The sequence below is a fragment of the Aphelocoma coerulescens genome, chromosome 5, assembly GCF_041296385.1.
Source record: "Aphelocoma coerulescens isolate FSJ_1873_10779 chromosome 5, UR_Acoe_1.0, whole genome shotgun sequence".
NCBI classification, from domain to species: Eukaryota; Metazoa; Chordata; class Aves; order Passeriformes; family Corvidae; genus Aphelocoma; species Aphelocoma coerulescens.
Genome location: NC_091019.1, coordinates 26810768 through 26882461, shown reverse-complemented (window position 1 = coordinate 26882461; position 71694 = coordinate 26810768). Strand labels below are relative to the sequence as shown.

The 71694-nt window shown below is 41.3% G+C and overlaps 2 protein-coding genes across 5 annotated transcripts; one reads left to right on the top strand and one right to left on the bottom strand.

Annotated features, from left to right (window-relative positions):
• Positions 1–27036: 27036 nt before the first annotated feature.
• On the bottom strand, positions 27037–37177 carry ASTL (astacin like metalloendopeptidase). 3 transcript variants are annotated; one of them, XM_069015948.1, is made up of 13 exons: positions 37083–37177; positions 36827–36851; positions 34520–34590; positions 34168–34192; positions 33262–33333; positions 32327–32461; positions 31656–31773; positions 30744–30922; positions 30534–30618; positions 30017–30144; positions 28920–29035; positions 28271–28496; positions 27037–27291 (listed from the first exon to the last, which is right to left on the bottom strand). In XM_069015948.1, exons 1-13 carry the CDS (start codon positions 37149–37151, stop codon positions 27257–27259), a joined length of 1284 nt encoding a protein of 427 aa, XP_068872049.1. In that variant the 5' UTR covers positions 37152–37177; the 3' UTR covers positions 27037–27256. The 3 variants fall into 3 exon arrangements, with proteins under 3 accessions (XP_068872049.1, XP_068872050.1, XP_068872051.1); XM_069015949.1 differs by having other exon boundaries at positions 34574–34590; XM_069015950.1 differs by having other exon boundaries at positions 33262–33315; positions 34574–34590.
• An 18111-nt stretch (positions 37178–55288) lies between these two features.
• On the top strand, positions 55289–69810 carry SYT13 (synaptotagmin 13). Of its 2 annotated transcripts, none has more exons than XM_069017200.1 (6): positions 55289–55471; positions 60529–60751; positions 62662–62796; positions 64316–64629; positions 68601–68730; positions 69506–69810. In XM_069017200.1, exons 1-6 carry the CDS (start codon positions 55289–55291, stop codon positions 69808–69810), a joined length of 1290 nt encoding a protein of 429 aa, XP_068873301.1. The 2 variants fall into 2 exon arrangements, with proteins under 2 accessions (XP_068873301.1, XP_068873300.1); XM_069017199.1 differs by having other exon boundaries at positions 62656–62796.
• The last annotated feature ends 1884 nt before the right edge of the window (positions 69811–71694 follow it).

Here is a 71694-nt window from a genome sequence, read left to right as displayed (position 1 = left end):
TTGCAATAATCTCACCAAACTTCGCCTCTTATAAACCACTGAATTTTATAAACTAATTCCTTTAAAAAATATATATCCTCTAGCAGAGCTGGTATCTTCTATGCAAAGATCTTGTCTATATATAAAGGCCTCAGGGAGATGAATTTAGCACATTCATAAAGAAGATTTTTCCAGCAGTTAATGAACTTCTTTGCCAAAAGTTTCAGTCTAATTGCTGTCTACAGTATAGCTTTCTCTGTTAGACTGAAGAACTCTCTTATTCTAAGATCATACATATATAAGGCAGACAATCCACTCATAAAGTATTCCCTTTCTTTTGTCACTTTTTGTCATACCAACCACACTCTATTTAAGTTGGTTATTCCACTGTAGGTATACTAAAAATGGATTTTTGCCTCCTTTGGGTTACACTGCATAATTCTGAATCATGTTGTTTGCTGCTTTCCAAAACAGAACTTCTCATTCTAGTAGTTTGCCCTGAATTCTTGACTCCAAGATTTACTGTCTGCTATTCTGCTGTACTAAATTCTGAGCTCAAAGGGACTCTGTTTATCAGGACACTCAAAAAACTGTGGAATTGCCTTGTGTCTGTAATTTAGTATGTCACAATATATTTCTGTCATGGGGTAACTTTCTGAAGGTTTCTGAATTGTATTTCTACTTTTATTTTAGGGCCTTCATAGCTAAGATGTGAAGAATCAATAAATTTTAAAAATAAAAGTAGATAGAAATTAGTCTTATTAAATAAATCCTCCTCTGCCACAGCGCAACATATTGAGGCACTGTGATTTAATACAGGGATGATTTCTTCAGGTTCTATTCCTTCTTTTGCAGCACTTCCTTTTCTATATGGCATCCAACTAGGTCTCGGTGAAGAAAATAAATACTACACTGCTCTGTGTATATCCTTGTTTAGATTGCCACCCTCTGAGAGGTGCCATATTCCTTCTTCCCTGACCTACTTCTGTTATGATGGTCCAGGCTAGCATAAACATGTTTAACTTCGCATGGATGTCTCAGAATGAACTAGGTGAGGGGGCAAACACACGTGGTCTTGTCACAAGTGTGAAGGGAGAGTAGGATCCTGCAGGCAGCAGCAGGCAGCAGCCACCTCAGCTGGTGACTCCCACCTTGGCTCACTGCAGGTGGTTACACCACTCATTCTGCACCATGTAGGCTGCCTGTACTTCAGTCCATAATTTGTGTGGCACTAGGAGGGTTTTCTGCTCAACTGTGAATATTCCAGCTTTACGTTCTTTCTACAGTGCTAACTCATATTGCTGACTGAGCTTTTTGTGACACTATGGAGGAATATGAGAAGTTCCTGAGTGAAGATGTATTGCATTTATCACCCATGTAAACGTGGGCAAGACTGAATTTGTCTATTACACAAATTCTATTGGTGTAAGTATACAGTTCTGTCCCTGAATTTACTTCAGCCATAACCAGAAAAACGTGAGTCTGTAAAAATTAGCAATGAATTCTGCAGTTATTGGGTCCTATGTTCTAGATTTTTTTGTCTAATATTTCTGAGTACTGAGAGACATTGAAATGGAACTTACAACAGAAAAAATTAGGTTTGCTCTTTGGAGAAATGTCTTTTGGTTTTACTTAGTGAAAATTAAATTCAGAAATAGAGAGGAATTTTGAAATCATTCAAAGTGTATGATGAGACAAAAAAAAAAAAAAGAAGGTGGAAATTATGACAGGAATAATCCTTCACTAATCAGAAGCAAAACTGAGTCATTGGCTAGGTCTCACTTTTCCCTAATTTTTTTGATAAAGATTGCACTTTCTATTGAACTTTGGACATATCCTGGAGCAGAGTATCACGACAAAGATCATCTGAAGAACTTGCCTAGAGACTGGGCTTAGGGACTTCGCATTCTTCATCTTCTGGAGTTTAGAGATTTTGCTTCTTCTCCTCTAGCTGTCCCTGGGGTTTCTCTCAGTAAGATTTCCAGTGGTACAGAACAGACTGTTTTACAGTGATTGTCTTTCTCCTTGAACGTAGGGAGGGGACCATCAAGATCTTTCCCCAGCTTGTTCTCTGCCTTTCGTGATCTTTTGTCTCCCTCTCCCTTTCTCTCTCCTTCTCCCTGTCAACCCACAGAATTTGGAGATCTGAAAAACACTGTGAGCGTTTCACTGGTACACTCTAGACTAGCTACTAAGCAAAGAATAGCACAGTGAACTCCTGCAGCAGTTCCTCCAACAGCTGTTTCTGCACCCCATTTGTCTGTAGAAACATAACAAACCCCAATAATTAAATGGATAATCCTCTGGTGGGGAGAGGTAAATAAAAGATGTCAGGGAAAAACCTGCATGGGATGAATTACTTCCAGTCATATAAGTCTCTTATTAAAGATTGTCCAGCTATTGGGCTATGTGCTGGACATTTCTGAACGGTAGAATATTCATACAAGTTGCTAAAAAGGTTTCTCTCCTGACAACCTTGAGTGGGATGGAAATGTGAGATAGATGTCTGAGCAAGCAATTAGCATCCTTATTGCTTCTGTCTTCCAGAACAACCTTAGCATCATTGAAGGGCAATAACAGAACAGATAAGTGTTATCCTCTGAAGAGGCTTAAAATACAGGAAGAATAAAAGAGAGTGGCAGAGTGACTACTTTAGTTTGCTTTGCACAGGAATGTGTTTACACTGAATAATTCACATTTGGTGCAGTCACAACCTTTTCCTCTCTCAGAAGGCTTGCACAGCCTGCAAACAAGCTCATCACATTAAAAATGCTTGACACCTTGAAACTGAAAGGAAATCAATGCACTTGGGCAACACATTACATTACAAGGTACAAGTCATATATTTTATAAGCTCATTATTGGCATAAGACCCATTAAAACATTTAGTAAACTTATCATGAGTACAGATTTTCCAGCTGACTTTATTTCAAGTAACAGGCTTTTTTTTAGGCAAGGACTAATTTCTCTTGACAAATTTGTCCTACTGCTACCTAGTAGTGAAGAATTTAGGGGAGTAAGCTTCACCACAAAGTTCCTTGTGTACACAAAGTTCCACAGGCAGTTTCTCTTCTTCCTTAGGGCTTTTAGTGGCTTTCCAGCTGTATCAGAATGCAATTCAGAAATGCTTCCACAGGAAAAATTCTTCTAGCAAATACTTGAGTTTGCTTCATGGACCTCTCAAGAACAACTTTCCATCCTATTCCTCGTTTTTACTTTGCTCCCACCCTTATTAAATCCAAAAAATGCTCCCCTTTTATTCCTGTTCTCTCAAGTTTATTTTAAGCTATCTATTCAAAGCCTAACTTAAATTCTGGGGTTTTGAAATTAACAATTTGTTCATTCTAATTTTGATCAAGAGAGACTTGTTGGACTGTGATCTTGACAAGTATTTATTCTCTTCAGTGTGCATCATCTCAGCACAGTATTACTCTGGGGAATGTTGAGCAACGTCCAGCATGAGGACCAGAGCAAAGCTAGGCATGGAAAGACAAAGAGAAGTTCCTCTGGACTGCAACTTCATCTGTGAATGGAGAAAATTATGGGATTCTCAGTGGTCACCTTCTGTTTGTCAAAACCCTTTAAAACTCCATATATCATAACTTGCTCCATTGGCAAGCGGCATAAACAGCACAGACAGCTTAAGGGACTCAGTGACAAACTATTGTCCCTTGAGTCTATGTTTGATGGACTGAAGAGTTCAGGGAGATGGGAAGGTACAGTGACAAGGTTTCAAGGAAATCATAGAATTTCATCTTCAGGCTAAGATGCACACTCCTAAGAAGGCTGAAAATCTCTTGGCAGAAAGCAATCAGGCTAGAAAGGGGGCAAACATGACAGAAATGCCCAGTGAAGCTGTCCTCTTGCATTAACCACAGCCTTCCAAAAGCTGAGATCTGTGCTAATGGTCTGTTGGAGGCCGTGTCACTTGGACACACAGCACTCCAGGAAAACAGACAGTGCTTTTGTGATGCCAGAAACAAATGTGTGGCACTGCCCCTGCCAAATTCTACACAATAGTCTGGGAGTAGATTCAGCACTTAAGGAATATGGGAATATATATAAGAGAGGGAAGCTCACAGCAGTTTCTACATGCAGAATGAAAGCTGTTTGGAGGGACTCTAAGCACCAAAAAATATTCACGCTATAACAAGCAGGATCTGACAGAAAGATGGAAGATGAGTACTTGGTGTTTATTTTTCACAGGATAAGTGAGAATGGAAGAGATCTTCTGTGCTTGCCTAGTCAAGCTGGGTGAGCTACAGCAAGTAGTCCAAGACTGCATCCAGTTGAGTTTTGAATATTACCAAGGATGGAGACTTCACCTCCCTGGGAAACACATTCCTGTTTAACTACAGGAAAAGAGAGTAATATTTTACTGTCTTACTGTTTGTGCTCATTGCTTCTTGTCACTAGGCACTAAGAAGAGTCTGGGCCCATCCTTTTAACACCATTCCTTCAGATATTTATACATTCTGATAAGAAGTTCCTTGAGCCTTCTCTTCTCCAGGCTAAACACTCCTAGCTCCCTTCCTCATACAAGGATGCCCTTGGTCATTCTTGTGGCCCTGGATGGACAGCCCCAAGAAGGCCATTTTCTGGCTGATTGGATAATTCAGCTCCTCAAAGCAATGTCTTTTCTACCTTTCCTGAAACACTGAGAACTACAAACTCATGTTCTTACTAGTAGTAATTTCTCTGATTCTTACCTCACGGACTTGAGATTTAACTCCTCCTCATACTGATGGTTAAGAAGAGATTTTATCACAGATCAGAGTGACCAGAAGATATTTATGGGGATATCAGTTGAACTAAGTACTTATATTGAAAATATCTCATAGACTGACTGGACACAGAGAATTGTTCTCTTTCCTTTTAAAGAGAAGTTTAGGTTACATGGTAACACTGAATTTTAATCCTTGTTACTCTATAGAAACCTGACTGACAAATTATTGTATTTTCATGGCAGTAGGAAGTATTACTGTAATTTCTTTAAACTGTTTTTCTTCTTTCTGTCTCTAGTGATAATTTCAAAATAAAATTTAAATTTAATTTAAATAAATTTAAATAAAATTGATGCTAACAGCAGTTAATCTCAAAGAAGAGAGCATGACTATAAGCACTGCTGCAGGCAGCAAATCACATTTAAAGCAAAGTAGTTGGAAGTGGGGCTAAGTGACCCCCCCCATGCAAAACATCAGCAACTGTCAGCACTCTGTTTATTCTAACAGTTTTTTCTCTGATGTTCCTAGCTCCTATATTGGCTTGCCTAAACTTAAAATTATTAAAATGAGAATTAATAAAAATTGCTCCAGGATGAGCCAAGAGATAGCACAAGCCCAGATTCCCACCAGAAGTCATTCCAGAACATCCGTGTGGTAAGCTGAAGCTCGTAGACAAGATTCTAGCAGGGTTAGGAAATTTTAGCAAATACTTAAGAGAGACACACTCTCTCTAGTGTTTTCATTTCCTGGAATCTTCTTGCTGAGGAAGATTTTGTTAAATGAGAAGAATGAACACTGCCAATTTACCTGTGAAGAAAGTAAAATAAAATAAACCCGAGAACCATTGCATATGTATGGACCATATATTTTATACATATTGCTGTAACACAGAACTGCAGTAGGATACAAAGGTATGTCTAGTTTTCAGCAAATGACTTAAGATGCCCCAGAAACTGGTAGTTAGGGGGGAGAAAAGTCTCAAGTGGAAGCATGGCTTGGAACCTAATATGTAGAGTATGAACTGTAAGAAAATGAATGTTTCATAATCAGTTTTGTGGTTTTGTTAAATTTTCACCTTTTCAGTTAGAACCTGCCAAGGTAAAAAAATCACAAAACCTAAGTAAAGCTCAGTTTTAGAAATGCCCCTTTTCAATTGCATAACTGCTTGTATTATCTTGTCATTTTTCATGTCAGGTTCAATTCCTTGGCACTAACAAGTCCCCATCTGAAAGCTACAATGAAAAAAGCATCAGGTATTTAAGTAAATGAGATGTGGATAGGAAATGGAGGATAGTGTAAACCTGGACAACAATTCCACAACGTCTATCTAGTGTTTCTTGGAAAGATTTGAAGGACAAACGAAAGACAAATTTACTTGAGAAAAAGACAAAATTACAGAACTAGAATGATATGAAGGGCTGGTCTAGTGCATTTGGGCAGTAAAAACGCAGTAAAATCTTTGCCATCTGGTAAGGAAGAAGACAGCGGAAAACAAGAGGAACAGCTTAGTTTTAATTGAGACAAATAATCTCTAAAACTGACTAACCAAACAAAAGCAAACAAAACCCCCTCAAATATCAAAGATGCAAAGGTTATATAATAAGGAAAAAAATTCTATAGCACCTGCAAAAATCAGTATTTAGTGCCAGTTTTTCTGGCACACCCTCGAATAAGATTAATCACTAAGATTCAGTATTAAGTTAAATCTGGTAAGTTCAGCCATTCTGGGAACCTTCCTAGACTGAGTAAATTCAGAACATTTTGTCCAGGCTTGCACCATATACATTGTAAAACCTGGAATTAATTCTTCAAGAGTCTGCCTACTGCAATTGTTCTAAAGCCTTGTTTAACAAAGGGAAAAGAAAAATGTACATGTTCCCAATGATAGCTAAGGCCCTGGAAATTATATAAAAGGATGAGATGTATGAGAGAGGGAGGGAAGTATGCAATTAGCTGTTCTCTGAATTATCCTAGGCGGAATGATCAGAACCAGAAGAGCATGGTGCAGCACTTCACAGTTACCCTCAGTAGGTACAGGGCTGTGTTGTGCTATGTTCCACTTATAGCCTGGCCTTCAGGACAGTGTCACGCTGTGCATGTCCCTGTGCCACAGAAAAACTCATCCAGCTAATGGTAACAGGGGCCTGCAGGCAGCTCCAACCCAGCAGCAGCCACGGCACCACCTGCCTGTCCTCGCCTTTATCTAAAAAGTACAGCAACAGGTTCTCATGAGAACTTTTTGTTCGACACTAGAAATGATGAATAGAGTTGTTTTCTTCTAAGAACACCCTGCAAGAGCTCAAAGGCCAAAATGCTGTATGATCTTTCCATGGACGGGATCTGCACAGTGTGCTGTGTCGGAGGCCTGTTGATGCTGTGCAGCTCAGGGTTCCCAGCATTTGAAAGGATGTAAAATTACCTGTACCATCCTCTCTTTCTTTCTTGTGCTAGGGTAAATGAAAAGTGTTTTAAGAGATACTTTGCAGAGTCTGAGTCCTTTTCCTGCTGGGATCATACTGAAAACCATCTCCTCCTGGGGAAAAATTGTAAGAATATGTCAGTGGGAAAATGATAGGTCAGCAGGGAAACAGGTTTGTTTAAGGATTCAATGTAATATTTATTATAATGTAATATTAAATTTTAATTCAAATTATTATCTGCCTTCAGGATAGCCAAAATCACTTCAGAGAGGTGACAAGATGCCAACAACAGCTACACATGGAAGTATTCATACTTTCACCAAACCTAAATCTCAAGTTTTGCTTTGTTTAAGAAAAACTTCACTAAAGTACCATTCACTAGAAGATTGATATTAACTCCATCAGGAAGACTACAATGCACACTCTCCACCTCCAGAAGTGTTTGCGCTAGACCTGCCCTCTTTCCCTGCTTTCATTTCTTTTGGCTGATCAATGGAGAAGGAAGGAGGCAGACAGCCTTTGTCTCTGCTGCTTGTGAATGATCAGCCCAATGTACTAGACTCCATTGAGGATGGCACTTAAGAAATTAAAATTAAATTAAATTAAATTTAAAAATATCATATTTTACATCTGGTTGCTTACAGGACCATGTTCCATGCTTCTTTCTCAGTGGCCCTGTAACTTCCTGCCTGTGCCTTTTCTGCCCCAGGCCAGATTACACATTTTTCTTTTTTTGCAAAGTGCTGATGCAAGACTCAATCTTTTGATACTTGGAAACCGTCTGTACATGCCTGCAGCAGCAAGCCAGAATGTATCTGTCAGAATATACAAAGCAGAAGTGCATCTGTTCCCCATTTATAAAGTTGTTTCCTTCTGACAGATTCCCAGTACCAGCTCATTTCTGTGTCAGGTTTCACATCCCAAAACCTGCAGCAGTTTTCTTCCCACCAGATATATTTTAAATAATTTTCAATTTAAACTGGTGTCACTGTGGCATGATGAATACTTTTTTTCTGCCCACAGTCATTCATTTTATTTTAAATGTTTTCCAGCCTGTCCACTTGTTCTTTTATGCCAACACGTTTTTTCATCAAAAAGGTTCCATTAAATATTCAAGTATTCTAATGATGCTAATGCAAGTCAAGGAGGATGTAGGCAATGCAATTGCTCAGTGCTGTACCAGAGTAGCATTTCAACTATGTGGTTCAGAGAAATCTTGCACCCTTCCACTCACAGATAGCAGCTTTCAGAATAGAAGTCTGGGTCTACATCAATTTTCTAAGTCTGGGTCTACATTAGTTTACCAAACTTAGCCAGCATTTGGATATAGGTTCTTCCTTGGATCCAGCTATTTCTGTTTCAGTATTCAATTCATCAAAACTCTGGAAATACAAACTCATGAGCTTTGAGAAGTGCAGATCAGCCAGCAGTCCAGTAATTTCTTTGTAATTCTGTATTTAGTGAGAAGCCATATGCCCTTAATGAGTAACCATATGCCCTCTCAGAAAGTGGAACCATCCGCTGGACACAGCATTCCTTTTAACTGTATTTGCATTACAGCTTTTGCAGCATCCATATGGCCACTATCAGGGTCACCTGTGTCTCTTGGCTTGGAAATGTGCACCAAAAACCTCTTTCTCAATGGATTTTCTTTCTTATTATTTAAACAGGCTACCTCCTGTCTGTGAAATCAGTTCCTTGACTACCTCACCAAAAAAATAGTTTTTCACACACTTCCCCAAAAATAAATTCTAGATATTCTCAGTCATTCAGAAGAATCACCAAATCACCAAGCCACCAACAGTGTTGTTTCCTTGCCCAGCAATAATTTTCACAATTTCTGTTGCTGTGCTCACTGAATTGTGCTTCTCAGTTGGCACACCCCTTTGAGCCAGTTACCACTGCAATCTGGGAGGCCCTTCCCATAAATGAAAATCACAGATAAAAATGTACACCTTGATATTATACTCCTGTTCTTCATTTCTTAATCTCAGCTTTGAGTGTGATGCCCTTTGAGGCTGCTCCCACTTATTCTATAAAATACCCAGTGACAATAAACTCTCTCTCTATATTTATGTGCAAGTATACACACACACACATACATATACACTATATGAACATATAAAAGCATATTTATATATATAAAAGCATACTTCTGTACACAAACATCTAGCTGCAGCATTTGACTGTGAAGGCTTTTCAGAGGCTGCCTCAGATCCTTCTGTATTTAAATACTCTTTCCCACATTGACAGGTGGTTTTGAATTAACATCTTCATACCTTGCATTGCTACTGGGTACACTTGCAAGGTGTTTCATTTCCTCAGGGTTAAACACTTTGTTCGGAGACAGTGGAAGCAAATTCCTGTTGAAAGACTTCTGTTGTTCCCTTGATGCATCATGAATTTTTTGTTGCTCTCTACTGGTCTACTCAATGCCCCAGTGTAAAACTAACCAATCTATCTAGACTCTTTCTCTGCCCCTTCCACCCTTGTCACTTGAAAAGGGTTTTCACTTCTGCTATAAGCTGTAACCAGTTTTCAGCTCAGGCAGCTGTTGTATGATTTCTTGATCACAGCGTGTTTTCATTTGCAAGGGTCTCAAATTCTACAGTTCATCTAATTTTGTATTAATTGACTGATTAATGGGTGAGTATTCAGGTTTATTCACAGGTTTGCTGTTGCTCAGAGGTGGTCCTGATGCCTTCTTTGGGTCCTATTCAGATTTTCAACCACAGTGAGTATTGTTCTGGCTTTAGTTCATTTCTCCCTGCTAAATTTTGAACGGAGCAGCTATGATATAGTGCAGCGTTATGTTGTTTCTCCCTCACTCTCTCTCACTGAACAGAAACAAACTGAAAGCAACTTTTCTATGCGTCTGAACTACAGGATTCCAGAAAAAGTAAGAAGCTGAGATACTTTAAAAATTATTATTATTATTATTAATAGTAGTAGTATCTTATTTACTTAGTAGTTTTGTCATATAACAGCATATTTCTTTAACCAGCTTCTCCCTTCCTCTTTATCCTGTCCTCTTATGCTGCTAATGTAATAAAAAAAGAAGAAACTGGGAGTGCCCAAGAGAGTCATGGCACCAATCCACCACTATGGGAGAAGGGATTTGCTGTAGGGGAAACAGACCTGTGGTAGGAATGAATCCACATGCTTCAGTGATGATAACTGAAGTTATTTTCAGCAGAGCTGTTTCTCACATTACTTCCTTGCTGTTTTGCCATCAGGGGTAGCCAGCCATTCAGAGACACAGCATCTTCTTTGGGTTTTTATGAAAGCAGCAGATGCCACCCCTGGTTTTCCACCGGCACTGGAGGAAGCATTCAGTAAACACAATAGTCCTACCTAAGGCAAGTTATGTATTATATTGAGGGGTAATGGCCATTCCTTCCCTGTCTTTCATCAGCTCACACTACATGAAATGGTAAAACTGGCAACAATTTCCATAACGCCTTTTGTCTAGAAGCATCCCAAAGCCTTTACAGAATCGGTTTTCCCTATTGTTAAAACACAAGAATGTTTAGCATCCAGTAACACCATACAAAATTCCAGGAGAGGAAATGGAACACTAACAAAAATCATACACCCAGACCAGGCAAAAGTTTACTATTTTTGAGAAATAAACCTTCTGAACAACCCAAGAGAGCTGTCCTATCCATGTGCTTCAAAATGGCTCTTGAGACATCCATTTCGGAAACAAAACCATATTCAAGCTTCACAGGCTATGCTTACTTAACCTGCCAGAAAACTATTTCATACTTTGTCTTTTTTGATGAACCAGCCAGGAAAATATGTCAAAATAGACAACCATTTGCGAACAATCAGTCATTCAGCTAAGGATGATATGCAGATACTCTGTACGTAAAGTAAAAAGACACTGTCCTTGCCCTGAATAAATTACAATATAAGCACAGAAATAAAGCAATGCCAGTGGAAACAGAGGAGGAACAACTAAGATATTTAAATACAGCAAAAACATAACGGCTACCAAACTATCCCTTAAATTTAGAGGGACTACCACAAAATAAAGACATTATAAATACAGGTTTACCTGCACGGGGCTCTATTTGATCATTACTCTTGTGGATTGTTTCTTAAAACTGAACATTAGAAATTGAAAAGAGATGATGAAGATGTAAAAATGATTGACAGAAACTACAAGATGGATTAGCATTACTGAGAAAAGAAGGGAAAAAAAGGAGATAAAGACATTTGAACAAGGAAGAAATAGCCTATGCAGCATGACAGGCCCAAGAAATCACCTCAGGACCACAGAGCTAGTAAAAGTAAGGGAAACAGTATTTCATATCCAAGTAGGTTAGCAGGCATATCTTTTCATGTGTTTGAGCTCATCTGTTTATTCTGTTTCCGAGGCGGTGTCTTTAGAATTTAAGTATTTGCCACCTGAAAGGGTTTTTTTTTAGCAGTCACTTAAATTTTGCTACGACTAAATTGGCTATTATAGAAGTATTAGTGTGCCATGCTACTCCAATTCAGCTAGGTCAAATTCTTGCTGCAAATCTAAAGGATGAAAAATATTTAGGAAAAAACCCCACCTGCAATATTTGAAATCGAGCGGTAGGAGATGTCTGCATTGGGAAATTGGAGTGATTCCAAAAGAATATCCTTCTGCTACTTGATAGTTATTAAAACTTTTTTTTTTTTTTTTTTTTTTTTTTTTTTTTTAAAGGCATCAGTAACGTGCTGACTACTAGCAAAACATATCACTGTAATAGTCTATGGAAATCAGCGTCTTCTTCTGGGGCGTGTGTCTCGGACTACTGTGCTCGTGGTGCTGAAGTTTAAAGCTCTGCTGCCATCTGCAGGAGTCTCTCCTTCACGTCACTGCAAACTGTGAGTGTTCTCTGGAAACTTCCCCATCAGACCCACACTGCCATCGGCATGTCAGACTCCGTCATCACTGCTCTTTTGTTTATACCGCCCTCACTTGGACCCAAAAAGGCCAGATAAACTCAAGGTTAAGCTAAAAAGGAGTCAAAGATAAATTGGGTCTATACTTAACAATTTATTACCTTTTTTTAGATTATGTCATTTCTGTGAGCTTATTTCTACTATGGCAAAACATGCCATTAACCAATTATGAAAAGCCTGCAAACCTGATTAAAAAAAAATTAATTTATTTCAACTTCTGCTCTATAAAGAGAGGTGTGATTGCTTCCTAACATGGGACAATCCTGCTCATGGCCAGATCACCATCTTCAACAATTATCAGTCCAAAGTTTTCTTTAGCCCCCCCCCCCCTCCCTTGCAATTAGCATACTTTAAAAAGCCCTTCATATCTGACACAACACTGTCCAGTTTCAACTCTTATTAAGCTTTGGCTTTTTATTTCTTCTCCCTGCATCAAACCACAGCGCTGAACTACATATTCTACATATTTATTGCTGGAAAGAAAAATAAAGAGTTCAAATATAAAGATGAGGATGATTTTCAGATTTGATCCCTCTACACGTCAGTTCTAAGAGCAAAATAAATGAGGTAGAGTGAGCACACTCCTGCGTTTGCAGAGACTAAGCAAATTTCTACCTTTCTTTTCACCCAAAAGTTCTGGCTACTGAGGTACCTTCTTACCTAGCCTGAACAACAGCATTGGAGACAAATAGGTTTATTGCTGATTCCATCAAAGTTCTGACTTACCTTTGGCATCTAACGGATTGATTTGTTTCTAATTTGGAGAGTTCATTTTCAGGTCATTTTCTGATTCCTCTTGATTATTTTTGGCAGGGTTCTTTGTAGTACATTCAGCATGAGATCACTTTGATAACAGAAATAATTAAATATTTAGGATAGACAGCCAAGATTTTTCTTTATGTGAACTAAAGATAAGGTTAAGCAATCCTCACCTTCAAATTTGTTTTGTTTGGAAACTGCTTTGCTTCTTAAAATGATTGATTTCGTGAACAGCAGTGACAGCAGCTTGTGGCTGACAAATGTCAGCTTTGAAAATATTTGAGGTTAAAAAGAGTTAGAAACTAGCACTGACATTTTATTTCCAGATTTGGTTTTTGTGATACAATCATTAGACACTGCAGCCTTGAACCTGCTGTCAAAAAAAAGAGAGATTGGAATCATAGTAAATCTCATCATGTTTCCACTGTATTGGTAACATGGGCTACAGAGCTCCCAAGTGACTGACATAAGTCTGAAAGTGTCCTTGTTTGGCTCTGAAGCCCTCAACCTTAAGAATGCACGAGTTTCTCCATAAACTGTTACCTGGTACCATAGTTAAAAGTGAGCATGTGCTCTGACATGTCATCTCCACAGCCTGCAGCTCCCTCAGGAATATCCATCTGCTCTGGTGTGGTCTGTCTTCCATGGACAGCAGTGCCTATTCTTCTCTGCTGTAGAGCATCTCCTCTGATTTTTGAGTCCCCTGCCTTGTTCCTCACTCTTTTTGATTCCTTCTCCTCTTGCCATTTAACATTTTATACTTTCTAAAATACATTTCCACAGAGGTGCCACCAGCTTGGCTCCTGGGGTCAGCTGTGTCCTGGTGAGGGTCTGCAGTGCAGCTCTCTCCAGCTGGCTGTGTCCAGTGTGGGGCAGCCCCTGACCTCTTCCCACAGGGGTCACCCCTGCAGCCTCTCTCTGCCCTGCTAGAAAACCTTGCCACCCATTTACAGTATAAAGTGACTTTATAAATTACACAAAATTAACTTCCACTCATATACTTTTTGTTCCTCATCCCTTCTCTCTAGAGATGGACTAAGGTTATGCAGTGGAGGAATGACTGCAAGTGAGGTGGTGTGTGACACTTGTTAGAGAAAATGACAAGCAGATAGTGCTGGAAATAAGCTGAAGAAAAAGACAGTCATGATTTGTGCAGTTGTCATAAATGGGTCGTTTAGGTTGTTCAAAGAACCACCAGCAAACGTGGCAGCAAAAGCAGGTTTAATATTAAAGTGAAAGCACAACAGGGTTCGTTGGCAAGGCCCACTCTACTACTTAAAGGATGCAGAAAAAGATTGGACTGAAACCTAGAAAATCAATCTATCTAAACCTAAAATCAACCAAAAATTATCTATGCAGAGGCTGGGCATGGAAAAGAATAAGGACAGAAATGCTGAAGGATAAAAGGAACAAGGAGACCCTCCCACTGAGTCACAAGTTTCAGGGTAGACCCACTTGTTAAACTTAGACCTGAACTTGACCAGGAGCTTAGGCCTAAGGGTTTTAACAGCACTTCAACTAAATAGCACTCAATGGATAGCTCAATTTAAACAACTTAGCAAAATATTCCTATAAAATTTACTATAGCACAAGAGTAAGTCACTTACAGGCCTAAGTTACTTACAGATCTAAAGTACTAAAGAACTCTGAATGCAACATTCACAGTATGTTTGTTACAGCATATTCACACCTGCACACACACATAGACCTACAGGAATATGTACAAGGTATATCCCTGCGAAAATTCCCCTCGAATTCAGCCAAATACTCACATCAGATGCCTCTGCACCTTCTCCATGGCCAAAGGGTTGAGCCACTGGGAGTGGGGGTTTCAGCCCAGGCTCCATCATGGGCGCTCAGTGGCAGCACTTTAACTATAGCAAATTTGAGAGCTAGCTGGCCCTAAGAGCTGTCCCCCGAGGAGAAGATTGCTGGTTGCAGCCCCCTGCAGTCCAGGAGTGCACAAAGGGTCTCACTCTCAGGACCACTGCTTATAGGGTCCCATGAGAAATGGGTTTAGTCATAGTAATTTTCCATCCTGACCACAGTTCAGGTGGGTAATGTTCTTTGAAGATTTGAGAACAAAAATGGTATTCTATTTGGTTGTTATTCAGGCAAGAAAAATAAGTTTCCAAGGCTGTTTGTTAAGAAACATATGCTCTTTAGCCAGCTCCCAAGTTCCTGGGAACAGATGATGTTTCTGATAAGCTCCAGACGAGCTGAGCACAGGTGCTGCTCATCAAGGCCAAGGCATAACGAGCATTTCTGAGATCATGGTGTGGCCTGAGGAGAAGGGTGGGGTGCATTGCACCAGCGAAGCAGTAAAACTGCACTCTGGAGAAAGAGATTTAATCCCAATCTTTGCCATAAAATTACTAAACAGTACTTAGCAGTTCTTTAAAACAACAATGACCAAGTTCTCTAAGGCAGGGAGATAATTTTCCTCCTACACGGTGACTCACCGTGAACAAATTAACTGAATGAGTACACAATCAAATCTGTAGCCACAGACGTGGGTACCTAGGACAAGCCAGGTGTTCTAGGTATGACAGGAAATAATGAGGTGAGGAGCATGGCATAATCCTGAAAGGATCTACACAGAGTGAGCTCAGACAATTGTCACCTGAGGTCTTCCTGGAGTTTTAAGCACAGATTGAAAATGCACACACTGCTGAGCTGGCCCCTCCACAGCTCTGCACCACACTGCATCAAAGCTGACAGACTCCATAGACCTGAGGTGGCCCTTCACAAGCTCTGAACTAGTGTCTGCATCCTCAGCATCATTAATTTGTGACCCAGATGAATCATCCATACATCATTAACAACTGCACATCCAAGGAAGTCCAGTTTGTTCCCATATCCAGGTCCCTTTCTCCAGAACCTTCATTTTTCTATGCTCTCTCTGCTGCACAAAATGCACATACACACACCCCTCAATGCCCTAACTTGAGGCCAAATTTTCTACTACCATATATAAATTGGCAACTAAAAGCTACTTGTTCAACCTTGTGCACACCTTCTCTCAGACAAGACTGTGAATTTTAAGTTCAGGATTAGGTAGCTCACTCTTGTGCTTAAGGTTTCTATTATATTCTTTAAAAGCTGTAACACAATTAAAGCATTCTCCATTTTGCAAGTCAGCAGCCAGGACATCTTCAAAATGTTAAATGATTTGTTTAAATTAAAGCACTTGTTCTATGCTTGAGTTTAATGCTTTATACCAAAATCAGTATCAGTACAATGCAAGTCAGGCCAGAGAATTTAAACAACTGGAGAATCTTAGTTCTGCTTTTCAAGACTTCAGACTATTTAGTAATCACTTTCTTCTAAGGAGGAAATAATATGTTTAGTATCTATATAATCTACACTAGCACCAAGGAAAAATAGATCACTCTCCAATCTCTGCAACTGGAACAAGCCCTGTCTATTTAAAGCAGGAATAGCTTGCTTGAGGATGTTAGGAGGATTTCCCAAATTTTCAATTACTGAAATAATATCACATATTGCCTCCTAAAGTATGGTGTTATTTACATCACTTTCAAATGCAAATGACAATGCCTCTTCCCGAAAATTGGTTCCAGATCTGAAATCACTTACCACTTTCCAGTCAACAAAAATAAGCATGCTTTTCTGTAAATCCAGTTGTTCATTCAAATCTAGCTCTGGGTTAATGACTTCAGGACAGTTTCCCACACATAGATGCTAACATTCAGATACTCATACCTGATACAAGCCGTCATTTTTCAGCAAGTTTCAAACCAATTCCACCAGCCACATTCACAGCAAAACCGCAATGAACACAGGGCAGCACTCTATTAATTTCCCCCTGCTGTCTACTTTTTTCCATCAGGGTGGCCTTGCTTCATGTCACCGTGTGCTAACCAGCTTAACCTGCTGGACATGTAGGATGTCCATTATTTTTTCTACATGCCAAGATTACTGTACATGTGCTGCAGTAAATTCATAAAGAAACTCAATTTGTACCAGTTTTTGTGTGGCAGACGTGGTGTCTCAGCAACAGTCATGCCTGCTTTTCCCTCTACAGCTGCTTTGCTGACTCACCTGCTTGTGGGTAGAGCAGCTTCATTTGGCTGTGCAGCACCAGTGCACACACATATATATAGCCTTTACTTCTCCTTCCATGGAGCACTGAACTATGCAACTTCCAGAGGATGAAATATTGGGAGGAGGGTTTGCATGTGCTGCTTTGGGCCCAGGAGGCAGAATTAGAGTACAGCAAGGGAATGTGTGCAAACTGTCAAGTCAATAACCTATGAAGAAATTTTTGGTTTTGTTTCACTTCCAGCAACTGATGTTCTATACTTTTCTCCATAAATAAGCAAAATTCCTATGAATTCTTTAAAGATCAGGCCATGTCAAGCACCAATAACTGTATAAGATGTTATTTGAAAAAGAGTTATTGGCAGTAAAACACTGTAAAATAACCTACATGCATTTTAGTAAAAATGTTGAGATTTTAAGCTGTAAGTTGTGAAAATAAGAGCTGTCTTAAGCTTTTTTAAATACTACTTTTTTTGGAGTAGCTTTTTAAAATTACGTCAGTCACTAAAAGAGAAGACATAGCTCCGCCAGATGGATCAGTATTCTACACACAAAACCACAAGAACCATGAAAATTATACAATACAAATGCAAAACAGTAAGTAGCATGTGTATGCTATTCTAATTTTCATTTTCTTTTAGGGTTCTTCCACCTGTTTGTATTGCTTCTGCTACTTTAGAACTGCAGTAAAGAACTGCAGTTCTGTACACTGCTTCTTGTAAGCTCAATAATTCTTTTCTTGACTTAATAATCTGTTTAATCAATGGAGACATTATCAAAACAAAAAAACAACAAAAAAACAACAAAAAAAACCCCCAAAATGAAACAATACATTGAATCAACTGCAGAGCTTTTTCAGAATAAGCATATTTATGAGGTTAAATATAACTAATTAAATACCTCCTTATTTTTTTAGTTACGTTCATTTGTAAATTTGACCTATTAGGTATATTGCCTTTATTCATCAGATGGCATTTACAAATTCCAATAGCATAACCATTAATATGATACATTCCAATACAGCTGTCAGCTTCTCTCTCTCTGACCTCACCTTCTCTCTCATGTAAAAGGTGATGAAAATACCTGGAATATCTTCTCATCCCCTAAGAAATGTAAGAACTGCTCTCCTAAACAGCAAACTAAACCGCCCAGTGACATCAGTATTTGGATGGGATTGCTCTGGACAGCAAAACCTAGGAAACTGTTGGAGTTCTCATTCCTGTCTTTGTGGGTGTTGCACATAGAGAAACAAAAAAGCAGAAGTATGATATGGATAAAAAAGAAATGAACTTGCAAAAAGGAAATCACAAGAGTGCAACAACAACAAACTCCTCAAATACTGCAAGGTGCAATTTTGGGGAATTAATTCTTAAAAATAGTGAAGTATATTGAATTGTGGAGTGCAAAACCAGATTTGAGCTGGTGCTGGAGAACACTAACCTGGGGCCAATGTTGGACCAGCTATGGTAAAAACAGGTATATCCAGTGCTGAAAAAATGAGTCACAGATGTAGGGAATGCACTGGATTTATCTGTAGAACCAGGAGAATCAGTTCTTGTATGTCAGTTCTTCTTATGCTATTGTTCTAACTTCCTTATGATACTCCTATAAGACCATGAGACTAAGGGATTTCGACAAATATCTCAGGAGAAGTTGTGTGTAAATGATTGTTACGGAGTGGCTCATAATGAAAATCCTAACGCTCAAAACTGCCAGTAAAAATTTCTGCCACATCATTCTGTAAATACAGTTAATAGTTTCTTAAAAGGGCTATGGAGATCCTCACCAAAAAAACCCTTCTCTCCCTGAGTTTATAATTTTTTGTGGTGGCTTACATATTTACTGTTCTGGGTACAAATGGCAGACCTATGATGAATTTTAGAATTCAGTCAATATTGCAGTATTCTGCCCTTTAAATCTGGCTGTTGTGTGAGACAATTCTCAGAGGCTAGGCTTTTAGACTAAGAGAAAAAGAAAGTGCTCCCTGGAGAAAATAGGTATTAGATAGTGTCTCTTCAGTTTTGCCCAAGTGGAGTTTGAGATAGCTGCTCTTCCTCCAAGAATTGATCCATTTCAGACATTGTAGAATCTCTGCAGTAAGATTGGTTCTGTCTCTGGAAAAAGCAGGTGGATCTCATCAACAAAAACCAGTGTATTTCTACATGTTCAAGAGAAGAAAACACAACTTTTGTACTTACAGAAAATGTTACAGAGAGAAATTGCTCCCACTGTCATGGAATAAATAATAAGCCAATTAAAAGAAGTGAAATTATGTATTGTGTAGAGCTTGGCAAAATGCCCAGCTCTGCTGGATAGATGTGAGATTCATAAACAGCTCTTTCATCAAACCGATGTTATCCCCCCAAAATGACAAGAAGAGGCAGATCATATGTCAATTGAGATGTCAGAAGAAGAGATTTTGATCAAGGATTAAAAAAACCCATTAATCTACTCTACAACAGTGCTGATACTCTCTGATGTTTTTGCTGCCAAAATTCCCAAAGTGAAGTAATCAATAACTAAATCAAGTAATCAATCTCTCCAAATCATATTATACAGGAAGAAAACTTATTTTCAGTTACTGGACACTACAATAGTCTAGAAGATGTAGTGAAGGGAAAAGGTTGTACTCAACTGAAACTGCTGAAACTGCAGGGGAAATCTAGGTCAGCAAAATTCAATTACAAGAGCTGTGTAAGCGATTGAAAAAAACACACTAATATTCATTAGAGGAAAAAAAAGCCTTACTTTAACTTTCAAAAATAAATTTAAATTTGAAAGCTTAAATAGTCACAAAATATATGTGTGAATGTGATTATTCACACTTTAAATTCTAAATGGGAAATGTGTGGGTAAGCTGCACAAGTGACAATTACAATGCAGAAACCATACTACTTAGGCACTGAATTAATGCTGTAATTTGAACCATGGATATCCACAACAAATTGTTCATAAAATATGCACACAGGGAAAACGTTACTAAATAAATTTACAAACTCATGCAATAAAGTTATTGTGAGGATTTTTCTGAGCATTTTGTCAACGGAAGAATGAAAATAATGTACTGAATAAATTATCCTCCAGAAATAGCCTCTTATTTTGTGATTACTGAGTAGATTGGCAAGAGTAACAAAAACTTTAATGGAACTGAGTATTAACATTTCATTGTACAATTTATTTAAATGGAAGAATTTAAGGATTTTAAAATTGCTGCAACTTGCAAGTCTATCTCATTTTACACAGTTGATTTGGACATACTATTACCATGCTGGGACAGCCCTACCCTAAATACAGCTCTAGGGAGAGAAGAATTGTATACCCTGTAAGGAAGGGGATGTTTTTTCTGTTTTGAAAACCACTTAAATGCTATTATCACTATTGGAATAGATTTTCTCACAGGTCAGTTGAGGTAAGATATTGTGGGAAATCGGAATGTGGGCCACCCTATCAGCAACTGGCAGAAACAGATAACAGACTTCAGACTAAAGCAAACCAATACATTTAGTTTTGCAAAGATATTTACTGGCAGCTCCATTTTAATATGCAGAACATAACTTAAAATATTTTGGGGTAATACCCCAAGATTCGGGGGGTGCATTTAAGTGGATTGTTACTTTTTTTTTTTCATTTACATTATTTTATAAATATTTATTCTCAAACCAAACAATGCTAGGTATCCATTTCCCATCTATCTGATGCATCATGTACATATCCAACACACACAGAGGCTAAAAATAAGCATTACTAGCTGTTAGTCTGTGGAACATTTTAAACTGAAGAGTTCTCCATCAGCTGAGATCTTAGTATTGCTTAGGTATAAAAAACAACTCTAGATTTCTGTTAGAAATTGCACATATTTGGCTAAAAATAATGTCTTCAGGAACCAATGCAAAAAGGAGTCTGAATCCCACTGTATCAAACACGTTGTGCTATATCTGTAAAAATATCTTGCTAAATACCATGGAAAGAGGCAGGATCAAAACTAGAGCAGATTTAATGGGCTATTTATTTTGTTTCTAGAATAGACCAGTGATTTTACTGCCTGTAAAAACTACAACTAGGTTTCATTCAGAAAGGAATATCTAAAACATTCTTGCACAGCTGCATTCCTATGAACAGCTGTTTCAGTTCCAAGAGATTAAAAGGATTACATTTGGGAGTTTAAAGTGTAACCACAGCATCCATTTTTTTCTCCCTTTGGGGCATTCAACATAGCACTCCTGTGAATGAGTCATGTAGGTTCTAATAACATAGCTCAAGCCTAAGCTGTAATACCTTACATGAGTCAGGTTTTGGGGTCTCATACAGATTTTCCTGTTCCTGTAAGCAGCTTCTCCTTTTACTCCTCTCATGTAATATAACCCTGAGTTTGCAGTCAAAATGTAGTGTTTATTGTGGGTTTCCACAAGCCAGGCCCATCAGGTATCTAACTTAACACTTCTACTCCACAGTCCTATGTCCTCATGCCATTTTACTTTAACTGGTAATTTACAAATGTGATAAATTACATCTAAGTATATTAGGAAATCTAATTAGCAACACTCATATGTTCATTTGAGGGGTGGATCTATACAACCTAGTGAAGGCAAGGTATAAGACAATGAAGAACCATTGAGATTTAGAAGCTAAGGGCTTTGAGCCAGTTTTGGACTGCTTACTGCTAAAAAAATTACTTCCGAATCTTCATAATAAGGTGATCATGCCTCTTCCTACAACACATAAGATCCTTAACTCCTTTCAGCTAAATCCAATAGAAAATTTTTTCCAAGTTTGCCATGTACAAGAAGAACAATGAAGTATATAACAAATGGAAGCTTAAAAGTCAACTGAAAATAATTATAAACACAGATCTCCTTGTGTGAATGCTCTCTCTGAGTTTGTTTCTTTCAATTTAAATTGACTGTGCACAGACAATACAACTGAATTCAATCATTATAATCCCATAATACAATGATGTAAAAGGTAATAGCTATAGATTAAAAGCATCTGAAAAGATGTTCTAGAAGACAGCTGTGTGATGGAAGCACACATCCTGCAGATACACCAAGACAGAGGACTGGAAAGAAAAGCAAAAGATTCTGCCATCAGGTGGCTGGAGGTAAGAGTCAAAACAAGTAAGATTGATAGGGGCACAAACTGCCAGCAGGACAAGGAAGCAGCAAGATCATGGAAGAACCAGACATGGCCTATTGATGTTCACATATTAACTCTCAGTACAGGTGGAGCACTCAGTTATCATAAAAAAATGACTCCTACCGTACAATTACTGCCTAAATCATGGCCCCACAGCTCTGGTCTGCAATTCAGATGGAGGCTTGAGAAAGACAGAAACCATTATCATGAATCAAACAGCTACCTAAGCATCCTCCTACGATTTACATGTTTTCATTGTGCAGGTGGTTTGACAGTTCCATGTTCATGAGTCTCTGTGGTACTCGCTGTCTGGTTACCTTGGGACCTACTGCAGAACCATCCTAAGCTTGTCCTAAACCACTGGCTATGAAAAGAACAGCAACATTCCCAACACCATTTTATTTCCTGCTCTCAGATCCCTAAGTGCACTGAGACCTTAATTGCCCTGATCAGCCTCACCAGGAACTCCTTCCAAGCCTTCCACTTATGGGCCTGGGAGCCTCACTGCAGCTCAGACCAACACCTTCAGTCTCTGGTTAAGCTATATGGGAGGTGAGCCCCTCTCCAGGGCTGTCACAGCTGTCCCTCTGCTTGGCCAAGAACCCTATTTCATCCTGGCCTGTGGACCGATTCCACAGTTTGACCTCTCATCTGCCTTGTGACTGTGAACTTCCCTGGTGATCACTGGGCTGTATCTGCCTATTCCTTCTGATACTGGCTTTAATATTTCCTGAAAGAGATAGAAAACAGGCAAATTCAGGCAACATCTATTTTGCCCATTAATGCCTATAAAAATGCTTTATTTTAATTTCCATTGTCTGGTCTCTCACCCTTATATCTATCACTTCATTTAAAATGACAAGCACTCATTGAACCTGTAGAATAATACTACTGTTCAATGAAGAGTATGTGATTGAATGTGCTTTTGAGTTGTAACTATTTTCCTCTATTCTCCTGGTCAAGAATGATACCAGTTGCTCTGAAGCTTGAATGAGATTCCGAATAGTTGTTATGAATGACTGTATGTGCTACAACTGAAGGGGAAAAGGGAAGGTTGTGGCTGCTGATACTTTTATGTTTATTTTTAACAATACAAAACAGTCCAAAAGGCAGACTAAAGGTTACTTACTACCTTGCTATAAAGCAAAAAAAAAAGTTATCCCTCATATAATTGCCCAAGTCTGCATGGTGCCTACTGAAGAAGAATTCAGACCATGAGGGGGAAGCACACTGAAATAAGCATGGGAATTACAGCCGCCTGCTTTCTCATGGAAAAGCCTCACACGTTCAAACAACCTATTTGTCATTGCTGAAAGGATACACCTCTTTTTCTGCTATGGTAATGGGAAAAAGGAATGGCACACTCAGTAGCTGCAAACTTGCTGGCACGTGAGTGCAGGATTTTCCACTGACAAGTCCTCTGTGCTGCTGCTGAATGGGGTATAGGCCCTGTGGTCATGCCATAAACGCTGCATTCCTCCATGATCCTCCTGGGTGCTGTGTCATGGGAATTATGCCCTTTGTTATCAATACAGGCTGTTCTTGTAACCCTTGTTTGGCTGCTTCTTCCAGTGATTTCTTGCACGTGCACATTTCCATCCCCACAGCATTCCTGGAAATTTTTCTATTTCATTCCACAGAGACTGGCCTGGCTAGATTGCTATGGATGTAGTTTGGGGGAAGAGAGGGTCTCCTAAAAGAGATGTTCTGCTGCATCCCTGGGAGGCTTTGCATGCGTGAAGTTTTCCACATTCCCAAAGTGGTTTTAGTTCAGATGTCTCAGCTTTACAACTCTTGGGCAGCACCCAGAAATATAAACCTGCAGGGAGCCTCACAATGTGCCTGGTACTCTGTTCTGCCACCATAGCTTCCAGACTAGCACTGCCTGAGGGAGATGCCCACTACTGCCCCAGAAGAGATTGAGCACATGTCTGCACATGGGTCCAGGACAATTCCCATTGTGATTTGGGATGCTGCTCTCCTTGATGAAGTATTCCCTTGTTCAGCAGGTGTTTTCTTCAGCAAGATGGTGTCTCTGAAGATGATAGTGCTGCATTTCCTGATGTTTCTTCTGGACATAGTCAAGGATGAGGAAGAGGATGAAGGCATAACAGTATATTTGTGTGTGTTTGAAGTGAACTGGGCCCATTCAGCGGTAGCCTCGTGAAACCATCTCCAGGCTGACACTCAGGCAGTGCTGCAGCCCTGTCTGTGGGGTAGTGCATGTCCCTAGAGCTGGAGAGAGACCCCCACCTGCATGAGAGAAATGTCACACTTTGCTATAGGGCTGTAAGTAGAGGTGTGATCCCACTGAACAGGGTGGCTTCTACGCTCAGGTTGAAATTGGGGCAAGGGGCATTTATGATCACAGCAAGGGGATGTTAAAGTCCTCACGAGAGAAATGTTTCCAGACACAGGCAGGCTGCCTGGCACTGCTGCCCCTGTACACTCCAGCTGATGGCCAGACACTCAGGTCAGGTAGAATCAGTGGCTGTCCTGGGCTGCTCACCACATCCTGAGCTGCTGGTACCTCCAGAGAGTTGTCCTGGGGCAACTGAGTGGTCACACCCTCGGGCTGAACCTTGGCTCTGTCGCTGTGACCAACTTTAGCCCTGTCCTGTGCAATAGGAATCAGACCAACTCCACATACACCTGGACTTTGCCTCTTGGTAGGGAAGTGGCTCCTCTTCCAGTGGAATTAAAAGGAGGAACTGCTGGCTCTTAACGTCGACTGGGTCTAATTTTTTCTTGGCACAGATTGCATGGTTTCACTAAAAAGAAAACTTAACTATTGTAGCAATTTTAGCAATACACAAATGATCACACTTTTATTAATTTCTCAGCCATTGCTAACAGTATTTCAGGACTCCTACTGAAATCATTATTCCTCCTTCAAGGGTAAGTAAATCACCTGAGACTGCCTTTTCATCATTGTGCGGAACACCTTAATCACACCCGAAATTCTCTCAAAAAACAGTGCTAGGATGTTAGTCCTCACCCATTGGCTTTGCAGTAGTATTTCCTCCATTTTGTTTTGTAGGGGCTTAGGAATCAAAACTGGCAAAAAATTTTTTCTAGAACTGCCTTTTTTCTAAAGCTACATTTTTTCTAAAACTGCATTTCTAACAGCACTTTAGAAGGACTACTCCTTTTATGATAGCAACACCTGATTGCTCAGAGTAACTCAAACAACACATCAGAAGCTGAACCTGTCTTGCAATGTCTGATGAACTGAAGAAATGCCTCTTCTAAAGCAGACTCAAGGTTGCTGTGTTCAGAGGCATTTGCACAGCCACTGTGGATAAGGAAGCAATTTTCAATGGAGTTATAATTTCTCTCACGAGCTGACTGATTCTTCATCAAATAGTATAAACACAGACAGGCCTTTGAGCAAATTCTTTCAGATTAAGTGTTTTTGGTGCCTCCTTTAACAAAATAAAAGAAATAAATAATTTTTCATTTTCCATGTAAATGTTACTCTGAGATTCAAATTAATTTCCCACTGTTCTTTTCTAGAAATGTATTTCTGTGAGAAAAATCAGGGTTTCTAGTGTTACAGGATAAGAACAGGAAAAATATTTCCTTTTTTCAGACTTAAAAATACAAGTATTAAATACCCAGGTTAGTCATGTATTTAACTATCTGTCTATGCTACAGATTAAAATAGCAGCCTATTTTGTTCTCAGATCTCTTACAGGCTTGTCTTGGTCAAGAGGATATAATTTTAAAAGTGTGATTGCAGGCAAGGCTATAAAATGAACACTCCAGGAGTTGCAACACTCTTGCAGCTCTCTTATGAGATCAGAAGAGAAGAGCTTAGCTACTTTCCTGACAAAAAAAATTATTCTCTGAACATGTGCATGAACTCTGGTACCATTATCTGGTCCTGTGATAGGCTTAATCATCTCTTACGGAACCAAAAATGGCTTGTGGCTAAACAAGCACCCTTAGCTGTCCCCTGCTGAAGGGTTTTCAGCCACTGGGGGCTGGCAGAAGGGGGTTTTACCCCTTGCATGCCGACACAAAGAAGCCCGGAGGTCAATGCTGAAACCCCTCTGGAAGGCGGCACTCAGTGCCCAACACACAATGAAAAGGGGCAGAGCTCCTCATCCAGAAGGGGCTGTACCTTTCTGTCGCTGTTAAACAGGCACGCAGGCAAAGACAAAGAAGTAAAGAGAGGGGACTCTCTGTATGTGTTCCACACAGGTTTACTCTGGTGAAATGACAGGGACAAAGAGACCCATTGGTAGGCGGGTCCAGGGATCTTATACTGGGTACAGAATAGGTGGGGAAAGGGATGTCAGCCAATGGGATAGAGACTGGTAGGCGGGGTTGACAGGAAGGGAACCAATGGGAACAACACATTGGAGGGCCTCGGGGAAGGATCCAATGGGGCGTCGAGGAACAAGGAACTTTCTAGAACCGATACATATTAAAGATGGGAAATGAACATGCATAACTTCATGCATGAAACACAGAGGGGAAAACATTAACCTATCAGGGGAAAACATGCAAAAATCAGAACAAAGGAATCATGGGTTCTCACGTGACTTTAAGTTACATGCTAAACCTTGCTGACCACCACAGCTGGTTGTCTGCGTTCTCCTCAGGAGACAGCAGCTGGAGCCACTTGCACCGCCACACCCTGCCTGCCAGAACTGTACAGGGAAAGCTGCAATAGGAAGTACCAGTTCTTTCCTGGAAGCAGATTTGTCTTGTCCACCTTTCTTGTGATTTAAGGCTGTAACGGAAGTCATTTTTGGAAGTGGAAATGTTAGGCTGGGGTACGAGTCTGTCCAAGACCTTTTCGTGCTCAAGACTGTGAAGACCATAAAATGATTTTTTAAAGTTTGGAGTTGTTCAGCCAAATAAGTAAAACCCATGATTATGGCAGTGGTATATTTAAGAGACAACCCTATGGCTGAATGAAGGGGGCTAAGCAGTCAGACCACGTTGACAGTGTGTTTGGCTGGAAAAGAGAAATGGAAACTTTTTCTTTTTTTAAATGAAGCCTTTTATTCAATTGTTTAATAATAACTTAAGTGTGCAGACAAAAGGAGGGACACACCAAATGTATAGAATTTTTACATTTGTATGGCTTGGGGAATAAACTTTTTCAGGAAGATGAAAACTTTGATTCTTAATAGAATTAAATTTCATACTGATCCAAGCCAGGATAGGAACAAAGTAGGAAACACATAATTGCAATATTCACAGAATAGGTTCTTCTTCATTAAGTCAGTTGTGGATGCTAGATCTTCTTTGGGTCCTCACTGTAAGTGAAATGAGAGAATACTTAGCTTTCAGAGGTCCCTGAACAAACCATAGCATCTCTAAAATATGTACATGCTAAATCACATTTTATCTGACAGCTAAGATTGCTTTATATTTGTGGACACATCAAAGTGGGATGGGGAGTTTTTTACTTTTGTTTCCTTCCATAGCAACAGTGGACAGAAATAGACACTACAAAGACACAATGCAAAATTGCTGATTTGGTTTGGGTGTACAGTGAAGTTAGTGCATTTCAGTGGGTTCGTGCAAACTCTGTGTGCTTGTTCTTGTTCCATGGCAAATACAAGGCTGCATGGCACAGCTGAGCTTCCTTTCCCACCAACACAAGCTGCACCGTTGCTGTAGGTTACACTCACACACAGGCATGCCTTTATTCCAGCTGGTACACACTACCTCTCGAGCCTGTGGTCACTTAATTGTTTAGTTGTGGCCTTAGCTCTTAATTAAGTGGGACTGAAGAAAATGTGTTCTAGCTGGATAGGTTCCAGGAATCCTGACCATGGAAATGCTACCTCTCTTCTTGCCATGGGGCTGGGTGACCTTGCTCACCATAGATCTGTCTCACCCTCTGAACTGTGTGATTAAAAACTGCATCTTTTCCAGAGAAATTATATACTGAAATGCTGCATTACAATTTATTCTCTTTCTACTGTGCTAGTAACACTAGCAGTATCATTAAATTGATTACCCTTTATTGGCACATGCTTTGGACTGGCACGTATCTGAGAGGGAAGGTGAACTGTGAATCACCTGACTAACACCACTTTTCCTGAGTATGGCCCCATCTGCATAAATGAATAAATGTTGTCAGTGTAGAACTGACCCATTATATCAAAAGCAAGGAAGGAAGTGATGACCCTCGTGGAGAGCAACTCTTCAATATTTCTCCTGAGTGAATAGGAAGGTTGATTTGACACAGACTGTTTTCCTTGCCATTCTCCTTGTTCTCAGACTTACCAGCACTAAAGGTGGCTTGGAAACCAGAAGCTGTATGGGCACCATCTGTGATGAACTCTACGAGCATAAGATTACTAGAAGCAACTATGTCATTGGGTATCTTTGATCCACAGGTCTTTTCCATTAGAACTGGAGAAGACTTGCTGGATCCATCATAAACTTTAACATAGTCACCCTGACAGCCTCTAGTTTTCTGCAGCTGAAAGGCTTGAAAGTGCAGGGAAACCTGGAAGGGAAAAGAAAATCAGCTTTTAATATATAAGTATACTTCTTTCAGGGAATGTCCCTTCAAACAGACAGAATCTAAACTGTAGCCGAGCACGGACTCACAGACTAGAACTGCTTACCCAGCTTTGCCTCTCTTCCCCTGAGGTTGCAGGGTTCAGATCTAATCACTGAATGCTCCCATGCTCAGGGTGCTTTGTCATGATTTTGCAAACCTCAAGCCCAACATATGGCAGTTTTTCAAAATCACAACTCTGCATTGTCTTTGCCTATACCTGGCTTAAGCTCTTGAGAAGCAGAGACTAGTCTGAAATTTCTCTCATGGAGAAGATCCCATCTGGCAACTGCTGTACAGACAAAGCACAAGATGCTTAACATAGAAAGAAGTTCAGCCATATTTCAAGATCACTATTAACCTGATTACCTTTCTGGATCGGGTTCGGAGGAGCCAGACACAGTTGGTGTTATCTGAGTAATTCTTTGGGTGGTTGGCAGATGTCAGTGACCCAGAAGGTCCATCAAGAATAGTGCTGCAGCGACCTGGGGAAAAAAATGCTTGCTTCAGTATCAGGATTGCAGAAGCTTTCAGTCATTCACAACTACAATCTCTTCAGAATGGACTGATCTCTGTTTTCTGATCTGTCAGCATTCATTTCAGAGTACGGGTACATCTTGATTAATATGAGGAATCATGTTGTCCTAATTTTCACATAATGCATCAAAGAGGAAAGTAAAGTAGTGCTTTGAAAAGTGTGACTTTTATTGATTACATCTGCCATTTAGCAAGAGATCTCTTTCTCCACCTCTATAAAGAGTGTGAGAGGTTTCAATTCACTGCAGTTGGTGCCACTGTTTTCCACTGAGAAGGGGAAGTTAAGTGATGTCAGAAGAGTCAAGCACAAATATGATGCCTCTGCAATGCTTAAATTCTAAGCTTAGGAGGAGCACTTGGGGTGCAAGAGGTAATACTTTATTCATCAGTTTTTTTCTCTTTGAATAAATTTCTGTGATTGTATACAAAAATTTCTTCTAGCAGAGGTTAAATATAAAGAGTTTAAACATACAAACTTAGGGTTAAACATGCAATAGAAAACTGAACAAGGCAATATGAAACTGTTCTAGTTCAAAGGAGCATACAATTGTTTTGGTTTGGCTCAGGTCTTAAATACCAGCTGCCATGAGGAACGGTGATGTCTGGCTCTTTTGGGATTTATAATTGTCTGCTAAACTGCAAGAAACCAAATAATTCCATTGAAGTTTACAATGTGGCAAGCAGTTAGTCCAGTTGCACAGCAGCCACTTATGTTAGTAGCAAATGTGCCTGATTTAATTTAGAGGCCATTTCCATTTTCTCACTAATCACAAAGTGCCTCCAGCTTCACCTTTGCATTTCCTCCCAGAGTAACCCTGGTGGGTACCAGGAATTTATGAGAACAGTCTCACAGTCTGATGAAAACCTGCTGTCTCTGCAACGTGCCTAAATCTGAGTTGAAGATAGTGGGGTGCCTTTGAGATACTTACTGCAGTTGTAAAGTTTGTTGATTTTGGCCACATCCAAGTTGCTCATCCCCTGTCTCTGTCCGATATGTACTGATCCATCAGGAATGGGTACAATAGTTGGTTTCCCAGTGGTATTGGTGAATGTGTATCTGTAAAAACCCATCAGAAATTATGTTCTCTAAGCACCATAACTTCTTTCAGGATTCAATGGCATGCTTTGGAGGGAGAACAAGAACTGTACATAAGCTGTTGCTGTGACTAATAGTGCTCTTTAAATAGGTCTCATTGAGATGTCCAGCAGTAAGCAGAGTCAATGTCCAGATGCCCTTCTTTGATCCCAAGCCCAGCAGTGAAGTGGTCCCTACTAAGGGCTAGTGAGTTTATCCCAGTCCTAGGGAGCAGCTTGTCTGAACTGGCTCACGGTGCTTTTCTCAGAAGGTGAACTGGGGAAACTGGTAGTTAGGAGAGAGTTATGATAGAAACTAATTCTAATGTAAGATTTGAGTTCTGAAAGTAGTAATGCCATGCTGCTACTTACGGGCCATAGTGCATTACAGAGGAATAGTCATATGGAAGACCCAGGTTATTGGAGTTTTCGAATTTCTTGAAGTCTGGTCTGTCAGCTGTAATATATGATATTGTACTTAGAGTATGCTTCCTACCTACTCCCTTCAGGGAAGAAAGGAGAATTGGGAGCAGTAGGATGTGTCTACACCACTTCCTACATTGAGGAGTTCAAAGTACTTACCAGGACTGATGTACTCCCACATGATCTTTACGTGTTTATCTCTGTCACTTCGAGAGTGTTCATGCAAAAAGCCCAGAGCATGCTCCAGTTCATGCTGAATTACTCCTTTCCACATGCAGCCTCCTTTCATCACAGAGACAGTCTGTCCCCCTCCTACTCTCCCATAATTGGACCAGCAGCTGAGAGAGGCATTGAACAACAACAGAAGATTTATGGGATTTTTATTGGCAGGCAGGCAAAGAGGCAGAGCAGAGAATCTTGCTTCACACCTCTTGTGGGAATGGAAGGATTCGTCCTTCTCCACTGTGGTAGTCAGAGTGTACAGAGGCAAAAGTGACCATGGCATATAAAAGAATGAAGAGTATGATCATTGCTAAATCTTTCTGGAAGACTTTCATTAGCACAGAGGCTCCTGAATTCTGACTTTACCATTACTTTAACTCCCTTGAAATAACTTTTTTTTTTTCGAAATACTAAACACTGTATCAGAGATGGAGCAAGGATGAATAACACTTTCAAGCTAACAAATGTTGAACAATTTTCTCATAGGCTCTAATTCTGAGCTTGATGGGCAACAGTGTGATTCAAAGAACTGTTTATTCATAAGTTAAAATCAGTTTACTTGTGTAAATAGGACCTACAGTAATCAATGTATGTTGTGCTCAAGTATGCATTATACCACACAGAAAACATGAGTTTAGATATTCTTTCCACCTTAATGGTGCTTTTCCATGATTTGCATTACAGTGAGTTCCTGATGTACCTGATGAGCCCTTGCACTAATAAGGTATCCAAGGAGGATACCTTGGTGCTGGAATAAAACAAAAGCCTCTCTGAGGTCACACAGAATCAGTGTAGGAAAGGATTGAAAAACAGTGTAGAAATAACTTGTTAATTTATCATCCAACTCACCCATCAGCAGATCTAATACTGAGGTAGTCACGTTCTGCCTTGCGCTGTACAAAATTAATACAAGTAAGTGCTTCAAACTCTGCCATGGCATCATGAATCCCTTTTACATGACTCTCCTCTGGGGAAGAAAGGGTTAATTTAACATTAGCCTAGGTTCTTTCTTTTTTTTTTTGCTCAGTACTGAACTTTGTTTAAGATTTTAACAACCTGGCACAAGATCCCCTTTATCCAGGTATTTGTCCACATGTATTCAGGTGCCTCTTTTTTCAACTTAATTATAGTGGTGATTTTTGATGTATCTTCTTATTAGACACTTGGAGACAACTATAGGAAGCTGTTTTGCTGATGAAAAGCAGACCATTGGAGCCCCATTGTAATAGGCATAAACCTTATAAAGGCAGGTATTCTGGAAGACACCATTAGAGGGAATAGTTATTGTTGTCTCCAAGAGACCAGTCCCAAAACATTATGGATGCAAAACTTCTCAATTAAATTTGATCTTTTTCTGGTTCAGGTCCTTGTAACTTAAAATTTATCTGTGCTTGCCCAGCAGAAATAAAACCTTAGAACTGATTTATTCAACTGTTTGTGTGCTCACTAGACATAAGTTTCTCTCTGAAGCGTATTGGATAAAATCCATTTTAAAAAAATCTTTTGAAATTTGAACCCACCATAAGTAGGATCCAACACATAGGGAATACGAACAACCCCATCACTGGATTGGGGCCAGTTGCAATGGCGACAGTTGATGGCACTGCGACTCCTTCGGGGAACTATGTCACCTTCCTGCAGGAACTGAGAGCTGTCTGGGGAGAGAGAAAGGGTGGAAACATCTGAACCATAGATTGCTGGACACTTGCTAAACACACTTGGAAAAACAAGCAGTCACAAGAGTAAGAATGATGTTTTACTTTGGTACTATTTAAACATCCATCATGTGACACTGAATGAATGGCATCGAATATCTCCCCAGGAAGGTGCTGGGAAAAAGCAAGAGGTGCCAATAAGGAAACCCAAGAAGGTGGGCAAGCCAAAAAGAAGAGTGTTGTCAGGAGAAAACTGTAGGAATATTTGGTGTCTCTTTGTACAGACTGCTTCAAGTAAAGCTACTTGGATGACTCTTGGAGGAGAAAATGTGAGAAAAACAAGCTGATCAGGGAATGTTTGGAAGGATGAGGGAAGAGGAAGTCTTGAGCAGGGAGCATGGAACTGACTGCAGCTTATCTAGGAGTCTGTACTGCAAAGCCATATGATGACTGAATGCAAGGGATGGATGCTTCATTCAAGAAAAAGGCAGTTAAATAACAAAGCATCCAAATAGCCACATTTTCTCTTTATGTCCAAAGAATGACAAAGCTGTTGAAAACTAAAGCTGAAGACACTGTCTGAATAGTTTTCAGTTGCCTCCACACCTTCAGTACTGACACAATAGTTTTGAGATGCTATCAGGCAGACCACGCAGTAATCCCAGTGGTATCTCTTACGCCGTGGTACGTAAGATAGGAAAACCATTTGCACAGATTGTGGTAAGACATTGTACGTCCCACATCGCCCCCAAAGAGCAACAAAGACAGGCCCCTTATAGACAGGGATTTGGTGGCATTACCTTTGTTAACTTTCAGAATTTTGTCAAAAATATCTTCGTCCTCCTCATCAGTCTCTGTAGGCAAAGGAGATTCTATGCAGAAATACAAGAGTATCACTTTCTCATTCCCAGGGAAAATATGAGTCCTGATTTTTAATCTGATGATGCAGGCTTTTTCCAGTGATGCACATAAAACGTACAGAGCCTATTTAGGGACTGGAGGGATGTTGACTCATGTAGGTGTTTGTTCAGTGACACAATCTTGAGAACCTCCCAGCTGTGGTTATTTTGGCATTAATCTAGTCCCAAGAGCCATTCTCCTTCAATTATTTCATTGTCTCCCCTTTTTTTTTCCTAGCCATCATAGTTTAAGTCTCAGATGGCAGAGTTTTACTTCCTTATGCACAACTCTCACTCAAATCCCCAACATAAGATACCAGAAGCAAAAATGGATGGAGAGCAGTCCTGCTACTTCTTACAGGACGTGATGACCTCTTGAAAAACCCTCGAAACCAATGAAATTGGTATTCCTGTTCCATTGGTCAGACTGATGTCCCCAGCTAAGCCCAGCATCAGTGACTCCTAGGCCTAGCAAGCAAAACCAGCCAACTCTGCGTATTTTGCAACAAGTCTTGACATCAATAAAAAGCAGAAACACAGGACCTCTGTACTTCTTCGAACCTTTGGAAGTGACTTAATTCAGGACATTACTTAAGCAGAGCTATTTTTAGCAAAAGTACCAGCTGAGGTATTTAGCAAGGCCAAGCCATTAGCAAAAACCAAGAGACTTTGCTTTGCATGAAATACTGTGGTGAGTGCATTCATTTAAAATTCCTTATAAAGGTTAATTTGTGTTAAGCATGTGCTGTTTTCTGGAGTAACTGAATATCCTCTCAAATGCATACTTGTAGATGGAGTAATACATACCATATATATTCTCTTGTGTAGTAACCTGCAAGAACAATACATTAGTATCATCTCACAATTTATAATATAACATTAAATTAAATAATATAACAAATAAATTATCAACAGCATCCAGGCTACCACTGGAAGTATCTTTCACCAATGCAGCTTTTATCTACTTTGCCATGTGTAAAAAAGTACCATGGGGTGGTAGACGTTCTTCTTTGGTACCTTGGCAAATAGGGATATCATAAAGGGAAATGCAATCTGAAGTGTGGAATAAGTTTCAGATACACTCTGAGGCGCTGTTGAGCGGAGAAGACTGTGCTGCACAGATGTAGCTACAGGTGGAGTACAAGAGTCGTGACCTTACTTTCCACAAGGATGAACCCCCAGTGATCAGAAGAGCTGAATTAGCTTTCCTTACCTCAGTAGGTTCTGTTGCTGCAAAAAGAAAAAAAAAAAAAGAAAAAAAAAATTAGATTCTGAATGCAACCTGAATGCAAGTTCACAGTGTTCAGTAGGATGAACCTCCTCAGCCGTGGGAATGCCTTTGGCAGATCCCTTTGCATGAAGGGGAATGGAGCACACTAGCTGAGGCACAGGCAGGGAAATTAAAAAGATATTTAGTCAAACAGCTATGAAAATTCCTAGTAGATTGTGCTGAGAGACAGAATCCTGGTCATTTACCATCTAAGAATCAGCAAAGCATTTTATCAGCTTCAGTGTGGAAAAAGAAACACAAAAGAAACTAGTGACAAATGCTTTGTCCCCAGACTTCTCTGCAACAGGTGCAGGCTAACCAGCTCAACAATATCCTCTGGTTTCACAGTGTCAAAGAATAAAGTTATAACGGGGTGGAGGCTATAATTTAGCATGAGGAAAATAATCTCAGCTTCAGTATGTAACTGACAGCAGCTTGGTATCGTTCTGGGTCCTAAGGTGCCTTTCTACTGTGATGCCCTCTGATTTTTACCAAATATCAGATTCTAGACACAAACCAGATGTGAAAATCTGACCTGATGTATAAATTTCTATCTTCACTGTTATAATATCAAAAAACTTTAAAAATTGGAAAGACCTCCAGAGGTCATCAGTTTGTCTGCTTTCCCTAAGTCAGAAAGAGTTTTATCTAAATTGTTCCTGCCCATAGTTTGTTTGACCTGTTCTTAAGTATGATGGATATGTTGCAAGCCTATCTGGCAATCTCTTCCAGTTTCCTAATAATTGCAGTCTTCCTTGTCAAAGAATGAAACAATTTTGTTTTTCCTATTCAACACTGAAACAGAGAACACTCATGTAAACAGTTATTATTTCCAAGCCCACCTATGCCCCAATTTTTGACCATATTATTTTTCAATAAAATATATGCCAAGCTCTATCACACCTTGCAGCACCTTTCCCTTTTCATAGTTATTGCTCAAACACAGACTCTATCTAGCACCCGCAACAGAATTGCTTTTATTGAGCCAAAAATATTTCAGTCTGTGTTTTCAGACTGTTACTTCAGTTATATGGCAGTGGAAGTCCACTGTAATGATGGTGGTTTATTACAGAAAAGTTCAGTCAGTTCCCACCAGCTGCATCAGAGAGATCCATGGCATCTAAACACATTCTGCAGGGAGGCACATTTTTGAGATGGGTTGACCAGATTCAGAATTTATGCACCCAAGAGGCACTAGATTAATTGAGTAGTCAAAGTCAGTGGAAATTAGGCTCCAGATTCCTAGGCACATAAAGCCTGCAACTTCTTTTTAAAACCTAAATGAGACACCAGAGAAGGCGTCTGCCATCTCCTTGATGAAATGAACATCTGGTGTGACAGGGCTTTCAAAATTATACAGCTCATGTTTTCCCTTCACTGTAGATGCTGAAGGATGTCTCAAAAGGCACAAAAAGCAGTACCAATGATAAATTAAAACTCATTATATGCATTTGTCTCAATAAACCTGCAACTTTGAGTCTGAGCTGCTGACTACCTCGAACTTGAGCAAGCATGCCCCTTGGTCCCTTCTAAATTTACTGAGCAGTAATTTTACAACATCCCTTTTTTTCCATGCCACACATGACATTTCAATAGAAGAATTTGTCAGTTTTCTTTTGTCACTTGCTTTGACTATGTCAAGCAAATTTTTCCAAGGTGTCGTCTTCTTACACACATCACACCCAGCCTGTTAGTTTCCTGCTGTAAAGTCTGCCTACAGTTTTCTTTCCATTGACCTCTGAAGATCTGCAATTTTCTCCTCATATTTTGCAAGTTAACAAAAGCTGTTCAGCTGAGCCTGTTCCAAAACAGAACAAAGCAAAGCTTTCTTTGATGCCTGACATCGCTTTCTCTTACAGCTGCAACGAGGTAGGCAAGGAGGCAAATGATTAGCAGTCTTATTATAACATTCAACTTAATGAAAAGGTATCAAGATGTCTAATTAAAATTTTATTTTCAAGCCTGTGAAAGCACATCTGAATTAACCTAGTAAACCATACCCCAAAAGTCTGTGGAAAGCACATCTTTGTGAAAACACATCTGCACTCAGCTCAATAACAAGTTATAAAACATAGCCTCATTCAAAAGGCCTGTGTCAGTGCTTTCATATGCTCTAAAAACAAGTAAAAACCATCTATGTAATAAACAGTCAAGAAATAACAGTTGTTTTTAAAATACAGAATAAATCCTACTTACTTGCTGTGCTGTTTTCATAGTTCTCCTGCAAAACCAACAGGTAAAAGGCATTATTCTTCCATAGCTAACAAACGCAGCAACAATAGTATCAAAACAAGGATGAAAGGAGGAACTGAATTATTAGATTGCCCTTATTTATTATTATATTACTAATATATTCTTGCACAAAATTTATCAAAGTGGGCCTTCACGGCTTCAGTCCCGGAAGAACAGATCAGCTAGAAGATGGAGCACAGCTGTATGGAGCTGCTCTCACCTGAATAGGGAAGCCCAGAGTAGCATGAAGCAGAAATGCAGTGAAGACCAGGAACCTCTTGAGATCCATTGTGCAGTGGGGACAGACCACCAGTGCGAGTCCTCACCTCTGGCCGCCCAGGAGCGCTGCCGCTAGATATACCAGCAGAGCCTGCTCTGCCTGGCCTGAGAAATCCTGCCCCAGCCAATGGGAATCTCAGCAGGAAGCGAACTCCTTTTGCTGCCTCAACAGCCGGTTTAGCCTCTGGGCATCTCCCGGTGCAGCGCTATCGCTGTCACCGCCATCCGTAGCATCCCCAGGCCTCCCGCGGTCCTTCGGGCTGCTCTCTAGAGCTGGCTCAGCCTCATGCTTCTGCTGCCATGCACTTCCTCTGCTTCTTGTAGGATCTTTCCTGAAATGTTCAGAGGAAGCCCTTGATCCTGGACAGCTTTCCAGAGTACTGGATTGTTAGGATTTCAGAGGGTAGGTGACTTTTTCCTTTATGTCACTGAGATTACGGGAGGCCGTGACAGTATTGTGCTGCTTTGAAACGTACAACATGTGGTTACTCAGTGAGCTTATGACTGTGTCTTCCCTGAGAGGACACCCTTCATCTTCTCACCTTATGGTTCTATATGTAGAGATTTTTGGTTTTTCCTCTGTGTTTCTTGATGTTTCACCACATCAGGAACGTCTCCTGTGTTCCATTATTTCTGGCAGTCTGACAGTTACAGGTGCCCCTATGAGTTTTGTGACCAGCAATCAGAGAGGGGGAAAGAGAGCAGCAGCATAAGCAGCACTTACTCATTTTGAGAATGATTAACAGATTTGTTTTGCAGGGGTGCACTTGTCCAGAAATGGATGTAGGAAGCAATGAGCAGATCTAGCTAGGAATGCTTGTAGGAGGCAAACCAAAAACCACTGAGCCTCCTATCACAGCAACCTCTTCTCACAGCAAAGCTCTGCTTAGTGAACCATTTGCTGAAGCTGCTGTAGCTGGGAAAGCGTCTGGTCTCTGATACACTTTTGCTTTGTGTCAGAGCACATTTTCCATGCATGGAAAAGGAAACTGAATCATAAAATGCACTGGTTCTGTCTCTAGAACATGCTAGTGCTCAGATACCCTCCGAGTGAGTTTTAAACCCACTCACACTGTTATTCCTTATTTCTGTATTGAATAAAATGTTCTAGAAATTCTCCATGTTGGTGAATGAATCAAGAAGCAGCAGGAAACTTTCCATCTATTTGTCTCCAAATCATACCCAGTCAAGAGTAGGAGTTAGATGGAAATGCAATCTGAATTGTGTTGGAGGGGGCTACTCTTTATTTTAGTGATGGAATATTCACAGTGCACACTGCTGACTAATTTAAGAAAGTCTGGATTGGCAAAGTCGAGGGATAAACTTTTGTCACCCCCACAGGGAGGCAGCACAGGGAGATATTACTTTTCCTTTTCTGTCTCTGCACACTGGCTGGAGGAATGTATGCCCTAGGCACGGGTTAGTACACAGCAGGGTAGCAGATGGACCTTGTGACCATGAAAGAGCATCAGGCAGCCATTGTCCGCATGCTAATCCTGCTGTGTGTCCTTTGTGCACATAAATGTTCTCAATAAGCAGTGCTAAGTGTCTGTTTTTAATGTTTATGTTTCAGAGGCATGAAAATCTTCCGTGTGCTGAAGCAAAGCTGTGCAGCTCTGGTCTGCAGTGGGACAATGGTTCTCCATGTTTCTCATTCAACACAAGGACAAAACAAAAGTCCATGATGCCAGATACCGTGGCATGCCAAAACCATACCAAAAACACACTGCAAAATGGGGCTTGCACATAACCTGCTTCCATTAGAGTTTAGGGGGGAAAAAAGGAAAAATCAGACCACTCTGAGGGAAAACGAGTCCAGGAGAAAAAGGAAAGATCAGAAGTAGTGAGGGCATAAAACAAACTTTAAAAGCAAGTTAGGAAGGTTGGTAACCTTAGCATCTTTGTAGCATGTTTTTGGGAAAATGACTGAATACTCCTGAATGACTGATTATCTGCATGTGCTCAGGAAAGAGTGAGGGAACTGGGCTGGCAAAAATGATGCAGCACGTTTTATCCTAAACATGTGACTATGCTGGCATACTAAACAGTCCATGAAATAGATTGCTGCATGCCACGTCTTTCCATAAGATAACAAATACTGCTGATGGTGGAGATGGCTATTTGGGATCAAGGATGTGGCTATAAATGCTGCAGCTGGCAAAGTACACAGAGCAGAGTGAGGGGAAGTGCTGGCACTCATGGCTCCTGCCAGTTCGGAAGATCTTATCACTTTTGATTTGTGCCTGGTATTTAGATTCAATGTTTGGTTATTTTCCAAAGTGTGGTATTCATGGGGGAGGAATTGTCAGCAGACCTGTTTTCACTAGTCAAAAACCACTCTAATTTATTGAGATATTGCAAAAATAAGACATAGTTTTACTAGCTAAAATAAAGCTTGTGCCTCTAGTAGAGAAAGTGTCACAGAAATTGTTTGGAACCTTTAGGAACCAAACAAGGACTTCACAAAGAGAAGCTCTCTTTGCATGTGTACAAGAAAAGCATGTGGGAAATTTTGTCAGGCCCGAGTTCTCCTGTCAGTATATCCCATTTTCTGGTGGACAGTAGGGACTCCATAGATTTTGAACATGTGAACAACTATTAGCAGGTGTCCAAAACTAGTAACAAAATGTCAAGAAGTACTTGGACAGTGCCATAGTCCGCAAGAAGTCTTCAGCAAAAATAGCACTTCTCCTAAATGACCACTACAAAACTTGGAGTTATGCCTGAGGACATAGGCTGGTTTGCAGAAATCTGTAGGCATAACCAAGAAAATAATAGACCTACACACCAATTTAAAAAAAAAAAAAAAATTTCTCTTCTGTTGATATGGAAATTCACTGCAAATGTACATAGTCAAAATCAAAACAGCAGATGTATAAAAGCTACAACACTTCTGAGGAAATCTTTCAGATTTTGTTCAGTTATATGTCATTTAGTTATATGTGTAATATGGTTATTCTCTTTGGAATCTTTCACTGTAAACAGCTCCCAAAATATAATGTAAACCATCAAGATTTAATTGGGGAAAGAAATTGCACTAATTTCTACTAATTGCTGTATCATAAAATGCAGGAAAAAATAATTCCAGGAACTAATAGAAACCTTTATGTCAAACAGCTTGTGGAAGTTATGTGATAGTTACCATAACTGATTCATGGTAAGATACTTACTAATCTCGAAAGTTTAAAATCTCCCAGCTTTACCAAAACCAACCATTGAAGCAATGGTATGGACCACAACACATAACTGAAATGTCTGTGGATTGGCATCACATGAATAAACACCACACAATTACATATGCAGTCTGGGGTTAATGACAAACCTGAACCAGGAATATATTATTTTAGCTAGAATTGCTCAGTATCCTTTCCCAGGAATGTCTGCTTTGTGCAGCATTTCAGTATTTTGGCTCACTTTCATTTGGAAAAGGAATTCTGGCTTCCACTGACTTCTGGGTTCATGAGCTATGAACCCCTGTCCTCTGGCCAGAAGTCTGCTGCAGTGCAGTGCTTTCAGCTCAGTGCTTTTTGTCTCCCCCTCACTAATTCCAAGTGCCCTAATCAGACAGAAATAGCTTCCTTTTCTGTGGTGTCTTTATGATCAGATACTTTTCAGATATAAATCAGTCCTCACAAGCTTTCTCTGAGCTGGCTTAAACGACTTTCAGTCCTTTACTCTAATAATTCCACTCTTCTTGGTTCTACAATTACATTTCGATTCCTTCCAAGTTGCCTGTACATTTTTGGAAGTGCAGTGATTAGGAGTGGACAATTTCAGTGGAATTCATGTCAGCTGCTACTGCACTTTGCTGGTGAAGAGTATTATTGAAGTGCTGGCAGCTCCTGAGGATTTCACAAGTAACCAGCACAGACTTCAAGTGCCTATATTGGAGACTGACACGTGTTACAAAAGACAGCTCTAGGCAAGTCAAAGTGGAGTTAGAAGCTGTTTTCCAGTGCCCAAGACCATACTTGTTGCATCCATAGATTTACTTGTCCTTCATGTCCCTCTTCACACTTCTTCTTTGGATCCTACCTCCCAGAGAGGACCTGGAGTTGTTCAGATTCCTGTTACCCTTTCTGTTTTGCTTTCAGTTTTTGAGGGCTTCCATGTCATTGGTAACACCATCTGGACCAATGAATCCACGTGGTCTGCAGGTTCTTTAGCAAAACACTGACACATCCTCCATGATATTATTGACATGCTCCAGCTGCAGTCCTAGCCCTGACTGTTTATTGAAAGAACCCAAACCTAAAATGATGAATATTGGCTTGCTATTGGTTAGTCACTTTTCTATTCAAAGAGCCAAACCTAGAAACTTTAAACTTCAATCTGTCATCAGAAAAAGGACAATGAAGAAAAAGATCTTTTTTTTTGTGATGGATTCTTCTTTACAAAAGAAAAATATTCAGTTAGAAAAAAACCTAATAAATATGTTGGAATAGTCAAAACACTGTAACTTCTAAAATAAAAGTTGAAAACAAGTTGATTTTAATTTCAAAATCCAATTTTAAGGCCAAATTTAGCAAAGCATAATTTAGCAATTAAACTAGCTTTTTTTTTTTGTAATGATGTGTGATCCAATGACTATTTGGACTGAGGGATGGGGAATGGAAGTGATGAAACTGGAACTTTAATTTGGACAATTTTAGTAATGAACTTCTGATTGCCTTGAAAAAAAACAACAAATTCCTTTCTTTTATCAGGAGAAGCCATCTGATTTGTCTGCTGCCCTTAGGTGAAGAAAGGATGGATCAAAGGGTTTACATGATGTTTCCAGCCTGCAGAGCAATGTTATGCTGATTGCAAAGGAATCCATGTGATGGGGTAAGGTGCAAGTTGTTTGAGCGGTGCCTGGGGTCATTTTTGGTCTCTCTGCCCTCTGAAGGGAGACACACCATCACCCAGTGCTGCCCCAGCTCGGGAGATCTCCCTGTGACAGATTATGAAATGCCAGCCAGCTCCCCTGCTTGGTTTGATCTCCTGTGTCCTTTTGCTTACGGGGAAGCTTTTGCTTACAGTAACCGTGCCACGAAAGTTACCCTTGTGAGTGCTTGCTTGGCAGTTTAACTAAGGGAGAGGAAATTTCTCATGTCTGCCTCTCCAATGAGTGCATGGGAGCTGCCTGTGTGTGCTGTAAGTGGAAAGCACATCTCTGCCTCTGTGGTACACAGATCTGCCTGATAAAGAGTCCATTGGTGATTGGGTATTGTCCCTCGCTCAAATATCACCGCTCTGACTTCTTTTTCCTTTCTCCCTCATCAGAAAGGCTGTCTGTGCTCTCTGACTGTGCTGCTTGTCTCAATACATGTCTCAATACCTTTGCTTGTTATTCACATATTGGCTTCCCAGCTGTCCTCAGCAGGATTTTTTAATATTTCAATGGGAGTCTCGAGAAGGCTGTTTTGCTCTTACTGTTCTTTTCTAATGCCAGTTCCCTGCACAATGGGAATTGCACCCATTCACCATGTTAGCTTATGGCTTGCTTTGCTTCTGGGAGGATGATCTGTAGCTCCTCTCATGTCTCCTGAACAGGTGAGTCTGGACACTCTGCCACTTCTGACTTTACCTGGATGCACAGAAAAGTTCTTTAGGAAAAGAAAGCACAGCTCTTACAGTCCCTGTTTTGTTTTAAGGAAGCTGCTATCCAAATAGATACTAGTGGCTAAATATTAACATTGGAAAGATTACCTGATAATAAACTTCAAGGTTATTGAAACAAAGAATCTGCTTTCATGTTCCAGGAGTCTTTTGCCAAAGAGAGCATTTGCCTCCAAAGAAGCAACCAGTGATCTCTAAAGCTTTGACCAAAATAATTGATGCAGCATGGATTCCTGAGCATGCAGGACAGCCAGCAGTGTGTTTTGCTCGGTCTGTTGTGAGCATGTAACCAAAACCTGGTGGGCCTCAGACAGCCACACTGAGGGGCATGGTCTGGCCTGGGGGCCGAGGGTCCAGACTGGACCAGCAGGGTCTGCCACCCTGCCAGGTCAGACAGCAGCAGAGCTGGGGATAGCAGGGAGAGTGACTGGACAAGCAGGTTTGATGCAGGGGATGCTGAAGCAGCACCAGCAGAGCTGCAGTGGGTAGGGGAGGAAGGGTGGGAGGCCGAAGGCTTTCCTGCTTTGTGTTGTCAGTCACTGGGGTGGTTTGCACAGCACAGCCTTGGCTGGGGCTAACCACCCTGTCCCCTCTCATTGCTGTGGCTTAATTTTTACAAGGAAATAATTCACATTTTAAAATCTACAACTGCAACCCATGATTTAACCATTTAACAGGAAAAACACCCTTCATGCCCGCTCAATTTCTGAGGGCTACCCATTCCTGCCTCTTTCTCTGTGCCGTGCAAGGACTCCTGTTAAAAGCACATGCAAAAACTGCAGCATCATGGATTTGTCCTACCAGCAGTTCCATCTGGAAAGAAAATAATCTTTTCCCCCATTCTGCAGCAGAAGGAGCTGAACGTGTACATATGCCTGCACCTCTCTCCCCCTTCCACTACTGATTTCATTCAGGCCACCAGGAATTTCAGGATTTTTCACCATGGAGTCTGGAGGATCCTGGAGCATGAGGATGCCAGTCTGTTGTTTTCACTGTTTGGGGAAGAGTGGGCCTAACAGAACCCAGAACAGAGGATGGCTGCTACCCAAACCCTGAATTGTCTATCCATGATGCTTCCCAAGGGAGCTGTGGCTAAATTAACCTTGGCTTACAGCTGTGATTACATTAAAGAAAAAGCTTCCACAGGGGCCTTTCTTTCCCACTCATCTGCAGCAACTATCCCATTAGTTATTGAACACATTAAAGGCACACTTACACATTACCTACAACTACAATTTCTCAAGCCGTTACCAGGGTTCCCTCTGTTGCTCGGTGAACACATTCCTCAGAGTACATGCAGTTGAAATAAACTAGAGAGGCTGCCTTGAGATTTTCTGCTAAACAGAAAAGCCTATCTATGTTTTCATATTTCATTTATTTTAGATTTATCTAGCTATCTTATAGAAACATGCATGGCCAAACTTTAATCTGAGTGCCTTCGAGTCTAGCCTTTTGGCTTTAGATTCATCTTTGCTAATGATTTCAATTCTCCTCAGTGAACTCAGATTTGGCTCTCAGTTCACAGGTTTGTATGCAGGAAAACCATTTATTTGTACTGGAAGATTTGAACTGCAGTTCTGTTTTCTTACAGGGATGGTTCTGTTGTAAATCTGCACATGATGCAGCGTGAGTTCAGCAACAAATCAAGGTCAAGGCACTCTGAGAAATCTTCTACTTAGAGGTCTGCTTCCTTTGCACGTGTATTTGCCTTCTGTCTCTGATAAGAATGTTATAAACAGGTTCTGTGTGGACATTTGTATTCCTCCTTTAAAAAAGTAAATTCTTTTTGTAGGAAATTGAAGTCGTGAATGATGTGGAATATTCAAAGTGGTTAGTCTCTGCAAATGAGAGAAGGGTGGAGTATTTATTACTTTCTTTATTCTGATAATCTCTTCTGATCTTGAAGAGAGAGAGGCCCATGTGATACTCATTTTGGACCATCATAAAAAGGAGAAGAGAATGTAGAGCTCGTCTCTCCAAGAATTTATGAGGGCCATAGAGGCAGTCTCTGTGGCCTGCCATTAAATGAATTATGGCTGTAGCCTCAGACCATTGCAATTCTGGTATCTTAAGATCTGTTGAAAGAACAAGGACTAAGGTGCTGGTTTGTGTGATGACATAACTGAAAAGAACAGTAAAATGCGAATAGAAAAAAAAATACATATACCAAGTGGTCGAGTCAACCTTCTTACCCAATAAACCAGAAAAACTCTCAGTTTTTTTGCCCAATCATTAAACTAAGTGGGCAGCAGACTTGCTGACCTACTGGTCCTTACAGGAGCAGGACCACATGCATCTCTGCTCATGGGTGTACTTGATTAAAGCACTCACAGACTGAAACAAATGGGGATGCTCTTTGCTGTCACTGAAGACACTTGTCCCAAATTAAGAGTTGTTATGAGACAACGATAACATTTCCATACTCCAGTGTATGGTTACTGCAGCACATGGTTATTCTAGGGTGATTTAATGAAGCCTTTCATTAAGGAGCATTTCCTAAATTGCAATGTGTGTGTATGTGGCACCACATTTAGCAGAGACTGGGGTCTTGTGCCTTGCCTTTTCTCTGTCTGTGACAAAGTGGGTTCTAGAGCTTCCTCACAGGTCATTTGTATGACCCAGTAAGCACTGTGCATTCTGCTGTGTCTGGAACAAAGTTACCTAGATTTTCAGGATGTTTAGACCATCTACATGGTTGTTATTAAAAAAGAAGCAAGTATGAATCACAGTGTGGTTTCTGTGCCCCCATCATTTCCTGATGAGTGCAGAGCAAGCCAGACTGGGTAAGATGTTGTAGGCAGCCATCTCTCCTACACACCTGCCATGCAACCGCTGAAGATTACACAACTGTCCCTGTTCCAGAGACAGGGGCTGACCTTTCCCTCCTACTGTCTGGTACCAAATGTGTCTCAACTTTGAACAGAAATTTTGACACAAGATTCATGTATTTTGCCACAATTTAGGTGAAATGCAAAATTTAAACTTGGTTGGAACAAAACCTCTTTCTCTCCTAAAGCATAGCTTTGCATGATTTAAACTTCATCACATATTTTTGTCTGATAATGCCATGAAACACCTTCAGTGGAGCTGGTACTTCAGAGGAGTTAGGCTGTACAGACAAGAAGAGCCTGACAGTGACCAAGAAAGTGCAAACTGCTGCTGATATGATACGTGTCTGTCATGCTGGGGACATCCAAGATGTTACAGGCTTGGTAATGAGGGCTTTTGATATGTAGTGGTGTGAGAGAAGATGTTGGAAAGTGAAGGCAACTTGCATGGGAAAATCATGAGTTTTAATACAACCCTGTTAGGCTTAAGCTCATTTGAAATCTTTTGGGAGAAGACATCAGTGTCAGCCTGAGATTTCACATTGTAAGAAAACAGATCAGTCAGATGTTGGTATGGGATCTGTAATCTGCTTATGAAATATGACAGTGGGAACAGATCAGGAAAAGACTAAGTGGAGATAAGGTACAGAGAAAAGAAGAATCATCTATCCTTTCAATAGAGAGTGGATTCTCATATGGTGAGGGAAAGGGAAGACCTACAAAATGAACAGATAAAAGCAGGAACAGAAAGAGGAGGGAAAGGTTTATGAAAGCAGAGGGAGAATATAACTGAGTTTTGAAAGTCACAAGTGTGTCCAGGAAAAATGGACAGAGTGAGGAGGGCCAGTGTAAGCAGTGAAGTAGAGCCTGTGGCAACCAGAGTGGAAACAACTGAGTCAAGTAAGGGAATTTGCACTGAGGGTTTTACTCTTCACCATAACTGTGTCAGGTTTCCTCCTACTGTACCCAGAGAAGAGCCTCTGACCCACTTTGCAGATTTGCAGTTCAAAGATTATTTACTCTGGGATTATTTACATGGGATCAACTAGGGAACAGCTGAGGACACAGGGCTTCAAGTCAGGGAGCCCACTGGGGAGAGGACAGTCTTCTGAAGCATAATTTTGGCAGTTGTGAAAATTAAGGAAACTATTTCCTAGAGCTACTGAAAGGACCACACATGGGAGGGCTCCTTTCAAATTTGGGTGTAACTTTTTGAGTCTTGTGTTAGGGGAAGGTTTTGCCCCAATGACTTTGGAGAATGAAAGTTGTGTACAAAGCAAGTACAGCGCTTTGGGGCAATCATAGGCAATGCCCCTGTGATTTCCACCACAGAAGTGCCTAAATCCTGAAGGTGGTGGCTATCTAGAGATCATTTAGATTAGGCCTGACTGCAAAGCACCAATAATGGTGCTGGCAGTAGTGTAAAATGTGAAAGACCTACTGCTCTATTTCTCACTGGACAACATCCATTCTGAGCAGCAATTACCTGTCAAATCTGACAAGGATGAGGTCAGATCTCACTGTGATGTCAATCTGAAAGGCTAAACATAGCATATATTTCTGCAAAAGGCAAAACCAATTCCCCATCTGAACTATTTTAAAGGAAGGCATGGAGACTGGAGAGATCACAGCAGCAGAGGAGTAAGGATACTGTAAGCCCAGACCCAGCCACTCTTGCACTTAACACAGTGTCAGTAAACTCAGTGAAAGGCATCTATCTTGATAGCTGGAGGCTGTTTTATGAAAAGGCTGTTTTTGTAGAGGGTGTTTTTCTCTCGATGGGAAGGTCTGGCTACATGATCTTATGTGCCAACTCATTTTATCAGAGTGCTGGCTGAAATTTGTATAATAGCAGTGTCATGGAAAAATATTCCAAAGCCAGACAAAATATTGTGGGTCACAAGGAATGGCTAGAGGTGAACATGAACAGAATATAATTTCTAGAGTTTGGAGCTAGAAGATGTGAATCTTTCTTATCCTCAGTTATTTCCTCCTCTTTGTTCTCCGTCTCTATGTCAAGGAACAGGATGAAACAACACCATCCCAGGGAAAAATGTTCCTGTATTGTTCTTGATATTATAAGGACTAAAAGTGATTCACCATTAACAATTACCACTGCTAAGGTATTTGCAGCTTCTACTGTGGAGGTACCCAGCAAAAGACCCCAATGCACATAGTGAGCAACTACATGGAACAGACCAGTTCCCAGTCTGTTCACTGTGCCTTCCTGCCTGTGCCTCTTTGACAGAGGGAGGGGATACATGAAAACTTTCACTGAGACTCAAAGGAAACATGGAAGGAAACAGTAAGAGACCAACAGCTACTGACAAACTGCAACTTTACATGAGTCAGTCACTCAAAATAATGTATCCAAAAACCAAGCTGATTCTCAGGGTTTTGCCTAAAAGACATAGGAAATACAATTTGTATGGCATGTGATGTCTGCTAGAATAGCCACAGGCGTCTCTGACCCTGTGTCCTCTGTCTGGCGCGGGCCAAAAGTGGCTGCCTAGAAAAGCACATAAGAACAGGGAAAACATATAGGATACTTCCCCTTTGTTTTGAACAAAGTAGTTCTTATACTGGAATTGGGAAGTTGATCCCTAGACAGTTTCCCCCATACACTCAGGATTTTAGAGACCTCTTCCTGCATCCCTTGCAGTATCTCCTGGGCTGAGGAGCTGTAATTTGCTCTTTCATTCCTTTACACAGAACCTGTTCTACACCTTGAATAATTTGTTCTGATCCATCTATGTACTTTTGTTTGTTTGGTGACATCCTATTCTAGACTGGAAAGGCAAGACCGGCATATAACATTTAAGGGAAAAGCAATCTGCTCCAAAACTGGAATTAACTGACACAGAAGCAGATGCTGCTTTGTCCATTTTACTGCTAGTTTGACTCTTGAACTGCAGTGAAAAACATGACAGCCTTTTTTGATGGGTCTTCCTGCTCTTTCTCTGGAAGTTTTTCTGCAGTGACAGTGATATCTGCAGTCTGAGACGCAGTGGGATGAGGAGCCAGGTGTGGAAAACAGAGTCTCCAGGCTCTTCTGCTTGCCTGCTTGGGCTTTGTCACACAGTGGTACCTCCTAAAGACCTGTTGTAGGTTATTTTTTTTCAGAATGCTTAATACCAGTGCTGCACATGTTCCAACACAATTCCCATGGAATTTTGCTGTGGAAATGAGCACACAGCTCTAGTGTAAATCTGGCCACAAGTGCCAGGTTGGGTATAAATTAAATGAGAAAAATCCCATGTAATAATTGTGCATATTTCCAGCTGCTTAAACTGTAATATCAGATGGTAATTTGGAGTCATATTTTTCTTTAGCTACTCCTTCTTTGGAGGGAGACACATAAAAGACAGTATGTAACCCTGATTCATTACCAGAACAAATCTTATCAGCAACCTATTCATAGTTCATTTGCAAATAAAATGGTGTTATCGTGTACTTAAAGGTTTAAAGTAAGGCTGACATGAAAGTGGATAGAGCTAAGGCTTTATAGGCAACCAAAATTCTTTAATTTCCTGGCTTTGCAGCCTTAATATAGCTGGAGATATAATTTTAACTGAAAGTTAAAAAAGATTCCAAAGCTTTTCTCTGCAAAATATCCTTTACAGCAAAAAGTTGAAGCTCTGGCATGTTACCAACTCAAAGCAGAAATTGTAAGAAAAATATTGTCACCTCTAGGAGGCAGCAGTTTATCACAAATACACAATGTGCACTCTGGTGTCTGGCACTTCAGAAGGTTTTGAAGTTTCTCAAATCTCCTGTGGTTAGAAAAAAAAAAAAAATCTAGTGCAAATAAATGTACACTTGCAGTGGAACTACTTGCCCAGAAATAAGATCTGCTTCTCCAGTCAATCAAGAGCCAGTTCTCAGATTAAAACGAGATAGGCACAAAGTGAGCTCTATTTTCCTGGATTTTCAATAGCAAATTAGCAGAGTTCAGTGGAGAAGCAGCATATCTATCTGAGTTGTTATCTGCTCTCAGCAAGATACCCTCCCTCATACAGGAAAGCATCTACTCATTTGCTTAATTGGGCTCACACTTAACCTTTTGTCTGCCACTTTATCGAACAACATTCTCCTTTCAGTTGCATTTCCAGTGATAAATTTTTCTTTCTTTCACCTGGGTCTGTCCTGAGCTGGGGCTGACATTTTCTTTCTGAATCCCCATTACTGAGGTGCTGAGACTTCACACTGAAGCAGTTCACCTGGTAATGCAGATACTGTTTTTCTGCTGGGCTTTGTGGCATGATGTGACCTTCTAAAGCTGCTTTTCTCTTTGCAGCTGGCCCTTTGATGCTCTCAGAGGAACTGTGATTGTTTGAAAACTTGCCTCACATATTAACACTCTCTTCACATCCCAAGTGGGTCCCATATACACATGGAACAACACAGAATGGCACATCAGTAGTGTCATTGGTGGTTCAACATCAACATAGACCACAACTGAATAAAAATAGTCCCATAAAAACAACCTGCACAACACCAGTCTTGATTTCAAAACTACCGGTGATGGATGACCCTCCGCAATCCCTCAGAGATGGCTCCCACAGAAATTATGCCCACTGTTGGAAATCTGCAACATGTTTCCACTCTGAGTTTATCTGGCATCAGCTTCTAGCCATTAGCTCCAGGTAACTCATTGTTTGCTCAGTAGAAAAGGACCTCTCTCATCAAAGGTTTGTTCCACAACCAGGTCCTTAAGAACTTTGACCATGACACCCCTTAGCTTTTTCATTGATAAATAGACTGACCTTCTTGAGGCACACTCTGATCCACGGCCTCACACCCCTTAATTCATTCATGTGGTGCTTTCCTGAACTCCTTCTAATTTTCCCAATTTTCTAATGGTGTAGCATCCTGCTACAGCAGTCACACCAATGCCCAATTCTCACATTCCCTTCCTATTCCTCCCCAATGTTTTTTTCTCTTACCCTCCTGTAAATCCCACTATCATTCCTGACTATCTTTGCTTTTTGGCCCCTTCTCTCTTCTTTCTAGTATTGAGTCTTCCACCCTGTCAGTATTCATCCAATGCTGCTGCAAGGGTTGCAAGAGATGTACCATCAGGTACAGTCAGGTGTACAGTGGTTGCTGATGATAGGGGGTACATGGCAATCTCCTGAAACAGGTAGACAGCCATATTTTTTCCATAGATCTCCTGAGTTCCACAGATCTTGGTCTCAGGACAGTGTAGTGTCCCAGTACAGAATCATTAACCACAAACCCTACACTGCATCCATGCAACTAGCTGGACCCTCCATGGTGCTAAATCCTTATCGTCATCCTGAGGGTAGAAATGTGGCAAATGACTCTACACACAGCTGGCAGGTATTCCTGTAAGTCTGGAGGTTGCAGGAGTTCTATATCCATTATCATCAGATGAAGCACCGCACCCTGAAGCTCATTTTGTTGAGGTTGATCATTGTATAGCTCCCTTTTAGAAACCGATTCTTTGTTCTTCCCCTAATTACTTAATTTACTTGATTTATATCTATAGGTCTGTTTCACTGACAGTGATGGAGGGACCAAGCCCACATTCCCCTCACAGATCTTCCTTCTTTATTTTCTTTTTGCATATGAATATGTAGAGACAACTGCTCTGTCTTAATTGTGCTGCAAAGGATTATTTCAGTGGTTTGTTAATACTTCACCATCTGGTGGAGGAATACTTCACCACTTGGAGAAAGACAGAATCTCCTTCTTAAAGCTTTTACTACCTGAGGCAACAGGACACAAAAGCATAAAGAGTTAGATGCAAGCACAAGCCTTTTACCTTCACTTTTGTTTTCACAACATTTCATTTACTTATTAAACAAAATGCACGACAGCCATATGTGGTCTTCTGTTACTAACTGACTATTTCAGTGCCTGAAGTTGGATGATACAAACACCTTGCAATGATCTGGAAAGTTATTTTGGACCAGCATTCTGTTCAAACTGTCCCATTTCTGTGGCACAGAATCACATAACAAATCAATACAAGTGAAAACAGAAGCTTACACCTTCGGGCTAAATCTGACTGTCACAAGGATTTCCCTGAGAAAAAAAAGAAAAGCCCCAACAACTTTCTTTCCCGTTTCCATCTGTTAACTCACACTTCTGCCTGGTGAAATGCTTCAGTGAGAAACAGAGTATTTCTGATACCAGCCCCTGATGGAGTGGAGTAGGCTGAGTCAGGGAAAGTAGTGTGCAAACATCTTTCATTCAGATGTATGTCAGCTTTTCCTTCTGGATTCTGGAACTTTAATTTGTATCTTCAATTGTCAAAATAAAAGTTGAAAATCCCACCTGCTTATTCAAGTGGCTGGCAATTATATTAAAGGGCTTTTTTTTTTCTGTTAAAGCATGAACTACAGCTAGGCAATGCAAAAGCTCTTGTAATTCTCCATGGGATCTGTACTACCTAGTCATCATTCAGAGTAAGCCTCTTTTATAGAGCCAATGAACAGAAAGGCCCAAAATATCAGCAGAAGAACTCACAGCAGGAACAAAGAATCTATAGGCACCAAAGGTTAACTGGTATCTTATATTTTGTCATCACAGAGTATTCCTGTCTGAAATACCAGAAGCTGAAAAGCATGTATATGCTTTTGCCATTATTATACATGTCTTCTATCAGAATACAGAGAAAATATGTGGATAGGATGCCAGTAAAATATGTTGTCAGGCCTGAACCTGCCCCTAAAGTCTGGATTGCAAAAACAGGCTTTCATCTTTCTGCCTTGGCAAGTCTCTTTCTAATGGCAGATGTGACAGATAAAAAAGCTATGTGATTCTGGACAGTATCAGTGTGACTGGCCAGTGAGAAAGGTCATTAGCTTGACCCCATTTTATCCTACTACTGCTTTAAAGAAAAATAAGCTATTTAATTATTGCATGTTGAAACAAGCAAGTGTAAAGATGACTTTGAAACACAGTTATGGCCCGATTTTTTTTTAGAGCAGAATGTGCTAAAAATAAGCAACCAGGATAGATAGATGCAGTGGCAGTACATGCCAAAGCTACAGTGAAATTATGTATCTGTACATGCATCAGTACACACACAAAAATCTGAAATCTTTGGCCTGTCACTTGTAGAAGCTCACTTACTGATAATATTCGGTGTCTGGGGAGAGCTTCTTTGTTTTCCTAGCAATAGCAGCAAAAGGCTGCTGCCTGGCTGTTATTATTAAAATATGATATCTGACAATGATTCTGTACCTATTACATTTCACAGCAAATACAATTTCTGGCAAGGAAAACTTAATCTTCATATATAAGCAGGCAGAAAATATCTCAGAGAGTATGCTATTAAATTATTGTCTTGTGGAGAAACTTTGGTGTGACCTTCCTTCCATGGCATGTTGTAAGCAGTCATTGTATAATTCTGAAAACAGCTTGTAGGAAACACGTCAAGATTGCATCTCATGAATGGGCTGAATGCCTTCTCCACTCCAAATCTCTCTCACTGTGTTCTGCCCTTAACAGGACCTTCTTCCTTTTCATGTGGTTTCCACATCTCAGGGGTCTCTGACCTAGTTGTGTTAGATTTCATTAGAGCTTCTAGGAAGGAACCATCCTGTGGAAGAAATCGAAGGCATCTAAAGAATGTGTCCATCTTTTTTGTCATCTTTCCCACTCTCCTCACTTCTGCTTCTCTTGAGTGATGGTAGGACTCCATAACAACATGGTTCATTCTTCAAACTCAAGATGAGACCTCATGGCACCATGATTGCAATGTTACCTGTTCAACTGTGGGCTGAATGAAGTAGCTGAGTCAGCAAATGTTTGGAACAGTCTACCTGTGGCAGAGAAAACTCAGGTCGGAAGAGGTAAGCACAAGGATTCTGCTCAAGGCTTTGGAATCTCCTGAACCACAGAAAGCAAAAAGCAAAGGGTTCATTTAGTCAGATTTCTCAATCTCCTTTGTGTGATGTTCATCCCACTGCTGCGTACAGGGAGAGGTGTGCCAGTCATCCAGCCTGGTGTGCCACCTTTTGTTCTTGTAAAGAGAGAAGACAAAGCTCAAGGTTTTCCTTTTATGGGCTGAGCTGAAAGACCAGTTTCCACGGGCTCAGCAGTTTCTTAGGGAACTGTCTCTGCTTAAGGAGTCCACTGGGACTTGATTCTTGATGGGGGGTCAGGAGGCTTGGAAGTGAGGAGTGAGACATGTCTGACAAGCCTGGTAGGGTGAGGAGAAGGGGAATGTGCACTGCAGCCATTAGGATGCTGCAGTGCTACAGAGGAATCTAACAATTAAAGTGAGACTCAGATGTGTGAGGGAAGTTTTGTACCAGAGAGGTGAACATGTCACCAAGGAACAAAGGCTGAGTGAGTTGTCATGAGTAAGATGTGAAACCTCAAAGAAAAAAAAAGTCAAGAAAAATCTATGCAAAACCTGAGCTACAGAAAGATCAAAACCCCTGAATTTCTAAAAATTTCTCTGTACATAGTTAATTTGTTTTTCTGATCCATGGGCATCAACTATATTCCAAAACAGAATGACAAACTCCCAGTATAATCAGTAGAACTTGTTATTTTTTGGAATATTTTGCATTTTGCTTACTAGTTTCACTCTGGCCCAGAGATATAGTGACTAGAATTACAATCACCTTCTGGCCACTAGATTCTCCTTGTGAAGTACCCAGAACAGGGTTGTACACACCATTAGAAACACATCAAATGATGGCATTTATTATCCTCTTCCCCAAGCTGGGCATTCTGAGAACGAAGGCAAAAATGAATGAGTCAGAGAAAGATAATCACTCCATCACCTCAGCAGAAAACTGGGACGGACATCCAGCTCTTCAAGTCTATTCATGCAGGTTCTTCTCCTGTGCTCAGCAGCCCACTGCCTGACACCAGTGTGGTAAGCACTATGACTAATATCTAGCATATGTTGTTTGCTTTCTCATTCTCTCCAGAGGAAGCAGCATATGCCCAAGTGTGTCTTGTTTGGTAGGATTTTCTGCTCATTTTTTAAATAGAGGTGCTGCTCTGCATTTATCCTACATAAAGCAGCTCCAAAAGGTTCAGACCCTGTGCTTTGAGGGGCAGGGTGAGGCATGGGACAGGGCTTAAATCTTGCCTGTGTTTGTTCTGCAGCCTCTGAAGAATGAGAAAGTTTTGCCTGACTTTTACAGAGGCTTTACTGTGACTACAGAGCTACTGTGCAGTGCTATCATAACAGGGCTTCTCAGGCCAGCAGCTTTTGGCAGTCACTATCTTTGCCTTAAGACAAAAAAATTCAACCTCTTGAGCATATCAGCAATCCAGCCCTGAGAAATATTGCTGGAGAGATGATCAAACATTTGGATGCACTTTCTGTGAGTTAGCTAGCAAGGCCAGCCCCTTCTGCTGACGTCTTTCCTCTCTATCACACATCAGACTTTTCCCAGTGGAGCTGGAGAACAGGCTTCAATGAAAACTGCCTGTTTGCAGCTCTATGGAGATTGCAGGCACCACAGTTACTATTTCCTCTCCCTGACCTGGAGCAGCAACTCCATCATCAGGATAGAAAGGTAGCCTTGTTGCCTAGCAAAGGTGGGATGATTTATCTGTGTGTCTAGATTGGTCCCTTTGCTGCACAAGAGAATTGCTTTCAGACTTCCAAGGAGAATGAAGCCAGGCTAGAAATCGGAGTGGATGTGGGAGAGCTGCTCTCCCAGGGAGTAGAAAGAGTCACAGGGTCTCTGTGCTTTCTGTTCCTGTGCAGCGCAGGACAATGGTTTTGTCTGCTCCAGTTATAGCCCTGGGGGCTACCTTAGGGACTGCAACTAGCATCCTTGCCCTCTGCGGTCTCACCTGCTTCTGCAAATGCAAGCAACCTGGGAAAGGACTCTCAGAAAAGGACCAAGAGGAGGAGACGGAAAATACTAAGCCCAGTGTGCTTCAGCCAGTCCAGCAAGTAAGACACAGTCTCTAATTTACTCTGTGATTTTTCTTTAAATGCAGAGGGTGGGAATGCAACTTCCCTGTTAGGCTACTCAGCATGTGATTTATGCTGCCTGTTTATCTGCTTTCTGTGTTCAGGATATAACAACATGCCAGTGGGAGGAGGAGTGAGGGAAAAACAGAGATGAGCTGGGTACCACAGAATTACCGGAGCAGGAGACAGCTGCCACGGAGCCAAAGAGAAAGCTGCTAATGGCAGAAACAGGGGATGAGGACTGGAAATGCTGCTTAGTTGTTAAGATAGCTCAAAAGAGAAATAATTTCCTAAGAAGAGAAGACTGGATGATACCAGGTGGCACACAGCATTGTGAAGAAGAGATGGCTCCTGCTGAGATCTTGTATAGCAGCTATTTAATTCTATCCACAATATCTCATAGTTCCTGCACGATAGTTCCCTGTCAACAGCTGGTTTCTTGTGAAAACCTTCCCTCCTCCTCCTCCCTCTGCCCCTCAAACTGAATATGTGTGAAGTTAAAACAAGGCATTGAAATCATAATAAAAAGCAAGTGAGAATCTAGACTGTGATGACTGGACAATCTCATCACCCAGTGAATTTCTTTTTCACTTACTGTAACAGCAATGTGGAGTATGGATATTGTCAGGCATCCCTGTGTGCTCTTTCATTCTTGTTAGAATCCAAACAGCCTGATTTACTCCTGAGCTCAGTGCAAGAGAGAGCTAGGGGAATTATAGAATGTTTCTAATATACTTATTAATGGGAATCTCTTTTTCAAAGGGAAATGTTTGGTGATTTCCTTGGTTGAATATGGTCTTTAGCATGAGCTATAGCACCGGTCAGTCTTTGAAAGTATTACCTGTTGGCTGTTGCCCTGATATTAGGATGTGCCTGTGTCCTTTCCACTTTCACCTAGCCATTCAACCAAGTGTTATGCCATAGTAGCCAATTCCAAAGGCCTGTGATCCATTGTATAAGAGTCTTTGTTTGCCTTTTAATTATTTGAGCTGACTATTTTTTTGTATTCTTAATGAGTGTAGCAGGAGTCCTAATTGAACTTCTCTGTAATGTTTGTAATGAAATATTCAGTCGTTCTCTGGCTTCCACTCTTAGACTCTTAGTAGAAAAGAACCTCGGCATCCTCATGTTCCTGTTGCAGTTTATTCTGAGGAAAAATAACCAAATCTACAAACAGTATTGTAAGAACTGGTACACAAACAGAGAATGGCATTAGCAGGTCTTGTGGTTGCTGGAGGCGGGAGGAGAGGTGTGGGAGGATGGCTCCACTGACCGTGGATTACACCTGCACGGAGTTTAGGGCTTCTCAAGTCCTAAAGCTGCTAATTCTGAGCCTCCCTCCATAAGGATGGTGAAAAACTCCTAGTACCTATTTGCACTTTCCTAGGATGAATTTCACCTGCTATTCTGTTTGATAGCTTAGTCATGTCCCTTTCAGGCTCCTTTCTTGTCTTTTCTACCCCATACAGGGGATTTGCTAACGCTTGTATATAAGAGTGTACAATGATGCGGAGATTTTCCCAAGTTTACTGTTAATGTGAATGAAAAATATGTAACTTTGACAGCCACATCACTTTGCATAGCAATTTTTCTAGCTGTTGTCTGCAGCAACACAACCCACAGATAACTTTACCATCAGGCTCTTTCCATGAGTTTGATGTTGTAGCTCAGAAACTACTCAAATCTTCATTTTAACTCCATCCTTGGACTGGGCTTTCTTTTTCTTTTATAGAGCCTTTTGGGAAACATCTTGGGAAAGTGTTAATCCATCCTGGATCTTGTCCATGGGGCTGTTATCCTGTTTGCAGTACTGAAATAAGCACTAAGTCTCCATATTGTTCAGTTAAGCCTCCAGTACCCAGCAGCTACTCAGTTATAGTCCTCCCTATATTTCTACATTCATCAAGTTTTGCCATGACTTAATTCAGTATTTGACCAACAGAGGATCAAATTATTCAACCTGCCCTAAATGTATCACTATTACCTGAGTGATTGCGTTCTTTCAGCATTGTAGACTTTTTAATTTGAAGTATTATTTCCAATGTTACTGGCTTTATGGTGTTTTTTTTTAAGAAATCTGGCCATATGATAGCAGCTGAGTGAACATTCTGTCACAGAAAGTGCAAAATGTTCTTGGTTTGCATATTCCATATGTTTAGCAATTCTTTCCAATTAAAATAATTTTCTTGCCAGGGACATGAATTCTCCTATGCTGTCACCGATTCAGAATCAGCCTCTATACCTTCAAGAAATGAATCTCAATTTGAGTTCTGAGCTTGTGAAATTTTATTATCTCTATGTTTGTAAATTGTTCTGTTGGGACTTTCTTTCTGACTACATTAGTGCACAGTATGTCCTAGTCAGTGTTTGACATACTTAATTATTGAAGCCTGTCAGGGCCACTGATTCTGATAAACACAGATGATAAAAGGAAGATGTAGCAAGTCTGCATTTTATTCACTTGGCATGTCTCCCATGAGAGTGATGTTTGTATTTGCTATAGACAGAGGCTCCCCATGGACATGCCCTGCATACGTGAGGAGGAAGAGTTCAAACACAAACACACATGGACAAAACAATGAGAAACTGCTATAAATTTGCAGAGTCTTAGCCAAGCCTGTAGAATGAAGATTCCTGAGCACATCCAGCAAGGGCAACAATCTGGTGCTTTGAGTGACACTGGGCAGGGACACAGAAGGGTCAGTTGCAGCCTCCTTGCTCCTTTTGGTTTATTTGCTTTCATGAATTTTTGCAGAACTATGTGAACCCTTCTGCTCATGTCTTTATTTAAGACACAACTGCTGAGTTGCAAAGGGAACTTCCATAGGGCACTGCTATGTAACTGGATTAGCAGACAGCACTTGGGAAAAGAGCTGGCAGCAAAATAATAAACAGAGGCAGATGCAGTTGGAAGAGGGGGTGGGCTAGTCCCACTGTGCTTGCATATGTCTCTTATCTCTAACTCTGCAGAGCAGACAGACAAGAGGAATATTTAGACCCGATGGAGTTCTTAGATGCTGTGTGCTGATGTATTTCCTGACTAAATACCTGGCTTTTAGCAAGAGGAAGAAAAGACTGTACTAAGAATACCTCAAATTTGTGTGGTGTTTTTCATCCCAGAGGATCTTGGAGTGCTTCATGTGCTGGCAGCACAGAGCAATGCAGGCAGGAGGCTCCAGTGTGATGACCAGTGAGTGGTAGGACAGCAGCCTGACACAGCAGTTCCAGGAGAGAACAGCAGAGGCTGACCCCCACATCAGGCACTGTGTGTGTGCTGGATGTAATGCCTCTGCACTACAAAAGAAACCTGCCTTTCCTAGCTGTTGTCCAGTGACTCCTCACTTATTCTGCTTGGATGGTTTGCTTTAATTTTAGAAGAATGGAAAACTGCATTTAAGGTTTGGATCAGTAACTTCACATTTACTAGGTATTTTAGGACTGATGAGGCTCACATCTCTGAAAGAGGGAACTCACTCACAGCCCCACACCGTGTAACTTACATAACATCTAAACTCATCTGAATGCTAGGTGAGGATGGCACACAGTGACGTCTTTCTGTCTCAGCCCACTTCTCTTTCAAAGCCCTTAAAATTAAACAAGACAAAATGCTATGTTGCAAAGTAGACTTCCTAAACACCGGTGCGCTGGCTGCCTTGAGAAGACAGTCACTGACCTAATTAGTTCCCAACCACTGCCAAGTGCATGTAACCCGGATCTCCATAAGCAGAATATGACTAAGCTAACATCCAAGACTGCTCTCTTTCTTCAGCTGTTTCTTGAGAGATAGGTATGCTTCCTCTGGACATACAAGCTGGCACCAGGAAATCCCAACACAGACAAATGCTTCAGGGCATCATCTACATTCATTATTAATAGGAAACAATAAGACTAATGAAAAACTTTAATTAAAGTTATGAACCTTTTCTGTCTCACCCTCAATCTTGACACAAAATAGGTTGGCAGGCAGTAGGCTGGAGATAATCCCACTGCACAATAATCAACCAAAACAGCTATTTTACTTTTTTTCTCTCATGTTTTGGAAACAATCATAAACCTGTTGCAAGGGTTGGGGTCATTTGCTAGTCAGCTTTTGTTCTCCCACATTAATGAATCCAAACATAAACGAATCAGGAATTATTTCAGTTGTAAGCAGACAGGATACTTTCTTGGGACATAAGGCATGTTCTATTCCACTAAAATATTGTTCTTTGTTTTGGGAGAACAGCAATGCCTTTTTTACCAACCTTTGCTTGGACTGCCTGAGCACTGCATCATCTTGCAGGTTCTTCTGCTCATCCCATGTTCATGATTCAGTGAGGAATTGAAGTGTTAAGAACAAAATCAGACACAAATCCAAATTTCAGTCTCGGTGTAATAAAGGGCAAATGTTTGTCTGAGGGTCAGATGGAGCTCTGGTCCACAGAACCAAGAGGCTGAGATGACCACTGAATCAACTACTCTTGGTTTGCCAGTCCAGGGCTCATTTGTTCAACCAGTTCTCCTTAGTCTTATTGCACCATGGTCATACTTGCTCCAGGTGACAATATGATTTATATCTTTGCATTCCTCATGCTTTCTGCGTACTCACATAAAATATTCTGGAATCTGTGAGATGGCTGTAGCCTCTTGCTCTTGGATTTGACTTCAAACATTAAGGTAAAAATTGTCATATCTCAATCATAGCAGAATTAACTTCATGGTTAATTTCTTTGCTAAGATGAAAGGATTAACTTATGAAAAGATTAACTGGTACCAGAACAGAGGAAAAATCAAATTATAAGAACATATCTTTTTCTTATTGCAATCAAACATCTGTAGAGGAAAAAATCTGAAAAGACACACACCAAGTAGAAGGTATCCTCTTTGGCAAGAAAGTCTCCAAACACACAGGCAGGGGTTTCTACAAGCCAAGAAAAAATGATGGTAGGACTCACCAGAGGCACTGCTTTTTTCCTGTCTCAGCTCATATAACAATAAGAGAATTGGAGGAATTAGTGTAATTAGTGCAAAGTAATAAACAAGGTTTTAATTTTCAGTTCAACGTCAAGAAAACCGCAGAGCCAGTCCAGCCTCGAGCACTTCTGAAGTTTCCCAACATTTATGGCCCCAAACCAGAAGTAACTTCACCTGAAATTGTTAACTACACACAGTACTCTCTGAAGACAACAGAAGAACCAGCTACTGGAAAACATACTGCTTTGGATGAGAATAGGATGAAGATACAAGTCAATGAAGAGCTGTTTGTTCTCCCTCAAAACGGTAGGAGCTTTTGGTCTTCAGACTAACAATTGCTTCAGACTAACAATTGTAAATCTGTAATACTTCTGAGCATAATGTGATTGTTGTCCAAGAAATAAGTGAGAAAGTGAAGGCATGGGATGCTTTTCACTTTCTTACCATGAGCACTCTGATTTCTGTTTTGAATTCATTTGTTTGATAGAACGTAGCTGTGGAGCTCATCAGGATATTCTGATAACAAAGCTGCAGTTGTACCTTGTTGCAATTTTTTTAACCTAAACATCTTTTGTGTTGAAGAATCTGGCTCCCTGGTGGCAGACATTTTGTAGAAAAACACATTTAGTGGTTTTGCTGAGAGCAGTAGCCAGAATATGTGTGAAATATCTGGCCAAAATTAGGCAGAGTGTCTCCTCCAGGTCAAATGCTAGCTGTCCAGCAACTGTCTTTGTCAGGGACAGTGGGGGTCAAAGCTTCTCATTTTCTCTGCTCCATTTTTGCACTGGTTTGGTGAGATGTTCTTGGCTTATTGTAATGTGCAGTGAAACCGAAGGCTGACACCTCAAAAGTTTCTGCCAAACAGAATTTCTGTTTCCCAGCCAGCCCAAAGGGTAACACTCCAAATCCTGAAACACAAGATTTCTGGAGCCTGAGAGAAAATGCAATCTTAATTATATGCATCTGGCAGCATGTCTGGTTTTCTTCCATACTGATTTTTAACTTCACAGCTATCTTTTAACAGGATAATTTACTCTGATGGTTACCACTTTAATAAAACCTTCCTGAAGATTTGCCAGAGAGAAAATGCCATCTGCCATTATTTTTATTGAGTACTCTTTTTAGTTCTTTTTAATTGTTAGACATTATATTTTTGCCCTTCTGGAAGTTCAGTTGCTACATTCATCCCTCCATCCTGAGACTGGTGAGTATGGAAAAGAAAGTACCTTGGGAAGCAGATGCATTGGAGGAAGAGACTGTCTGAGCCACATCCTTAGGTGTCAGGGAAAAGATTATAGGGTGGAAAAGATGAAAGATGATGGCTGCATTTAGGCTAAAGCTTTATATAAGTGTTGGTGTAAGAGCCTCTCTGCACTGCTAATGGCACAAGCAAGTTTCCTTCCTGCTGTGCCTGATTTTATAGCTCGAGTGTTGCTAAAATTAAGCAAGAATTGTTGTGTACTCCTTTTGATGCCACAATGAACTGGTCTGAACTGTCGCTGAGATTTTTATGAGGAAATGTGCTGGTCCCACTATTGTTTTCTGTGTGAATCAGAACTGACCTTGCAGATAACAACTTTGGATGACAAAAATCTCTGGCTTCTCTTTTAGTCTTGCAACTTGCTTTATATCAGTATGAAATATATACTCAACCCCAAAATCACCATGGAGAAACTGCCTTATGGATTCCAAAGTTCGTTGCCTTCAACCTGGTCAAGTGCTATGGAAATAGATGTCTTTTGCATGACAAAGACTTCATTGTTAAAATTTAAAAAGAAAAACCAAAGTGTTTAGAGAGGTCTGACCTAATGCAGAGTTGCACAGCAGCTCAAAAGCAGACTCATATTCTCATTGCAGAGAACACAAGATTTAATTTAATAATGCAAGTTAAAAGAATATAAAACAACATAACAAGTAATGAGTGTCGTTTAGACACCTTGGCCTAGTCATAAGGTAAAAGAGCAAGTGTGTGAACTATCATAGAGCACAAGGTGGAGAGCAGAAGTCTTGTCCAAATGATGTAGAAAGAGCTGAAAGTGCAAGTAAACAGAGCAAAAAGGCTGTATGATGATGGAGGAAGAAGGAAAGTAAATTATAACCTTGCATACAAAGTGCAGGAATAGTGAGACATTTAGAAAACTAAAGGCAAGAGAAGGTGGATTTGTTCTCTTGGGAAGGGGAAGAGCTGCTTGCTAAAGGGGCTATTTCAGTTCCAGGTGTGGTAAAGGACGTGTGTGTCACAGAGCACCTGAAGCCCGAGCGGGCAGCCAGCTGTAACCAGGCCCCCGAGCTGCACTACTCCCTGGTGTACGACCAACAGCAGGCCGAGCTGCGCGTGGCCCTTCTGGAAGGTAAGGCACACCTCTCCCGGCCTGAACGGGGCAAGACACCTGCTGATTACACCTAGAGAAAGTTCCCCTCCTATCTTAAGACCAACAGGTGCCCTCAGGACCACTGGATGTTTCTCTGGTACTGGGCTTGCAGAACAGGAATACCTGTCAATGTCACTGCTTGAAGAGGGAGTAGCTTGGGAACAATTGTTTGCACAGCTTTGTTAGGAACCAGGATGGGCTCCTTCAGTCCCAGCCAAAGCAACCTTTTTTTTTCATTTTTTCCTTTGGGGGCAGAAGGAACGGGATTACTATCTCCTTCCCCTCTATACCTTTCATTCTTCAACCTAATCCACTCCATACTGCCTTTTCCTCAAGTCAAGTCAAAGCCTGAGCTGGAGATACCAGACTTATTTTGAGGAAAGGCCCTCTAGCAGTGCCTGGCCAGGCAGCCAGGCTCTGTGTCACACTCTGACAACTGTAACAGCTTCTCCACTCAGGGCTGAAGCATCATCAGTTCCTCTGGGAGAGTAAAATAAGCTGACTGAATAATTCATGCACAGTGTAGGTCTCTGTGGAAACCTAATCAAATCACGCCCTCTGAGGCGAGCACTGAAAGGGTGCAGAATGGCAGCCACTGCTGTGGGCCTCCTGCCAGCAGCCAGCCCACAGTTCCCCTCCAGGATGAACACCCATGCCAGCTGGCTGCCACCCTGGCACCCCAGTGCACAGGACCTGGCTCTGCTCCCCTGAGAAGCCAGGAGAGCCCTGTGACCCATGGGTCCTGGCAGTTCAGGAGCAGCTGTCCTTGGACTGGCTGCAGCAAGGATGAGAGTTTTGCCCTCAAAGCCATGATATTCAGTGACCATTTGGAGGAGGGTGTGTTCCTCTTGCTGTGGAGAAGGCAGTGCAATTCTGTTAATGAAACTGGAAATGCCATTCTCACTCTAGGTTTTTCAACATAAAAGGGACTTAAAATTAGGGATGAATGTCTCTTGACACAGATCTTTTGGGCTTTGGGATGGCTTCTGATGGAGTCATTTATCAGGGGTTGGACCGGCAGAATACAATAACCCTTAGACATATCCCACACTGGCCTGCAGGGATGTGTGCCAAGGGAAGCTCTATCCATCTCTGATGTCTGTGACTGACCTTCCTTCTTTTAAAGTCATTGTAAGAAGCCTTTTTTGTGTGCCAAGGTAAAAGTAAATGAGAACTGCCAATCCCTGTTTCACACTGCCTCATTTCAGAGCTGTTTTGCATCTTTCAACAGAATGTGTTTCCTTGAACTCACCTGTTGCTCTCCCAAACACTGGCAGCATCCTTCTGCAGTGGCAGAAGGACAGAGACATTGTGCAGCCTGAGGAAAACACCACAGCGTGGCCTCACAGCTTAATTTGCCCCAATGCAGGCAGGAACAGGGGTCAATGTCTATGCAGCTGTTTTATTTTATTTTATGACTCTCATAAAACCAGCAATTTAGCCACAGGTATTTCAGGGTTGTCTTTTGTGAGAGGTCCTTACAATCCATCTTTTCCAGCTATGCATGGCAGAATGAGTGGGGACCAAGATGCTGGCTGCCATTGCTACGTACTGGGCACACTGGCAAGCAAGTCTGGTATTGCTGAGGCCCAGACAGAGCTGAAGAAGAAGGTACTTCACACCCTTTGGGAGGAAGCACTGCGATTCCCATTAACAGAGGAGGAGATGCCAGGAGGGACACTGACTCTCACCCTGAGAAACTGCGACAAGTTCTCCAGGCACAGCATTGTGGGGGAACTCAAACTGAACCTTGCTGAAGTGGAGGAATCCTTTGGGAAGGCCCAGTGGGAAAGGCTAAAGAGCCCAGAGAAGGTATGGACTCAGTCTGTGTCAGTAGTTCAGAAACCCTAATGATTAAGAGTTTGGACAAGAGAAACCCTTTTTCTAGATGGCTGCGTGTGGGTGGGTGGCTTTGTTTGGAGCAGGTTTAGAGGGGTGATGTGTGAGTGCACAGATCACTCAGCACAGCTCTGTGCTGGTCTGTAGCTCATCGTATCAGAAGCCCTTCCATCTATTGCTCCCAGTTGTTAACGTGTCACAACTCCCTCAACTCCTCCCCAATTACATGACAATCTGACACTGGCATCTGTAATTCAAATGCTGTGTCTAGAAAAAGGTGTGTGAGCTTCTGAGAATTAGCGACACGGGACCAGAGTGGCAAGAGCTGAAATATCAGAGAGTGCCTACAGAGCCCAAGGGAGGGACTCTGCAAAGCTGGGTGTGGGTAGGGCATACGGTGGCACCCCAGGGAGCCTTAAGCTAGGAGTGGAATTCATTGTTAGGACTGAAATACTGGGCTGAAGGACATTTATTCTTACTGGAATCAATCCACTGCTATTTGTTCTGGGAGATGTCAAAATATCATTCATTGCATAGTGTTGGTTTCCTTAAACATCAAAACCTTCCTTTCCTCCCTTATCCACATCTTGCCAGCTTCACAGACAGGGAAAATGGAGGGAAGGGTTCCAACAGTTCTTGAAGTGGGTACAGGGGCTGCTTCATGTGCACTAATTTCTTGCATGTTTCCTCAGGAGCCTTTTCCCTGCCATGAACTAGGTTATTCTTCTAGCAGCAGCAATTCACTTAACATGGCAGCAGGATGCTGCTTCTGCTGCTGCTTGTTCATCACCACAAGTGGTACCTCTTGTAGTCTGCTGTGGTACAGCTGAGCAATGCAAAACAACACCAGCACCATCACTAAGCACGATGAAATAAGTTATTGGCTGTCACCATCAGGGGTGAGGGCTCTCCACCGAGTTGGCCACAGACACAGAGTACAGAGTTAGCACTTCTGATTTCCAGTGGTGCTGATTTATCTGATAACCACTCGAATACTAACTGGACTGTCCACACTAAAAAAAATCTGTCAGGGACAGAGGCAGCAGACACAAATGCGTGGTCTGAATGAGTTTAGTAAACTTCACACATGAGACTGAATATTTGTCTAATAGCTGTAGCCCTCTAATAGCTGTAGCTGTAGCCCTCTCCCTCCATCCTGAAGCATCTGGTTTTTTAGCAATACCCAAGGAACAGCCTGTTCACAGCAAGTTACTCCAGTGCACCTGATGGAATTCAGATATACTGGGAATTCTGCCTTGGTCCAGCTTCACAACCACACACAGAAACAGGACAGCATTAATTTTTTCTCCAGGCTGACAGCACAAGGTTAACACCAGCAGTACTGCTGAACAGTGCCCCAGTTTGAGCTGAGGATGTGCAGTGAAAGCTGAATTTGCGTCATCTGGGACCTGAGAGAGCCAACCATTGCACAGATAGCTTATGTATACAGATCCTGAATCATTCATTGAGAACCAGAGAGGGAGGGAGTGAGGAAGAGCTGATCAAAAAAGAGGAGCTATTTTTGACAGCATTCATCCAGGAACAAAGTTACTGAGCTTTGTCAAAAGTGTGACATTTCCTTGAAATGCCAGGAAAGGCAGAAATTTCGTTCTTACCTTCCCAGTAATTCTCCCACACACAAGGGAAGGAGCTCAGAGCAGACCTTACAGCTAACCAGGTAGTGCAATTAGCATTCAGGAATTCATTGAGTCCTGTGAGCAATGCAAAGAGTAGATACTGTAGACTGATATCCTTATCTTGTCTTCCTTCCCTCCCACCACTTTGCTAATGACAGTGATGATAGTGGGTTGATGATAGTGTGTCCTTGCATAGCAACTTCCCTTTTGTGATTTCGTGGTGCCCTGCACGTAATTCATTGGTGACCCCTTGATGCTTTTTATCCATATTCCATAGAAAGAAATACTGAAGCTCTGATGGTTGTCTGGATTTGCAGGATTGCAGCACAAAATGTAGGTTATGGATTTAATAGGTAAAAGGAAACAAAGAAAACAAAGCCCCGAAGGGGGAAGGAAAAGTACCTCTGGTTTGGTCTGTTCACGCAGAACTCCAGCAGAGACCAACCATTGTAGGTTTTGTTTTCATGTGGATAGAGGCTGGCCAAAAATTTGATCAGCACATCAGGAGCTAGAAAGTCATAAGCACAAGATGTGATCTGAGTACAATGTGTGTGTTTGTGCGTGTGTGCACATCTACAGAGCCCCAACCCCTCCCAATCTCCACTGCATCTGTCTGTGCCTCGAGATACAGGAACCAAATTCTAGCCAAGAGCTATAGAATGGGACCTGCTGAGATGTAGTGGGGATAAATAAACAAACACAGCTTATGACATGCCTAAACTCTGGGTTTGCATTGAGGTGGTGTTTGGGCTTGTCCCTAAGTGTACAATTCTTTTGTAGTGGGCATACAGGCATTTGAAACTGCCTCTTTTTATGTGTGGGCTTTTTAAAGGTCCACTTAAATTTAAGACAGGATTCATGTAAGTGAAATGCATGTGAGCCCTTCATTGCTACCTGAGTGCACAAAAAAAGATTCACTTGGGCTGACTTAGGATTGAATTTCAGGCTTCCTTGCTAATGGCTTCCTACCTGATTTGTGCAGGACAAATTAGTCATTTGAACCAGACAGCAATGACAGACGTTTTCTGGAGAGTCAGTCAGCTCATGGGGAGCATACAGGGGCTTGTCCTTGCCTGTTTCGAGTAACTGGTTGAAAACTGAGTTTGAAATATTTATGGCTCACTTAGTAATGACACTGCAGAGCACAGAAATGGCCTGGAGAAGGGCTGTCTGTCCTCGAGGATGTAGAACATGCTAAGGAGCCAGAATGAATTTGTTGAATTGACATTGGCTTTTTTGGGACTCTTCTGGGTCATTAACCTCACACTAAACCAGATTTCTGTCACAAGCTCCCACTCACTGAGAGAATAACTGCTCCCCTTTCGTCCCTTGCCATGGGCTGTCAGCTCTGCACACAACGGTGTGGGATTTGTCTCCTTCCCTGCTGGCTCCCAAAAAGGAAACAGCATTACTCTCCCAGGGGAGAGCAGTGGTGGTGTGACTGTGTCCCTAGGCTTCATCAGCAAGGGTTGCTTGTCCAGGGCAAGTGGAAGTAAGGGGAAAGGGAAAGGGAAAGGGAAAGGGAAAGGGAAAGGGAAAGGGAAAGGGAAAGGGAAAGGGAAAGGGAAAGGGAAAGGGAAAGGGAAAGGGAAAGGGAAAGGGAAAGGGAAAGGGAAAGGGAAAGGGAAAGGAAGTCTCCCACAGGGGCAGCAGGGAGAGCTGCTCACAGTCCTGATGGAAGGCAGGTGGGAAGGAAGAGTAATGTACTGTGTCCAGCTCCTGGAGAATTTCAGCTTGGCTGGGTTTTTTTCTCATACCAAATAGGGTGTCAGAGAAGGTGTAGCTCCAGCTCCAGGTCAGAGCCCCAGGCACAACCTCTGCTTTCCCAGGGAGCCCTACACTCCTGCTGGGCAGTGCAGGCTGTAGGCTGAGTCCAGTCAGAGCCTTCTGGGAAATGGAGCACCTGAAACCAAAAGTGAATTATGAAAAGAAGTAAAGTGGACATAAATACAGGGCAGCTAGGTGGTCTCTCAAAATAGGAATATCTGACTATTTGCATTGTATGTCAGTCCCAAATCTTCTTCTGACTAAATATTCCACTAAAAGCTGACGTCACGAAGCAGTTATTTTCCAGTGGCATAAGGATTCAGTAACTCACATTATCGGAGCCTTATGAGTAGAGGAGCCTCTCAGGCATCTTTGCCAAGTTTTTTCTCATCCAGCGTAACTGGAAAGATCTCCTGTACAAAGACAGAGACAGCTTGGTTGGTCCATGACCTTCCACCTGTCAGTCTTCTACTGTTGTTTTCCTAATGTTCTGGCCAAGATTATATAAAAAATTAACCCTTTCTGTGTCTCCATTTCCAGGAGCCATCCACGGGCCATGGGGAGGTTCTGCTCTCTATCAGCTACCTGCCAGCAGCTAATCGCCTGCTGGTGGTGATTATTAAGGCCAAAAACCTCCATTCCAAGCAGCTGAAAGATCTACTTGGCAGTGGTGAGTGTGATAGCAAGGAAACAGAGACTGTTGTTTCTGCTGTTACGTAAATCTAGAAAGAAAGTGGGAAAGGTGATTTTTGGCAGCAAAAAAATAGATGTCTGGATTAGAAAGCCAAAGAGATTTGATTAATTTCTAAAAAGTGAAAACCAAATACTGCTGTAATCAATATATCTTATGTTCTCTCTCTCAGTTTGATGTCACCAGTGTAAATTCTCTTGCATTTTTGGGTGCAGATTCAGGCATCACAATATAAAAAAAATAAGGTACTAGAGAATGTCTAAAGGAGGGCCATAAGGATGGTGAAGGGTCTGGAGGAAAAGCCATATGAGGAGTGGCTGAGGTCACTTGCTCTGTTCAGCCTGGAGAAGAGACTGAGGGGAAACTTCATCGTCATCTTCAGCATCCTCACAAGGGGAAGTGGAGGGGCAGGCACTGATCTCTTCTCTCTCTCGTGACCAGGGACAAGACTCAAGGAAACAGCATGAAGCTGAGCCAGGGGAGGTTTAGGTTGGCAATTAGGAAAATGGTTTTCACCCAGAGGGTGGCTGGGCACTGGAACAGGCTCCCCAGGTAAGGGGTCACCAGCCTGACAGAGTTCAAGAAGTGTTTGGACAACGCTCTTGGGCATGTGGTGTGATTTTTGGGGTGTCCTGTGCAGGGCCAGGAGTTGGACTCAATTATACTGATGGGTCCCTTCCAACTCAGCATATTCTATTCTACTCTATGTGTTGCATACTCATTAATATGGTGTCTCTCTCCACTCCCTATGCAGATGTTTCTGTCAAGGTGACACTGAGGCATCAGTCACTGAAGCTGAAGAAGAAGCAGACCAAACGTGCAAAACACAAGATCAACCCTGTGTGGAACGAGATGATCATGTTCGAGGTGCCTCATGAGCTCCTGCGTGCCTCCAGCGTGGAGCTGGAAATGCTGAGCCAGGATGGAGCTGGCCAGAGCCATGTGCTCGGCAAGTGCAGTCTGGGTTTACATGTCACAGGCACAGAGAGGAACCACTGGGAAGAAATGCTGAGGAACCCCAGGAAACAGATAGCCATGTGGCACCAGCTCCACATGTAGGCTCATCATGATTACTGACAACAAGATTCCCACCAGGCCTCAGAGCCCGGGGGAATAAGCTGGATTTCAGCTTCCACCTTCACCTCCATGAAGTTGCTCAGCACAGCACTCTTACTACACCATCCTTCTCTGATTTTCCCACCCATTCTAGCACAGGGAACTGTCTGGAAAATGTATTGAAAGGACAATCTCTCACCTAATCAAGTGGTTGTCTCAAACAAGGGGTTGGCTGCCTGGATTGTTTGAATCAATGTTATTTGCCTGCCCACACTTCTGAAAGGTCCCTATTCCTGCAGATGAGCAGAGGGGAGTGCAGAAGAGCAAAGTTATGGAAATGTAAGCCCTTCATTGGCATCTAGCACTGTCACCCAAGTCCCTTGATGAGTGCTGGCTCCATAACCACAAACACCCAACTATTTTACTAATCCTTGCTTTTCATAATACTCTACAAGACTGAGCAATGAAGATCACAGTGCTGTCATGGCAGGCACAAAGAATCACTATGAAAGAGAGAGGGAAGCCAAAGTGCAGTAAATGGATACCCAGAAAAAGATACAGAACTAAGGGAGGGAGCAGAGGAAGAAGAAAGGGTGAGACAGACAACACCCTCATCCTGTGTAGCCTTTGAAGCAAACACTGCCAAGCAAGAAGTCAAATACCTTCCTTTACTTTTGTTTCCTGGAGAGTTTGATACCTTGTATTTAAGATTAACGAAAACTGCTGAAAACACGAATGTTTCAGGACCCTTTAGCAGAATCTAAATGTATCTTCTATCTTTCTATGGTGTCATCCAGGAAGACCCTAAATATGGACAAAAAGTTATTGTTGATGTTACCTCCAAAAACTTGGACCAAATCTTTCTGTTTACTGCCATCTTTTCTGTTTGGGTTTTTCCCAAGTTTCAAATATGCTAATTATATTCCAGGCAACATCTAAAATTAGGTAAAACAAGTGGGATCATTCCATACCTTAGCAGCTGTTTGATGGTTTTGGTTTGACAGTTAACTATTGCACTCAAATACTCATACCAGCATTACTCAAAGGCAACCCTTATTAACTGCCATGTATTTCATCACTTCCAGACAGAAGGAATTCACCAACCAGACAGACTCTCCAGGGCTTGTTTTTCCTGTGCACTTTCAAGATTTGATGTGGCTTAAATGTTACTTTTGACTGTCCTTTTTTTGTGTGTGTCTAGATGGACTGAAAGTCTGGCATTGGCAGTGATGATGTCACCACCCCAATAAGCACACTGCTTGTCCTACTACATTTTTTCAAGTAGTAGACACAACTTTAAGGGACTTCCATGGGGACAAGGCATCCAAAAATCTGAAAATAGAACCATATAATCTGTAGCCCTGAAAATCTCAGAGGACTTCATATTTGCAGGGTCAGATTGCTCCTGGTTTAAATCAAAATATTAAGCTAAGCTTTATCTAGTATTGATCCCACTTTGATGGTGAAGTCAAATAAGCCAAGCAGCTTGTCAAGGGAAGGCTGCCATCCTGTTGGCAAAGGGAAAACACCAGAAACAGTGTCTGAAAACTGGCTGAATCACCAGGCACAATGGGTTATGAACAGGGAAATGAAGTCCAGCTGGAAGTCAGTAGCTAGTGGTGACTGGGGCTGGTCATGAGACTGACACCACTTAACACCTTCATAAATGACCTAGACAGTGGGGCAGAGCATGGCCTCAGCAGGTTTGTAGATGATGCAAAACTGGGAGTAGTGATTGATACACAAGGCAGTTGTGCTGACATTCAGATGCTGAGAGGCTGGAGAAGAAAGCTAACAGGAACCTCCTGAAATTCAACAACGAGAAGTGGAAATTCCTGCACCTGAGGAAGAACAAACTCTTGCAGCAGTCCAGGGGTGAGGGCCAAC

Bases quoted from the DNA above. Each gene is read 5' to 3' on its own strand.
- SYT13 (XM_069017199.1), top strand. From the start codon at position 55,289: ATGGTTTTGTCTGCTCCAGTTATAGCCCTGGGGGCTACCTTAGGGACT. The intron at 62,797-64,315 runs GTAAGGCACACC...CATCTTTTCCAG, and splicing joins GCGCGTGGCCCTTCTGGAAG to CTATGCATGGCAGAATGAGT. The intron at 64,630-68,600 runs GTATGGACTCAG...CTCCATTTCCAG, and splicing joins GGCTAAAGAGCCCAGAGAAG to GAGCCATCCACGGGCCATGG.
- ASTL (XM_069015948.1), bottom strand. From the start codon at position 37,151: ATGGATCTCAAGAGGTTCCTGGTCTTCACTGCATTTCTGCTTCATGCT. The intron at 30,619-30,743 runs GTAAGTACTTTG...CATATATTACAG, and splicing joins GTGGGAGTACATCAGTCCTG to CTGACAGACCAGACTTCAAG. The intron at 30,145-30,533 runs GTAAGTAGCAGC...GGGTTTTTACAG, and splicing joins TCTGTAATGCACTATGGCCC to ATACACATTCACCAATACCA.